Source organism: Bos grunniens, chromosome 3 (genome assembly GCF_055505025.1).
Source record: "Bos grunniens cultivar Pamir isolate PY7600 chromosome 3, Bosgru_T2T1.0, whole genome shotgun sequence".
NCBI classification, from domain to species: Eukaryota; Metazoa; Chordata; class Mammalia; order Artiodactyla; family Bovidae; genus Bos; species Bos grunniens.
Genome location: NC_141167.1, coordinates 112,948,144 through 113,009,091, shown reverse-complemented (window position 1 = coordinate 113,009,091; position 60,948 = coordinate 112,948,144). Strand labels below are relative to the sequence as shown.

The following is a 60,948-nucleotide window of genomic DNA, read 5'->3' as shown; positions in this document are numbered from 1 at the left end:
TCCCTAACCAAGAAACCTTGACAAGCCACCTGTACAAACCCACACACAGTGAGGAAATGCCACAATAAAGAGAACTCCACAAACTGCCAGAATACAGAAAGGACACCCCAAACTCAGCAATTTAAACAAGACGAAGAGACAGAGGAATACTCAGCAGGTAAAGGAACAGGATAAATGCCCACCAAACCAAACAAAAGAGGAAGAGATAGGGAATCTACCTGATAAAGAATTCTGAATACTGATAGTGAAATTGATCCAAAATCTTGAAATCAAAATGGAATCACAGATAAATAGCCTGGAGACAAGGATTGAGAAGATGCAAGAAAGGTTTAACAAGGACCTAGAAGAAATAAAAAAGAGTCAATATATAATGAATAATGCAATAAATGAGATAAAAAACACTCTGGAGGCAACAGATAGTAGAATAACAGAGGCAGAAGATAGGATTAGTGAATTAGAAGATAGAATGCTAGAAATAAATGAATCAGAGAGGAAAAAAGAAAAACGAATTGAAAGAAAAGAGGACAATCTCAGAGACCTCCAGGACAATATTAAATGCTACAACATTCGAATCATAGGGGTCCCAGAAGAAGAAGACAAAAAGAAAGACCATGAGAAAATACTTGAGGAGATAATAGTTGAAAACTTCCCTAAAATGGGGAAGGAAATAATCACTCAAGTCCAAGAAACCCAGAGAGTGCCAAACAGGATAAACCCAAGGCAAAACACCCCAAGACACATATTAATCAAATTAACAAAGATCAAACACAAAGAACAAATATTAAAAGCAGCAAGGGAAAAACAACAAATAACACACAAGGGAATTCCCATAAGGATAACAGCTGATCTTTCAATAGAAACTCTCCAAGCAAGGAGGGAATGGCAAGACATACTTAAAGTGATGAAAGAAAATAATCTACAGCCCAGATTACCATACCCAGCAAGGATCTCATTCAAATATGAAGGAGAAATAAAAAGCTTTACAGACAAGCAAAAGCTGAGAGAATTCTGCACCACCAAACCAGCTCTCCAACAAATACTAAAGGATATTCTTTAGACAAGAAACACAAAAAGGGTGTATAAATTCGAACCCAAAACAATAAAGTAAATGGCAACGGCATCATACTTATCAATAATTACCTTAAACGTAAATGGGTTGAATGCCCCAACCAAAAGACAAAGACTGGCTGAATGGATACAAAAACAAGACCCCTACATATGTTGTCTACAAGAGACCCACCTCAAAACAGGGGACACATACAGACTGAAAGTGAAGGGCTGGAAAAAGATTTTCCATGCAAATAGGGACCAAAAGAAAGCAGGAGTAGCAATACTCATATCAGATAGAATAGACTTTAAAACAAAGGCTGTGAAAAGAGACAAAGAACGTCATTATATAATGATCAAAGGATCAATCCAAGAAGAAGATATAACAATTATAAATATATATGCACCCAACATAGGAGCACCGCAATATGTAAGACAAATGCTAACAAGTATGAAAGGAGAAATTAACAATAACACAATAATAGTGGGAGACTTTAATACCCCACTCACACCTATGGATAGAGCAACTAAACAGAAAATTAACAAGGAAACACAAACTTTAAATGATACAATAGACCAGTTAAACCTAATTGATATCTATAGGACATTTCATCCCAAAATAATGAATTTCACTTTTTCCTCAAGCACACACGGAACCTTCTCAGGGTAGATCATATCCTGGGCCATAAATCTAGCCTTGGTGAATTCAGAAAAATTGAAATCATTCCAAGCATCGTTTCTGCCCACAATGCAGTAAGATTAGGTCTCAATTACAGGAGAAAAACTATTAAAAATTCCAACATATGGAGGCTGAACAACACGCTGTTGAATAACCAACAAATCACAGAAGAAATAAAAAAAGAAATCAAAATTTCCATAGAATCGAATGAAAATGAAAACACAACAACCCAAAACCTGTGGGACACTGTAAAAGCAGTCCTAAGGGGAAAGTTCATAGCAATACAGGCATACCTCAAGAAACAAGAAAAAAGTCAAATAAATAATCTAACTCTACACCTAAAGCAACTAGAAAAGGAAGAAATGAAGAACCCCAGGGTTAGTAGAAGGAAAGAAATCTTAAAAATTAGGGCAGAAATAAATGCAAAAGAAACAAAAGAGACCATAGCAAAAATCAACAAAGCCAAAAGCTGGTTCTTTGAAAGGATAAATAAAATGGACAAACCATTAGCCAGACTCATCAAGAAACAAAGGGAGAAAAATCAAATCAATAAAATTAGAAATGAAAATGGAGAGATCACAACAGACAACACAGAAATACAAAGGATCATAAGAGACTACTATCAGTAATTATATGGCAATAAAATGGACAACATGGAAGAAATGGACAAATTCTTAGAAAAGTACAACTTTCCAAAACTGGACCAGGAAGAAATAGAAAATCTCAACAGACCCATCACAAGCATGGAAATTGAAACTGTAATCAGAAATCTTCCAGCAAACAAAAGCCCAGGTCCAGACGGCTTCAGAGCTGAATTCTACCAAAAATGTAGAGAAGAGCTAACACCTATGCTACTCAAACTCTTCCAGAAAATTTCAGAGGAAGGTAAACTTCCAAACTCATTCTATGAGGCCACCATCACCCTAATACCAAAACCTGACAAAGACCCCGCAAAAAAAGAAAACTACAGGCCAATATCACTGATGAACATAGACACAAAAATCCTTAACAAAATTCTAGCAATCAGAATCCAACAACACATTAAAAAGATCATACACCATGACCAAGTGGGCTTTACCCCAGGGATGCAAGGATTCTTCAATATCTGCAAATTAATCAATGTAATACACCACATTAACAAATCGAAAAATAAAAACCATATGATTAACTCAATAGATGCAGAGAAAGCCTTTGACAAAATTTAACATCCATTTATGATAAAAATTCTCCAGAGAGCAGGAATAGAAGGAACATACCTCAACATAATAAAAGCTATATATGACAAACCCACAGCAAACATTATCCTCAATGATGAAAAATTGAAAGCATTTCCTCTAAAGTCAGGAACAAGACAAGGGTGCCCACTTTCACCATTACTATTCAACATAGTTTTGGAAGTTTTGGCCACAGCAGTCAGAGCAGAAAAAGAAATAAAAGGAATCCAAACTGAAAAGGAAGAAGTAAAACTCTCACTGTTTGCAAATGACATGATCGTCTACATAGAAAACTCTAAAGACTCCACCAGAAAATTACTAGAATTAATCAATGACTATAGTAAAGTTGCAGGATATAAAATCAACACACAGAAATCCCTTGCATTCCTATACACTAATCATGAGAAAACAGAAAGAGAAATTAAGGGAACAATTCAATTCACCATTGCAAGGAAAAGAATAAAATACTTAGGAATATATCTACCTAAAGAAACTAAAGACCTATATATAGAAAACTATAAAACACTGGTGAAAGAAATCAAAGAGGACACTAATAGATGTAGAAATATACCATGTTCATGGATTGGAAGAATCAATATAGTGAAAATGAGTATACTACCCAAAGCAATTTATAGATTCAATGCAATCCTTATCAAGCTACCAACGGTATTCTTCACAGAGCTAGAACAAATAATTTCACAATTTGTATGGAACTACAAAAAACCTCGAATAGCCAAAGCAATCTTGAGAAAGAAGAATAGAACTGGAGGCATCAACCTGCCTGACTTCAGGCTCTACTACAAAGCCACAGTCATCAAGACAGTATGGTGCTGGCACAAAGACAGAAATATAGAGCAATGGAACAACATAGAAAGCCCAGAGATAAATGCACACACATATGGACACCTTATCTTTGACAAAGAAGGCAAGAATATACAATGGATTAAAGACAATCTCTTTAACAAGTGGTGCTGGGAAAACTGGTCAACCACTTGTAAAAGAATGAAACTAGAACACTTTCTAACACCATACACAAAAATAAACTCAAAATGGATTAAAGATCTAAACATAAGACCAAAACTATAAAACTCTTAGAGGAGAACATAGGCAAAACACTCTCCGACATACATCACAGCAGGATCCTCTATGACCCACCTCCCAGAATATTGGAAATAAAAGCAAAAATAAACAAATGGGACCTAATTACACTTAAAAGCTTCTACACAACAAAGGAAACTATAAGCAAGGTGAAAAGACGGCCTTCAGAATGGGAGAAAATAATAGCAAATGAAGCAACTGACAAGCAACTAATCTCAAAAATATACAAGCAACTCCTACAACTCAATTCCAGAAAAATAAATGACCCAATCAAATAATGGGCCAAAGGACTAAATAGACATTTCTCCAAAGAAGACATACAGATGGCTAACAAACACATGAAAAGATGCTCAACATCACTCATTATCAGAGAAATGCAAATCAAAACCACAATGAGGGACCATTTCACACCAGTCAGAATGGCTGCAATCCAAAAGTCTATAAGCAATCAATGCTGGAGAGGGTGTGGAGAAAAGGGAACCCTCTTACACTGTTGGTGGGAATGCAAACTAGTACAGCCACTATGGAGAACAGTGTGGAGATTCCTTAAAAAACTGGGAATAGAACTGCCTTATGATCCAGCAATCCCACTGTTGGGCATACACACTGAGGAAACCAGAATTGAGAGAGACATGTGTACCCCAATGTTCATTGCAACATTGTTTATAATAGCCAGGACATGGAAGCAGCCTATATGTCCATCAGCAGATGAATGGATAAGGAAGCTGTGGTACATATACACAATGGAGTATTACTCAACCATTAAAAAGAATACATTTGAATCAGTTCTAATGAGGTGGATGAAACTGGAGCCTATTATACAGAGTGAAATAAGCCAGAAAGAAAAACAGCAATACAGTATACTAATGCATATATGTGGAATTTAGAAAGATGGTAACAATAACCCTATGTATGAGACAGCAAAAGACACACTGATGTATAGAACAATCTTATGGACTCTGTGGGAGAGGGAGAGGGTGGGAAGATTTGGGAGAATGGCATTGAAACATGTATAATATCATGTATGAGACGAGTAGCCAGTCCAGGTTCGATGCGCGATACTGGATGCTTGGGGCTGGTGCACTGGGACGACCCAGAAGGAGGGTATGGGGAAGGAGGAGGGAGGAGGGTTCAGGATGGGGGACACATATATACCTGTGGTGGATTCATTTCGATATTTGGCAAAGCTAATACAATATTATAAAGTTTAAAAATAAAATAAAAACAAATAAAAACAAAAAAACAAAACAAAAAAAACCTTGAAATAAAAAAAAAAAAAAAAGAAAGCAGTGGTCATATACACAATGGAGTATTACTCAGCCATTAAAAAGAATACATATGAATCAGTTCTAATGAGATGGATGAAATATTACACAAAGTGAAGTAAGCCAGAAAGAAAAACACCAATACAGTATACTAACGCATATATATGGAATTTAGAAAGATGGTAACAATAACCCTGTATACGAGACAGCAAAAGAGACACTGATGTATAGAACAGTCTTTTGGACTCTGTGGGAGAGGGAGAGGGTAGGATGATTTGGGAGAATGGCATTGAAACATGTATAATATCATATATGAAACAAGTCACCAGTCCAGGTTCGATGCACGATACTGGATGCTTGGGGCTGGTGCACTGGGACGACCCAGAGGGATGGTATGGGGAGGGAGGAGGGAGGAGGGAGGAGGGTTCAGGATGGGGAACACATGTATACCTGTGGCAGATTCATTTTGATATATTGCAAACCCAATACAATGTTGTAAATTTAAATAAAATAAAATTAATAAAAATAAAAAGTCTCCCACTATTATTGTGTTACTGCTAGTGCCCTTGTCCCCATGGTGAGTCCCTGCCACCCCATGCCTCTGCAGGGTACCTTCCAATACTAGTATGCAGGTTGGTTCAGTCTTCTATGGAGTCACTGCTGTTTTCCCCTGGGTCTCAGTGTGCACAAGATTTTGTGTGTGCCCTCCAAGGGTCTCTTTTTTCCCCTCCCTTGTAGAAGTCTTGCAATAAATCTTGCTGGTCTTCAAAGTCAGATTCCCTATGGACTACTACTCCCATTGCTGGCCTTTCTTGGGGCTCAGAATCTTCATAACAGTGGGAGAACCTCTGTGGTATAATTGTTCTGAGTTTGTGGGTCAAATATAGAACAGGTATGGGATTTGATTTTATTGTGATTGTGTCTCTCTTACCATTGAGATCTCAACTGAATCCTCACTGCAATGGAGAAGCCTTCCTAGACCCTTGCAAAATCCCCCTTTATAAGGTTGTCATAGTACCATGCACCTTTCTTTCATAGTAGTCATCACTGCTACAATGTTATTTGAGGAATAATTTGATTGTTGGCCTCTAAAAAGTGAAGTCCGTTTTCTCTCTCTGTTGCACCAGTGAAAGGGAAACTTCTCTATTTCCTTTTATGGACAACCAATACACCTAACACCAAATGTGTGGCCTTTTTTCCCCCACACCAAAAAATTGGCTTAAAGTTCAACATTCAGAGAACTAAGATCATGCCATCCAGTCTCATCACTGGCAAATAGATGGGTAAACAGGGGAAACAGTGGCTGACTTTATTTTTGGGGGCTCCAAAATCACTGCAGATGGTGACCACAGCCATGAAATTAAAAGGCACTTACTCCTTGGAAGAAAGTTATGACTGCATATTAAAAAGCAGAGACATTACTTTGCCAACAAAAGTCTGTCTAGTCAAGGCTATGGTTTTTCTAGTAGTCATGTATGGATATGACCATTGGCCCATAAAGAAAGCTGAGTGCTGAAGAATTTATGCTTTTGAACTGTGGTGTTGGAGAAGACTCTTGAGAGTCCCTTGGACTGCAAGGAGATCCAACCAGTCCATTCTAAAGGATGCATGTTGATGTATTGCAAAACCAATACAATATTGTAAAATAAAAAAAAAATAATAATAAAATTAAAAAAAAAATAAAGGAGATCAAAGGAGGCTGTTCTTTGGAAAGAATGATGCTAAAGCTGAAACTCCAGTACTTTGGCCACCTGATGTGAAGAGTTGACTCATTGGAAAAGACTCTGATGCTGGGAGGGATTGGGGGCAGGAGAAGGGGACGACGGAGGATGAGATGGCTGGATGGCATCACTGACTCGATGGACGTGAGTTTGAGTGAACTCCGGGAGATGGTGATGGACAGGGAGGCCTGGCGTGCTGCGATTCATGGGGTCACAAAGAGTCGGACACGACTGAGCAACTGAACTGAACTGATAATCTATACACATAAGATGGATGCATCTCCAAAGACATCTGCATAGACAAGGTGCTGCTGCTGCTGCTAAGTCGCTTCAGTCGTGTCCGATTCTGTGCGACCCCATAGACGGCAGCCCACCAGGTTCCCCCGTCCCTGGGATTCTCCAGGCAAGAACACTGGAGTGGGTTGCCATTTCCTTCTCCAATGCATGAAAGTGAAAAGTGAAAGTGAAGTCGCTCAGTCGTGTCCGACTCTTAGCAACCCCATGGACTGCAGCCTACCAGGCACCTCTGTCCATGGGATTTTCCAGGCAAGAGTACTGGAGTGGGGTGCCATTGCCTTCAGTAGTGAATTATTGTGACTCCTTACACTTTGACTTTTCACTCTCATGCATTGGGGAAGGAAATGGCAACCCACTCCAGTGTTATTGCCTGGAGAATCCCAGGGGTGGCCGAGCCTGGTGGGCTGCCGTCTAGAGGGTCACACAGAGTCAGACACGACTGAAGCGACTTAGCAGCAGCAGCAGTAACAGGATTTAGAAAGGAATATTATCTTCTAAGGAGTGATATGGCTGGTCCCAGAAAGAGAAAATTTTATCCTTATGGTTGATCTCAGCCATTGGTTAGATCTGGTTAACACATAATGCAGCAGCAGGACGCACACTAGAGGTGGGGGGCGGACTGTGAGGGGATGAGAAGTTCAAAGGACAGAGGAAAAAGTATATGCTTAGTTTTCTTCTTGTCTTGCCTTAAAATGTGAATTTTTATTTCATCACTGGTTTATTATAAAAGATACATTTCAGGAACAAACAAATGGAAGAGATGGACAGAGCAAAGTATGTAAGAAGGAGTGTGAAGCTTCCATGTCCTCTCCAGGCTCACCACCCTCCCAGAACCTCCATGTGTTCACTAGCCGGGAAGCTCTCTGTACCCTCTTGGTTGGCAATTTTTTTAAAAATAGAGGCTTCATCATGTAGGCATGATTGATTAAATTGTTGAACATTGGTGACAGAATTCTGTCTCTAGCCCCTCTCCCATCCCTGGAGATTGGAGGTGGGTGGGTAGGAGAACTGGGGGATGATAGGCCTGAAATTCCAACCCTCTAACCATGTGGTTGGTTACCCTGGTGACTAGCTAAAGTCCTGAGACTATCCAGGAACTTCAGTCATATGATTATAATAAGATCAGTCATCTTATTACACACACACACACACACACACACACACACACACAGCCTATCACTTTGAAGATTTCAAGGGTTTTTGGAGCTGTGTATAAGGAAGTGGGAGAAGAACAACATATATTTTTTATTATATCACAATATCACAGCTTCTCACATTAGAATATAAGCACTCTGATGGCAGAGACCTCTGCTTTGGGCTCACTGCTTTATTTTGTGTTCAGCACAGTTCCTGGCACTGTGTGATGCTCAATAAGTCCTGCTGAATGAGTAAATAATGAAGGCATGCGTGAATGAATAAATATCTGCCTGAAATGGTATAGATGCATTTCTTGTATTTCTATTTCCACTTAAGCACCTGTGATCTACAGCTCACAAGCCCTAAACTACACAGCTTTGGGGGCTGCAAGTGTTGGACCTTGATGTAAAAGGTGATTTCCTGTCCTTATCAACTGGTGATTTCCTTTGCCTGCCGGTTGAACTCTTGAGGTGAGGTGTCTTTCTGCATCTGGCCTTGGGAAAGATCTTGCATGTTGGGATTCCAGATCTATTGGCATCCCTGGGCCCAATTTCAGCTCTGGTGGGAAAGAAAAAGAAGAAGTAGGGAGGGTAATTCTAACTGTTTCAGCATGTGAACTGGCTTAGAGGAGAGAGAGTGTGGGGGAACGGATGCAGTTACTATTCTCCCCCTGCTAATCGTCACCCCTTCTGAAGCTCCTCCAACCTCAAGCCGCCCTCTCATAACCTTTTCCTCTGATGAGTGTGGAGGGGCTTCTTCCCACCCATCCTCCTTCTGAGAAGGCACTTTCCATCTTCCGCCATCTCATCCCCAATAGGTGGGTCTCAGATTTTCCCTTGCCCCTCACAGTGGGTAACACTTCTGTTTTTCCTCACTGAATGTTTATTTAAAATTTCTTCCACTCCATTATGTAATATGCGCCTTCTCATTAAAGAACATTTGAACAATGAAGACAAGCAGAAGAAAATGATGCTACCTACCACCCCTCCCCTCAAAAGACTGTTAATATTTTGATGGTTTTTTTCTGATGAAACAAATTCATATCTTATGGCAAGAAAAAAAATTATTTAAACATAAAATTTTTCTTTGCCCACTTGGGGCTTCTTCTTCCCCCTTACTGTGTATTATGCATCTGCAAAACCAGACCTCCTAAGGAATAACGCTTCTTTTTAATATTATAAAGCATCATAACTCCTTAGGAGATAGTCTTCCTTCTTAATCTTATAAGGGGTCAGGACCTATGACTCACTTACTTGCTTTGTATGCATAGATCTGGATTGAGTAAACTGTCAATAAGCCATCATTTGACTATAACCGTTTATCTCAAAATCATATATAACTGTGGTTTGACTTCTACAAGGGATGAACAGTCCTCAGAACTTTCTTAAAGAGCATCTCCTGGGTTATAATTCTCAGTTGGCATGAATAAAATTTTTTATTTCTTAGGTCAACTATTGATTAATTTTTTCATTGACACAATTTTTTTGCATAGGGCTTTTAAAATGCTATTGTAATCATACAACATATTAAAATTTGCATTCTACTTTTTATACTTGTGATGTTGTAAGGGAGGAAACCCAATCTTCTACTCTCTCTCTTTCTAGGTTCTGTGACTGAGACCCTCCCCTTAATCAAAGATTAACAAGAGAAAAATAGAAGTGTAATAACAAGTATACCTCTATATACATGTGAGATACCTAGGAAAACTACGTAACACCCCCTGCCCCCAACATGGCCCCTTCCATCTCCACCTCTAGCTAAAGAGAAAAGATAATGTGAAAGGCAGTCATGGGAGGTTTGGGCAAAGCACAGTAATGCATGGTTGTTATGCAGTTTCAGATCACTGCCTTCTTGCCTGGATGGGAGGGGAGTTTGGGGGAGAATGGATACATTCCCTGAATGTGTCCCTTCCCTGTTCACCTGAAACTATCACAACATCGTGTGTTAATCGGCTATGCTGCTGCTGCTGCTGTCGCTTCAGTCGTGTCTGACTCTGTGCGACCCCATAGACGGCAGCCCACCAGGCTCCCCCGTCCCTGGGATTCTCCAGGCAAGAACACTGGAGTGGGTTGCCATTTCCTTCAATGCATGAAAGTGAAAAGTGAAAGTGAAGTTGCTCAGTCGTGTCCGACTCTTAGCCACCCCATGGACTGCAGCCTACCAGGCTCCTCTGTCCATGGGATTTTCCAGGCAACAGTACTGGAGTCTATTACAAATGAAAAGTTAAAAAAATTAAAGAATCAACTATGAGTAACATGTTATTTTATTGGACAGAGAGGTTTACTGGTATTTGAAACTGTTGTCTGCTCGTCTGTCACATGCCCGTGGGTGGCCCTATTCACAGGGAAGTCCAGGCTCTGGTTTAAACTTGATCCTTCTTTGCTTTTCTCTCCATGATTCTGGAGTCAGAATGAGGAGGCTGTTTTGGGGAAACCAAGATTGAAGGATCCGTGAGGGTGGTAAGATGGAGATGTACATTGGTGGTTCAGGGGAACTTTCCAGAGCCAAGTCACAACATTACACTGTTTGGGGAGTAGTCCTAAAAACTAATGTTGTCATGGTTCCGTCTTAGTTTTTACCAGCTGGATGTGAATGAAGCTTCATTGTCATATACTTATTGTGTTTGCTTAGATCTTTGGCTAACCAACGTTTTTTCATGACTTTCTGACAGCTATTTTTGTTCAATAATGAATAATGAAGTGAGATTTACTGTAAAAAATAAATCACCGCCTTTTCCATTGATAAGAGTTTTTAGAGATTTAGTCACCCTCCTCTTCCTGGTACAAAGAGGAGACACCCTTCACATGGAGATTTCCTTTATAAATATAAATGTCCCTTACAAAAGGATAACGTCTGCTTGGTTTTCAGAGCTTCTCCTGTGTCTGCTGTTTCTTAAAAATAAACAGCTCAAGGCAATTCCCTGGTGGTCCAGTGGTTAGGACGCTAGACGTTCACTGCCAAGGGCCAGGGTTCAATTCCTGATCAAAGAACAAATATCCTACAAGCTGTGTGGTGTGGCCAAAACAAACAACACACACACACACACACACATACAGCAAATCAGCTCAAAGTAATCATGCTCAAGAGGCGTAATTTTGGGTGGTAAAGTTGGTTATCCTTTATAACATTTTCTAGTTTTATAGTGCATAATTCTCTATTGTAAGTTTTAAAAATTACTGATTCAATTTCATTACTGGTAATTTATCTGTTCACTGAGTAACCGAACAACAACAGCAGCAACAGAAATCGATCTGTTCATATCTTCTACTTCCTGGTTCAGTTTTGGGAGATTTTCCTTGTCCATTTCTTTCTAGGTTGGTCACTTTGCTGTCATATGGTTATTCACACTAGTTTCTTATGATCCTTTATATTTCTGTGGTGTCATTTGTAACTTCTCCCTTTTTCAGTTCTGATTTTATTGATCTTGGCCCTTTCTCTTTTTTTCTTGGTAAGTCTGGCTAAAGGTTATCAATTTCATTTATCTTTTCAAAGAACCAGCTTTTTTTTCCCTCTTTCTTTCTTTTTTTAAAAATTTTAATTGGAGGCTAATTACAATATTGTGGTGGTTTATGCCATACATTCACATGAATTATCCATGGATGTACATGTGTTCCCCATCCTGAACCCTCCTCTCACCTCCCTCCCCATCCCATCCCTCAGGGTCATCCCCGTGCACCAGCCCTGAGCACCCTGTCTCATGCATCGAACCTGGACTGGTGATCTATTTCACATATGATAATATACGGGTTTCAATGCTATTCTCTCAAATCATCTCACCCTCACCTTCTCCCACAGAGTCAAAAGTCTGTTCTTTACATCTGTGTCTCTTTTGCTGTCTCACATATAGGGTCATCATTACCATCTTTCTGAATTCTATATATATGTGTTAATATACTGTATTGGTGTTTTTCTTCATGACTTACTTCGCTCTATATAATAGGCTCCAGTTTCATCCACCTCATTAGAACTGATTCAAATGCATTCTTTTTAATAGCTGAGTAATATTCCATTGTGTATATGTACCACAGCTTTCTTATCCATTTGTCTGCTGATGGACATCTAGGTTGCTTCCATGTCCTGGCTATTGTAAACAGTGCTGCAATGAACATTGGGGTACACGTGTCTCTTTCAATTCTGGATTCCTTGGTGTGCGTGCCCAGCAGTGGGATTGCTGGGTCATATGGCAGTTCTATTTCCAGTTTTTTAAGGAATGTCCACACTGTTCTCCATAGTGGCTGTACTAGTTTGCATCCCACCAACAGTGTAAGAGGATTCCCTTTTCTCCACACCCTCTCCAGCATTTACTGTTTGTAGACTTTTGGATAGCAGCCATTCTGACCAGCATGAGATAGTACCTCATTGTGGTTATAATTTGCATTTCTCTGATAATGAGTGACGTTGAGCATCTTTTCATGTGTTTGTTAGCCATTTGTATGTCTTCTTTGGAGAAATGTCTGTTTAATTCTTTGGCCCAGTTTTTGACTGGGTCACTTATTTTTCTGGAATTGAGCTGCATGAGCTGCTTGTATGTTTTTGAGAGTAATTCTTTGTCAATTACTTTGTTTGCTATTATTTTCTCCCATTCTGAAGGCTGTCTTTAAACCTTGCTTATAGTTTCCTTTGTTGTACAAAAGCTTTTAAGTTTAATTAGGTCCCATTTGTTTATTTTTGCTTTTATTTCCATTACTCTGGGAGGTGGGTCATAGAGGATCCTACTGTGATTTATGTCAGAGAATTTTTGGCCTATGTTTTCCTCTAAGAGTTTTATAGTTTCTGGTTTTACAGTTAGATCTTTAATCCATTTTGAGTTTATTTTTGTGTATGGTGTTAGAAAGTGTTCTAGTTTCATTCTTTTACAAGTGGTTGACCAGTTTTCCCACCACCACTTATTAAAGAGATTGTCTTTTCTTCATTGTATATTCTTGCCTCCTTTGTCAAAGATAAGGTGTCCATAGGTGCATGGATTTATCTCTGGGCTTTCTATTTTGTTCTATTTATCTATGTTTCTGTCTTTGTGCCAGTACCATACTGTCTTGATGACTGTTGCTTTGTAGTATAGCCTGAAGTCAGGCAGGTTGATGCCTCCAGTTCCATTCTTCTTTCTCAAGATTGCTTTGACTATCTGAGGTTTTTTATAATTCCATATGAATTGTGAAATTATTTGAAAGAACCATCTTTTAATTTCATTGATTTTTTTTCTATTGTGTTTTAGTCTATATTTTATTTATTTCTGCTCTGATCTTTATGATTTATTTTCCTTCTATTTACTTTGGGGTTTTTTTTTGGTTCTTCTTTCTCTAGTTTATAATCCTTAATTCCTAATGTAAACATTCATGTATCTTTCCCTTGTGGTCAGACTCTTAGGTGTTTTCCAGAACTTCACCATCACACATGGCAAAATAACACGTTTCTGTAGGTAAGCCTTACATTCCTTTTTGAGACGAGATAACCCTCAATCCAACTTCTTCAAGAAGCATTGTTTTTAAGTTCTTTTAACACTTGGTAGGGGGAGAGATTAATTCCCATTTCCTCCCTCTCTTCCTGCTCCTTTTTGTTGTAAGTCAGTGTTAAAATAAATTTCTTGGTCCAAGATGGAGCTGCTTCAGCCCAGGATGTCAAGTGAGCAAAGTGAAACTCAGATAACTTGTGTCTCTCCAAATGTTTCCCTTGATCAGAAATGCAGTATATCTGGTCAGCCAATCCCCAAAGGCCAAGCCAGCTTTGGGTCTTCTCAACCTAAAGAAGGTTGATGATGTGGCTCCAGCCAATCAGATATTTTCTGTTTCCTTGTTCTTTATTGTTTATCCTATAAAAGTGTCCTGTCTCCTGCCCAATTTGCAGTTCTCCAAATGGAGACTGTACACTTGATGAAGTGTTTGTTTGTATCACCTAAGCTGTTCATTTTTTAATGCCAGTAAACAGGACTAGAATAGGCCACCTTAGAATGTGCCACTTTGGCAGGTGAATTATTTTGTGTTGAAGTCAACTAAGTTTCAGCCATCCAGGAAAAACTTTTTACCACCCCTTAAAATTGCCTAAAATAATTTAGAAATGTGGTCTGTACCTGAAAGAGGGTTATTACCAGAGACAGCTTTTTCATCTGAGACACTTATCTGTATAGCAGGCAAATATCTGTTAACCAAGTATTTGCTCTTCTCATCTTCATGTGAGCTGTCTTCTACCCCTATGAAGTCCTAGCTCCCCATTTCTTTTATTAGCTTAGGATGGTATATAAGCCTTAATTGCCTGACTGCCTTTGAGTCTCATATTCCTATGGGTCTCCTGTACATATAAAATTAAATTTGTTTTTGTCTTGTAACTCTGTCTTCCATTGATCTAATTATCCCAGCCAATAAACCTAAAAGATAAAAAGAGGAATTTTTTTCTCTCCTACAATAGACATCTCTCTTTTAAGGGCTGAGCATTCACTTTAATGCTTCTGTTATCTTATCCTGAGTTGACTTTTGGGAAATTAACCATTTTTTTTTTTAAGTACTATTGTCTTTGCTAAGCATCAGTACCATATATGAATCTGACTACAGACCAAGAGCTTGTTTCATATAATCCCCACCATTGGAAGCCCTGTAAGGGTTTTAGAGATAAGAAGCTAGAGGCTCATGGAACCCAAGTCTTTGGTGAGAGTTGCTCTGCTACTAAGTGCTCTCAACCCCAGGCCTGCCTGTCTCCAAAGCTATGTCATTTCCTCCATCTAAAGCTGGGAAGAGGGGGATTCACCCTTCTCAAGCTTTGAACCACATCTTCCTCGGCAGTGGCTAATAGGTGGTGGAGAGGGCTTTGCTTTTTTTCTAGCCTTAGTTGCACTCTGAAGTGTGGAACTTTAGCAGGTCTCCTAGTTTGGTTTCAGTTTCAACATCTGCAAACTGAATACCCCAGAATAGCTTGCCTCATAGAAGTCATATGAGGACCCAATGAGACAAAATTTATGTGGAAGTAACTGGCCCTTAGTGAGGGATTGTTGGGTGAGGAAGCATGGGGAGAGAGGGGAGTCTAAGAAGACTCACTTGTTGAGAGGTTTAGGTGGGTGTAAAATGCTAGTGGAATCTCAATGACACATTTTCTCCAGTGGAGTCAGGCAAACACCCTGAGAGGTTGTCATCTCAGTCTAGGGAATACTGTAAGGTAGTATTTTTTCCAGTTAGAATAATGGAGTCACACTCTTGCCTAAAGACCCACCTGACTTTCGACTGAAGGAGAGAGAACAGCCCAGCTCAGAGAATAAAGTATCAACATTTTAACTAAAGACAAAATCAGTATTACTAATCTTTCCTCTTCCTTTGGTCTACAATCTGCCTTGGCAAGACATGCATTTATTTAAAATTTTGATATTTTGTCCATCACAGTGATGGGACTGAGAGCAAGCCACCTTAAGATGTGCAACTGTGTCCAGCAGAGTATTTTAAGCTGAAAATGAATCATCAGTTAAGGAGGTTAGTCATCAGTTAGGTCTATTAAACTGTAACTTGTCTTCTGATCAAACTTGCTTTAATTGTTTTTACAAAAACTTCCATGTCCTTCAAGCATCATGCAGCCTAAATAAAATGTTTGCCCTAATTGTTTTTTAGGAACTTGGAGTCAGCTGTTCAGTTGGAGATTGAGACAGTTAAGACTGATTAAGATCTCTGGTTCTCCAACTGGGCATGCATGAGTATCCTCTTGATGATATTTTAACATTCAGTTCAGTTCAGTTAAGTTGCTCAGTCATGTCCGACTCTTTGTGACCCCATGAATCGCAGGACGCCAGGCCTCCCTGTCCATCACCAACTCCTGGAGTTCACTCAGACTCACATCCATCAAGTCAGTGATGCCATCCAGCCATCTCATCCTCTGTCATCCCCTTCTCCTACCCCCAATCCTTCCCAGCATCAGAATCTTTTCCAATGAGTCAACTCTTCACATGAGGTGGCCAAAGTACTGGAGTTTCAGCTTTAGCATCATTCCTTCCAAAGAAATCCCAGGGCTGATCTTCAGAATGGACTGGTTGGATCTCCTTGCAGTCCAAGGGACTCTCAAGAGTCTTCTCCAACACCACAGTTCAAAAGCATCAATTCTTCGGTACTCAGCCTTCTTCACAGTCCAACTCTCCCATCCATACATGACCACAGGAAAAACCATAGCCTTGATTAGACGGACCTTTGTTGGCAAAGTAATGTCTCTATTTTGAATATGCTATCAAGATTGCCGGGAGAAACATCAATAACCTCAGATATGCAGATGACACCACCCTTATGGCAGAAAGTGAAGAGGAACTCAAAAGCCTCTTGATGAAAGTGAAAGTGGAGAGTGAAAAAGTTGGCTTAAAGCTCAACATTCAGAAAACGAAGATCGTGGCATCTGGTCCCATCACTTCATGGGAAATAGATGGGGAAACAGTTGAAACAGTGTCAGACTTTATTTTTCTGGGCTCCAAAATCACTACAGATGGTGACTGCAGCCATGAACTTAAAAAACGCTTACTCCTTGGAAGGAAAGTTATGACCAACCTAGAGAGTATATTCAAAAGCAGAGACATTACTTTGACAACAAAGGTTCATCTAGTCAAGGCTATGGTTTTTCCAGTGGTCATGTATGGATGTGAGAGTTGGACTGTGAAGAAGGCTGAGTACCGAAGAATTGATGCTTTTGAACTGTGGTGTTGGAGAAGACTCTTGAGAGTCCCTTGGACTGCAAGGAGATCCAACCAGTCCATTCTGAAGGAGATCAGCCCTGGGATTTCTTTGGAAGGAATGATGCTCAAGCTGAAACTCCAGTACTTTGGCCACCTCATGTGAAGAGTTGACTCATTGGAAAAGACTCTGATGCTGGGAGGGATTGGGGGTAGGAGGAGAAGGGGACGACAGAGGATGAGATGGCCGGATGGCATCACTGACTTGATGGATGTGAGTCTGAGTGAACTCCGGGAGTTGGTGATGGACAAGGAGGCCTGGCATGCTGTGATTCATGGGGTCGCAAAGAGTCGGACATGACTGAGTGACTGATCTGATCTGATCTGATCTAGGTTGGACATAACTTTCCTTTCAAGGAGTAAGCGTCTTTTAATTTCATGGCTGAAGTCACCATCTGCAGTGATTATGGAGCCCAAAAATATAAAATCTGACACTGTTTCATCTGTTTCCCCATCTATTTCCCATGAAGTGATGGGACCGGATGCCATGATCTTTGTTTTCTGAATGTTGAGCTTTAAGCCAACTTTTTCACTCTCCACTTTCACTTTCATCAAGAGGCTTTTGAGTTCCTCTTCACTTCTGCCATAAGGGTGGTGTCATCTGCATATCTGAGGTTATTAGAGGGTCCCAAAGTCCACCCTTGGAACATGGTCATATAGCCATTTTCAGAACATGCATCCAATGAAAAAGCCTGTCGCTTAGTTGTAGTGCACAGTGATTATTATCTCACTTTTTTTCTTATTTCTAATTACCTTTCCCCCATTCCTCATGCCTCAGACCGCCTGCTTTCTTACCTGAGCCCTTCACCTTTAGGAAAGTAGATTTGAGATTTGTTCTCCTGTCTCCTCACTTGGCTGTCTTATGAATAAACCTTTCCTCTACTGCAAACTTTGGTGACTCAGGAACAACACTGATGCATAAAAGAATTTAAGATAGAAGGCCTATCCAGGAAGGTTCCACACCCCTAATCTTTCTGAGAATTAGAAAAAAACCTCTTCCTCAAGACTTGCTGGTTTTATCTTTAAAAAGTAATTATATAGTGGCACGGGGCCTGCCACGTGGGCTGTGCCTTGTGGGTGGCCTGTGCCTTGTGGGCGGCCTGCACCTTACAGGCGACCTGCAGAGGGACCCGGCCCTGGGGTGGAGGGTGGCGGTGCAGCTGGTCTCTGGTCCAGCTGGGTGGGTGGACAGGAGGGGGGCTCCGGAAGAAGGCCCTGCTGCATGCTTTCTGCGCTGGGCTTTGCACCCATGGTGGCCTGAGACTTATCCCATGTGGCCCTTCCAGGGCTGAAAGGGGTGGAGTTGGTAACATGGGAAAGGAAGTTTTAATAGAAGACTATGGGTTAAGGTGTGTTTTGGTTTTTTAAAGCTGCCTTAATTTAAATTCAGACGAGGGTGGTGGAATTTGGTGCCACAATTTACCTCAAAGGCTTCTCCAAGGTGGTTTTCCTCACTTGAAGGGCCTTGAATTGTTGGCAGTTACAGTGGTCCAAAATCACTGCAGATGGTGACTGCAGCCATGAAATTAAAAGACGCTTACTCCTTGGAAGAAAAGTTATGACCAACCTAGATAGCATATTCAAAAGCAGAGACATTACTTTGCCAACAAAGGTCCGTCTAGTCAAGGCTATGGTTTTTCCAGTGGTCATGTATGGATGTGAGAGTTGGACTGTGAAGAAGGCTGAGTACCGAAGAATTGATGCTTTTGAACTGTGGTGTTGGAGAAGACTCTTGAGAGTCCTTTGGACTGCAAGGAGATCCAACCAGTCCATTCTGAAGGAGATCAGCCCTGGGATTTCTTTGGAAGGAATGATGCTCAAGCTGAAACTCCAGTACTTTGGCCACCTCATGTGAAGAGTTGACTCATTGGAAAAGACTCTGATGCTGGGAGGGATTGGGGGTAGGAGGAGAAGGGGACGACAGAGGATGAGATGGCTGGATGGCATCACTGACTTGATGGATGTGAGTCTGAGTGAACTCCGGGAGTTGGTGCTGGACAGGGAGGCCTGGCGTGCTGCGATTTATGGGATCACAAAGAGTCGGACACGACTGAGTGACTTAACTGAACTGAACAGTGGTCCACTTGTAGTCCTCATTGAGAAACAGTTTGGTGAAGCAAGGTTCAATTCTGGCTGGAGGTGTAATTTTTAAAATGCGTGTGCTTAAAGAACGTAGCAAGAAGAGATTAGCCTTTTTATCCAAAGCAAAGGCTGGTAAAAATCAAGGTGACTCCAAGAAAATGGCTCCTCCCCCAAAGGAGGTATAAGAAGATAGTGAAGATGAGGAAATGTCAGAAGATGAAGATGATGAGAGGAGTAGAGAAGAGGTTGTTATCCCTCAAAAAAAAGGCAAGAAGGCTACCACAACTCCTGCAAAGAAGATGATGGTTTCCCCCCCAAAAAAGGTTGCAGTTGCCACACCAGCAAAGAAAGCAGCTGTCACCTCTGGCAAAAAAGGCAGCAGCTACACCAGCCAAGAAGACAGTTACACCTTCCAAAGCAGTGGTAACACCTGGCAAAAAGGGGGCCACCCCAGACAAAGCATTGGTAGCACCTCTGGTAAGAAGGGAGCAGCTTCCCCAGGCAAGGGAACAAAGAACGGCAAGAATGCCAAGAAAGAAGACAGTGATGTAGAACATGAAGATGACAGTGAAGAGGAAGAGGAAGATGATGAAGAGGAGGATAAGCCAGCCATGAGGAAGGCAGCTGCTGTTTTTGGTGCTGCTCCTGCCACAGATGATGAGGATGACGAGGATGACGATGAGGAGGAGGAGGAGGAGGAGGAAGACGAAGATGACTCGAAGAGGAACCTATGGAGATTGTACAAGCCAAAGGAAAGAAAGCTCCCATAAAAGCTGTTCCTGTGAAGGCCAAGAGCACTGCTGAAGATGAAGAAGAAGATGACGATGATGCTGATGAGGAGGAGGAGGAGGACGATGATGAAGAGGAGGAGGATGATGAGGATGATGAGGAAGAAAAGGAGGAGAAGGAGGAAGAAGAGGAGGAAGAGGATGACGATAATGAAGAGGATGATGAGGAGGAGGAAGAGGAGGAGGAGGAGGAAGAGGAAGAAGAGCCTGTCAAAGAAGCACCTGGAAAACGAAAGAAGGAAATGGCCAAACAAAAAGCAGCTCCTGAAGCCAAGAAACACAGAACCAACTACGTCTTCCAATCTCTTTGTTGGAAACCTGAACTTCAATAAATCTGCTCCTGCATTGAAAACAGGTATCAGTGACCTTTTTGCTAAAAATGATCTTGCTGTTGTCAATGTCAGAATTGGTGTGTCTAGAGAGTTTGGCTATGTGGATTTTGAATCTGCCAAAGACCTGGAAAAAGCCTTGGAACTCAGTAGTTTAAAAGTCTTTGGCAATGAAATTAAACTAGAAAAACCGAAGGGAAACAGTAAGAAAGATAGAGATGCAAGAACACTTTTGGCTAAAAATCTGCCTTACAAAGTTACTCAGGATGAATTAAAAGAAGTGTTTGAAGATGCTGTGGAGATCAGATTAGTCAGCAAGGATGGAAAGAGTAAAGGGATTGCTTATATTGAATTTAAGACAGAAGCTGATACAGAAAAAACCTTGAAAGAAAAGCAAGAAACAGAGATAGATGGGCGATCCAGGTGGATTCATGTTGATGTATGGCAAAACCAATACAATATTGTAAAGTAATTAGTCTCCAATTAAAATAAATACATTTATATTAAAAAATAAAATAGAACATAGTTAAAAAAAAAACAGAAAGGTCAAAGTCAAGACCATATAGATGGAAAGAATAGCACTTGCAGTGGTGAATCAAAAACCCTGGTTTTAAGCAATCTCTCCTATAGTGCAACGGAAGACATTCTTTAGGAAGTATTTGAGAAGGCAACTCATATCAAGGTACCCCAGAACCAAAATGGCATATCTAAAGGGTATGCATTTATAGAATTTGCTTCATTTGAAGATGCTAAAGAAGCTTTAAATTCATGTAATAAAAGGGAAATTGAGGGCAGAGCCATCAGACTGGAGTTGCAAGGACCCACAGGATCACCTAATGCAAGAAGCCAGCCATCCAAAACTCTGTTTGTCAAAGGTCTCTCAGGATAAAAACAGAAGAGACGTTAAAGGAGTTGTTTGATGGCTCTATTCAAGCAAGGATAGTCACTGACCAGGAGACTGGATCCTCCAAAGGGTTTGGTTTTGTAGACTTCAATAGCAAGGAAGATGCCAAAGCTGCCAAGGAGGCCAGGGAAGATGGTGAAATTGAAGGGAACAAAGTCACTTTGGACTGGGCCAAACCTAAGGGTGAAGGTGGCTTTGGTGGCCTGAGGAGGCAGAGGTGGCTTTGGAGGCCGAGGTGGTGGCAGAGGTGGCCAAGGTGGATTTGGTGGCAGAGGCCGGGGAGGCTTTGGAGGGCCAGGAGGCTTCTGAGAAGGCAGAGGAGGAGGAGGAGGAAACCATAGCCACAAGGAAAGAAGACGAAGTTTGAATAGTTTCTTCTATCCCTGTCTCCTCTCTCTCTTCCATTAGAAAGAAAGGACTCTGGGGTTTTTACTGTGCTACCTGATCAATGACAGAGCCTTCTGAGGACATTCCAAGACAGTATACAGCCCTGTGGTCTGCTTGGAAATCCATATAGATAACATTTCAAGGGAGATAACCCTGTTGGTGTTGACTGGATATTCATATAAACTTTTTAAAGAGATGAGTGATAGAGCTAACCTTTATCTGTAAGTTTTGAATTTATATTGTTTCTTCCCATGTACAAAACCATTTTTTTTCTATGGAGTTTTTTTTTTTTTTTTTGCATTGGGGGTGTAAAGGAAAGCAGAATGTTTTATCATGATTTTTGCTTCAGCAATTTTGGGACAAATTAAAAGTCCTAGAACTCTGAAAAAAAAAGTAGTAATAAATACAATCACTTACAATATTTACCATGTGAATATCACTCCACTGGGTGTGGTGTCTCAGAAAGGACACATCTATGAAGGGGAACTGGAGAAGGTGATGGCACCCCACTCCAGTACTCTTGCCTGGAAAATCCCATGGATGGAGGAGCCTGGTAGGCTGCAGTCCCTGGGGTTGCTAAGAGTCGGACACGACTGAGCGACTTCACTTTCACTTTTTACTTTCATGCATTGAAGAAGGAAATGGCAGCCCGCTCAAGTGTTCTTGCCTGGAGAATCCCAGGGACGGGGGAGCCTAGTAGGCTGCCGTCTATGGGGTCGCACAGAGTCAGACACGACTGAAGTGACTTAGCAGCCGCAGCAGCATGAAGGGGAACAGAATTTGTCACCTCAAAAATATGTCTATTTGGCATAAGGATTATTTTGTGCTGATTGTTTTTACAGAAATAGCAAAAGCTCCGAAAATGAATAGACCTTCCTCTTTGTAAGTGACATTTATTTTTACACTTCCCCAATGCAGAAGTTGTTTTCCCGTAAATAAAGGAGACCCTTCACACCCCCAGACCTGGGATCTCAGATTTGTTCCCAACATTTCCATTCAAGTTGTGTATCCAGAAAGATATCCAAAAGCAATGTTCTCTCTCGGCATGTTCCTTGTTTGAGTTTCCAGTCAGCCAAACTGTCTTCCACCCGGCTTCTCTTTCCTTGTGCACTTTGACTCCCAAGTCTTGTGTATCCACACTTGACCCCCTGGGTTTCAGAAATCTGTGATCAGGCCTGCTGCCACTGCCCAGGGAAGTAGTTCCTGAAGGGTCAGTTTCAGGGTCACAGAGAGTACATCTGACCAAAATAAGTGTGAGCTCAGCACAGCACTCGTGAGCTCAGCATGTCACTGATGAGTCAGTAAATCAATCCCCTCTGACTGTTGTCTTCTGCTTCTGCTGCTAAGGTCGGCTGGCCACCCTGAAGTTCTTGCCCTCTTGGCAACCAAGCACTTGGTGTATTCCTCATCTCCAAGCCCTGGAAAGGGAGCTGTTTGAATCCGTGTTAACATTTCAACAGAGATGCTTCTAAGACCCTTGCTTTGAATTGGCCAATAAATTCCTAGTCAAATATCCAGGGAGGGATTTGGGGTTTGAGGAGATTTGTCAGCAGTGGATAGGATGTGGGACTCTTTTTTTTTTTTTTTTGCCTCACCCCATGGCTTGTGGGATCTTAGTACCCTAACCAAGGATTGAACCTGGGCCCCCAGCAGTGAAAGCACAGAGTCCTAACCACTGGACCACATGGGAATTCCCAGATTAGGAACTCTTAACTCTGAAGTAGCATAAGGGATAGTTTACTATGGAAGAAAGTTAGTGTTCTTCATTCTTCCTTGATGTGAATTCTTGTGATCATTTTCTTTGGAGCACATGTCTGTTTACATGACATTGTTATAGAAAGATGCCGTTGGTGTATCTGACAACATGGGCAGGGAGTGGGGTTCTGTTACCTGTCGGGCAGACATAAAGATGAAGAATGCTGTAAGGGAGCAGGGCTCTGGATCCTCCCAGGAGACCCCACCATCCCAGACACTTCACTGCCAAGGGTACTCAACCCAACCCCTGCCACTGTGCTTGCTCCTCTGTTTAATCATTTTGACCTTAGAAAAACTATCCCTCAAGCTTAACCCACATTTATCTTGAATGCTTAATGGACTGAACTTTCCTTCTAACAATCTATCCAAACCAACCTTTCCTATTACTAAGCACAGTGCTTGCCCCATCCTCAATTTTCTGATCTGGTTTGAAGATGAGAAAGGAAGGTATCCCTGCTTCCACCAAGTGTGATCTCTGAAGGAATAAGATTTACAAACTTACTGTGTTGGTAGTAATTTGACTGTGGGGGGAGGTGCAAACTAGATGTAACACAGCTAGACCTTGGAAAAGAAGAGGAATGTTCTCCTGCCTCCGGTTTACAAGTGACCCGAAATAAGCTGGAATTGTCTCCCCAGCCATCCATCCCTTTCTCCCAGGCACAGCTGAAGCCGTGGACCTTTCCCCATGCCCTCAGTAAGGCTCTTGCTGATTTTCCCTATCAGTCCTACCTGGAACCTCTCTCCTACTCTATTTGTTCCACTTTATCCCCACTTCAACTCCTAAAACACAATTCTCCCCTTTTCCCCACATACTTGTAAACTTAAGCAACAGGAATGGGATATACTGGGTGCCTTTTAGTACCAGGGAAAATGAAATCCCTGGGGCCCAAGAAATTCTAGGTAATCTTGAATAAGAAAAGAGGATGGGACACCTAAGATGAAACTCAGCCCTAAGGGTTCTTACCTTTGGGGCTATGTGCACAGTGGAATAGATGGTATTGGCTGGGTTTTCCTCTGGAATAGTGCCCTGTTAGAAAACAAAGACAAAGAAGGCAATGGCACCCCATTCCAGTACTCTTGCCTGGAAAATCCCATGGACGGAGGAGCCTGGTAGGCTGCAGTCTATGGGGTCGCTAAGGGTCAGACACGACTGAGCGACTTCACTTTCACTTTTCACTTTCATGCATTGGAGAAGGAAATGGCAACCCACTCCAGTATTCTTGCCTGGAGAATCCCAGGGACGGGGGAGCCTGGTGGGCTTCTGTCTATGGGGTCGCACAGAGTCGGACACAACTGAAGCGACTTAGCAGCAGCAGCAGCAGAAAACAAGCAAAAGAAATCATCACCTACACCCTGGGTCCTTGGAAGAAAAGTTATGATCAACCTAGACAGCATATTAAAAAGTAGAAACATTACTTTGCCAACAAAAATCTGTCTAGTCAAAGCTATGGTTTTTCCAGTGGTTATGTATGAATGGGAGAGTTGGACTATAAAGAAAGCTGAATGCCAAAGAATTGAAGCCTTTGAACTGTGGTGTTGGAGAAGACTCATGAGAGTCCCTTGGACTTTGCAAGGAGATCAAACCAGTCCCTCTTAAAGGAAATCAGTCCTGAATATTCATTGGAAGGACTGATGCTGAAGCTGAAACTCCAATATTTTGGCCACCTGATGTGAAGAGCTGACTCATTTGAAAAAACCCGGATGCTGGGAAAGATTGAAGGCAGGAGGAGAAGGGGATGACAGAGGATGAGATGGTTGGATGGCATCACTGACACAATGGACATGGGTTTGAGTAAACTCTGGGAGTTGGTGATGGACAGGGAGGGCTGGAGTGCTGTAGTCCATGGGGTCACAGAGTTGGACACGACTGAGCAGCTGAACTGAACTGAACTGAACACCCTGGGTCACATAGACAAGGCTAAAGAGGCATCCAGAATCTGGAGAAGGGAAAGCAGAGGTGGGAAGAGATGGTGAGAGGGAAGAGAGGGTTCTGGAGCAGGAACAGGGAGTAAGAAGTATTCTTGCCCGTGACTGCCATTGTAATTATTAATGACTTTTTTCAAGAAGCAACTGCATTATTTTTAAACTGTGTTCTGTTTAAATCACCTAATAAATACGTAAGATAAATAAGTCCCGTGAGCTATGAATCTCCCAAGTGATTAAAGGATAATTTGAAATAATACTGCTAATGTTGCAAACAAACTCAAATCAGAAAGGGATAAAACAATGATGACAACAGTAACAAAAGCTCCTCCCAGGCCAGAGACAGATATCCTGGGTCAGTAAAGTTTATTCTTGAACATCGAGGACAGTACTGTGGTCTCCAGGGAATGTGTCTTGAGCAGGAGAAGAGGGGGATGTTAGGAAAGTGATTAGTTTTGACAAAAGTCAGGCTGAGTGGAGCACAGAGAGGTCTCTCCTGTAAGGAAGGAAGGAGCTCTCAGAACATCAACAACTTGGAAGAGGAAATGTAATGACTCCTCTTGGAAAAGTTGTGGATAAGTGTAAGAAGATGCATCCTGATCCAGAGGCATTGATGGCTGAAGTAACACTAAGATTTTTGAGGCTCTAAAGTGCTTTAACTTTTTCATTAAGTGGGCCAATGTGGAAAGAGCACTATGACCCCTAAGGAGCAAGCCCAGCCTTGGCTACAATGATTGCTCCCAGGGGACCTTTTGAAGCTGTCTATCTAGTTCTTGTCTCAAAACTGCCTCTCTCTCTCATTTTTCTATAATCAGTTAATCAATTTGGCTCTTCTGGATCTTAGTTGTGGCACACAGGATCTTCATTGCTGGGTGCAGGCTCTCTTAGTTGCAGCGTGTGGGATCCAGCTCCCTGACCAGGGATTGAACCCGGGCTTCCTGCTTTGGGAGTGTGGAGTCTTAACCACTGGACCACCAGTGAAGTCCCCAATTTGTCTCTTGTTATTTGGATTTCTTTCAACTTTATCTTGGGATTTTCTTTTCAAAGAGTTTTCTTTGAATTAACCTTGTGGTCACTGAAGCTTGATGACCCACACATGGGAAGTCTTGGGTGTGGAACATCTGAGCCTCCTCCTGCTGGTTCCTTGAATTGCCTCAGAGGAAAAAGCATCTCTGAAGCCCACCTTCTGACACCATAACTCAAATATGTTAAAGGAACACGTGTACACCCCTGGTGGATGCATGTTGATGTATGGCAAACCCAATATAATATTGTAAAGTAAAAATAAATAAATAAATAAATCACATTTCTATCTCCACTGTCCTATACAAAAGGGATCAGGCCTGCTGAGTGGCCATTGTGCCGGGGGGAAGGAGTGATTCCATGGATCACAGTGTTAGCATTCCCGGCTGGGTCAGAACCAAAGGCCATCAATTCCTGCACAGGAAAGAATCCATAAAGATGGAAGAGATATTGAAGAATCCTTGCATCCCTGGGATAAAGCCCACTTGGTCATGGTGTATGATCTTTTTAATGTGTTGTTGGATTCTGATTGCTAGAATTTTGTTTAGGATTTTTGCATCTATGTTCATCAGTGATATTGGCCTGTAGTTTTCTTTTTTTGTGGGATCTTTGTCAGGTTTTGGTATTAGGGTGATGGTGGCCTCATAGAATGAGTTTGGAAGTTTGCCTTCCTCTGCAATTTTCTGGAAGAGTTTGAGCAGGATAGGTGTTAGCTCTTCTCTAAATTTTTGGTAGAATTCAGCTGTGAAGCCGTCTGGACCTGGGCTTTTGTTTGCTGGAAGATTTTTGATTACAGTTTCAATTTCCGTGCTTGTGATGGGTCTGTTAAGGTTTTCTATTTCTTCCTGGTCGAGTTTTGGAAAGTTGTACTTTTCTAAGAATTTGTCCATTTCTTCCTCGTTGTCCATTTTATTGGCATATAACTAATTAAACTTAAAAGCTTCTGCACAACAAAGGAAACTATTAGCAAGGTGAAAAGACAGCCTTCAGAATGGGAGAAAATAATAGCAAATGAAGCAACCGACAAACAACTAATCTCAAAAACATACAAGCAACTCCTACAGCTCAACTCTAGAAAAATAAATGACCCAATCAAAAAATGGGCCAAAGATCTAAATAGACATTTCTCCAAAGAAGACATACAGATGGCTAACAAACACATGAAAAGATGCTCAACATCACTCATTATCAGAGAAATGCAAATCAAAACCACTATGAGATACCATTTCATACCAGTCAGAGTGGCTGCGATCCAAAAGTCTACAAATAATAAATGTTGGAGAGGGTGTGGAGAAAAGGGAACCCTCTTACACTGTTGGTGGGAATGCAAACTAGTACAGCCACTATGGAGAACAGTGTGGAGATTCCTTAAAAAACTGGAAATAGAACCGCCTTATGATCCAGCAATACCACTGCTGGGCATACACACTGAGGAAACCAGAAGGGAAAGAGACACGTGTACCCCAATGTTCATCGCAGCACTGTTTATAATAGCCAGGACATGGAAACAACCTAGATGTCCATCAGCAGATGAATGGATAAGGAAGCTGTGGTACATATACACAATGGAGTATTACTCAGCCATTAAAAAGAATACATTTGAATCAGTTCCAATGAGGTGGATGAAACTGGAGCCTATTATACAGAGTGAAGTAAGCCAGAAGGACAAACACCAATACAGTATACTAACGCATATATATGGAATTTAGAAAGATGGTAACGATAACCCTGTATACGAGACAGCAAAAGAGACACTGATGTATAGAACAGGCTTATGGACTCTGTGGGAGAGGAAGAGGGTGGGAAGATTTGGGAGAATGGCATTGAAACATGTGAAATGTCATGTATGAAACGAGATGCCAGTCCAGGTTCAATGCACGATGCTGGATGCTTGGGGCTGGTGCACTGGGACGACCCAGAGGGATGGTATGGGGAGGGAGGAGGGAGGAGGGTTCAGGATGGGGAACACATGTATAATTTTTTTTTAATTAAAATTGAATAAAAAAAAAAGATGGAAGAGATAAAGTGCATTGGGTTCAAGGGTTATACATTCTCATTTCTCATGTTGTCCGAATCCTTGGAAAAAGCTCAACTAAACAAAGGCGGGACTCAGAGGAGAATCAGGCCCCAGAAAAAATGGGAAAGAACTCACATTAAAAGTAGAGATTGTATCATACTCGGGCATCTCTTCAGGAATGGGAGGGAAGGGAAGAGTTTTCTGATGACTGTCCAGTTCCTTCTTCTCTTCAATGATCTCTGAAAACAAGTTGAGAGAGAATCAGAGCTGGTCCTCCTTCCACTGGCCACCCTTATTGGTACACCATCCTATTTGAATAACCCACTTAGGGTGATTTTCAAGCATCCTGATTTTCCTGTAACTGAAGGGTTTTCCAGAACATGAGCCTTTTAATGCTAAACCCAGGAAAACTCCAAGATGAACTGGTAACCCTCATCACTTTGCTTCCCAAACTCTAAATAGGAAGCAGAGGAGATCATAAATGATTCCTCAGTGTTTCCAGGAGGGAAAGAAGATCTCAGTGTCTGCAGTTCATTCCTAACCAATGCTTAGGTCCCTCCCTGATACCCTCAGTGGACGGTATCAGTGGGAACCCAAAAAGACAAATCAGCAGGGTTTAGGGACATGGGATATAGCATGGAGAAAGACAGACAATGCCTTCTCCAAGAGGAATGTATCTAGACTGAGGTGGGGAGTGAAGAGAAATCTCTGGAGTTGATCCAGTGGAGGGACTTGGGATGGGCTGGGGGCTCTGACAGGGATGGGCTGACTGGAGTGTGCTGGTCTGTGGACCTCAGTGTTGGAGGCCATGGCCTTCTGGTCAGGGGAGCAGAGTCAGCTGTGTGGGGCCTGTGTCAGCAGAAGGGCTACACTAGTAAGTCCCTCTGGGGGGAAGGAGAAGGCAGGCACTGGAGAAGGGACTGATAAGGCCTTAGGATAGAAATGAAAGTATTCTCTCCACTGCAGAACCAAGTGCCAATGGATGGTCCTGTCCTTTAGGACAGACTGTGGCTTCCTCATTTCTGCATCCTTAGTGCCAGGCACGAAGCTTGGCACACAGTCCAACATATGCTTGTTAAATGAATGAGGGAAAAGATGCAAGATTGAGGTAAACAGTACATACTCTACCTTTTTTTCTTTCTCTTCGTATGATAAAAATAATTAACACCAGTGCGAGGGAACAGAGCAGGAAGAACGACAACAGGACGTAGAGGACCACGTAGGGAGCCTGGCCCCCAGCAGCACCTTTAGAAAGAGAACGGGTGGAGGCACAGCCAGGGAGAAGAGTCAGCTAGGGAAAATGGCACAGCTTTTAGAGCAATTGCAACCTTCCTCCCAGTCTGATGATTTCCCCAGGGCTTCTAGTTTTCACAAAAGGTTTGTTCACATGGGAACCAGGAGAAGAAGATATAGGTCTTAAGAACAGGGACTCCTGGAGAAAGAGGAGAGACAGTCACCTTCACAGAGATTCTGGGCAAAGATAGGGTTTGAGGAGTTGCTGCTGATGGGGTTACTGGCCATGCAGATGAAGGTCATGTCACTTTTCTCCCACCTCCAGGATATGGGGAGAATGGAGCCCCTGTAGGATTCATTGGTTGTCTGGTCCAGAGACTTCCAGCTGTAAGTTACATCCTCTTCTCCATGTTCCATGGAACATGTGAGATTGGTTACACAGGTGCCATTCTTATTCTCCTGCAGACCTATGACGACTTTGGGCTTTGACAGGTACTCTGTAAGAGAAATAGACAACGGAATAGACATCCAGTCTTTGTTTGAACAGCTTCAATATCAGGGAGTTCACCACTTTATGAAGGCAGTCATCCGCCTTCGGACCTGATTCTGCTCACCATAGACATGCAGCTCATACTCCTGGGTGAGGGGATCCTGGAGGGTTGAGCTGTGTATCTCCACACGGTAGATACCTGAGTCGTTCTTCTTCAGTCTGCTGAGCTTCAGGGAGTAGCCTTCATGTGGGAAATTCACTCTTTCCATGTTACGCTTTTGGGTCACTATGACAAGGGCTTTTTTGCCTGCTGTTTTTGGCTGTATGGTAACAAGAGTGGTTGAATTGAAGACCCAGATAATGCTGTCAACTAGATTTACTGAGAGATTCAGAGGGAAAATCACAGACCCACCAATGGCACCAACCAGCTTCTTTGGGATTCCAGAGGCTGCTGGCCCTGCAGAAACAGAGAACCATAAAATAAACCCAAATCCCTGCCTTTGCCACCAATTACTCACTCCCTTTGGGTCTCGGAAAGGTCCCAAGAAACCCTTTCAGTCTAACCTAGCCAGCCCCAGGAAACCTTTTGGGACCTCTTTACACAAAGACATTGAGGTCAGAATTCTCTGCCTGAAAGGGGTGATGGCAGGTAAATCCACCCCATTTCCAGAGACCTCTGGTTGAAAAGACCAAGCTCTGAGGTACACCGTGAAACCCAGCTGCAGTCTTGACAAGTTCCCGTAGAAGGACAAGTAGGGAGGTTACTGTTCAAGCTCCATGTAGGACTTCCAGGCTGCTCCTGGGAGAGCCAATTTTGATGCAGATGAGGAAGGTGACAGTCTACAAGACCTGGGACAGAGGTTCTCAAGCACAAGCCAGAGCACTGAGAAGAAAGCTATAAGTTCTTAAAGACAATGGTAACATAGAATTTTGAGGATGATTTATTTTTCTATTTTTTAAAATTAACTAATTTTTTCATTGAAGGATAATTGCTTTACAGAATTTTGCTGTTTTCTGTCAAACCTCAACATGAATCAGCCATAGGTATACATATATCCCCTCCCTTTTGGAGCTCCCTCCCATCTCCCTCCCTATCCCACCCCTCTAGATTGATACAGAGTCCCTGTTTGAGTTTCCTGAAACATACAGAAAATTCCCATTGGCTATCTATTTTATGTATGGTAATATCACCTCACACCGGTCAGAATGGCCATCATCAAATAGTCTACAAACAATAAATGCTGGACAAGGTGTGGGGAAGAGGGAACGCTCTTGCACTGTTGGGAATGTAAACTGATACAGTCACTATGGAAGACTGTATGGAGATTCTTTTAAAAAACTAGGAATAAAACCACCATATGACCCAGGATTCCCACTCCTAGGCATATACCTTGAGGAAACCAAAATTGAAAGAGACACATGTATCCCACTGTTCATTGAAGCACTATTTGCAATAGCTAGAGCATGGAAGCAACCTAGATGTCCATCAACAGATGAATCGATAAAAAGTTGTGGTCTATATACACAATGGAAAAATTTTCTATTTTATAATAGAATGGAGGGAATTCAAGATCATCCCTAAATGAGGTTCTCATTCACTTGAGTTCCAGTATCCTTTCTTGAGTGAAAAGGGAAAAAATGGGTGACTGGGAGCTCTGAAATATGCCCAGGCTACCTTGTGATGCTTACTCTGAACTATCAGGAATTGTAGTAGGGTTTTAATGCCCACTGTTTCCCCAATTTTTATTTCACTGCAATACTAATTCACCTCAAAAAGCATGACTTGCAAACAACCATCACTGATTTTTTTGTCTCCAGGTGAAAAATAGCTAAGAATGGCTGCTGAAAAAGCTTCCAGAAGTGGTCAAGTGAGTATTTCTAGTAAACAAGTATGAGGAATAAGTCACCTTCTATCTATTAAGATCTGAAGGTTGGCCTCTGGATGTAGCAGTGAGGGAACTTAGATAGGGATTAGCTGTTTGAAAGCCCCGACTCTGATCTCATGTAACCCAAACCAATGCTTACAGGAAGAATTTTTTTTTCTTTCACAGTCTCATTTTATAGATCAGGAACCACAGCCACAATGATGTTAAGTGACTTACTGAAATACATGGTAAGAGGCAGACGCTACCTCAGTACTCACAGGGTTAAGACCTTATACAGCATATTTTACAAATGAGAAAACTCAATAGTAGAAGTTATTCAAGGTTCAGAAATAGTGGAAAAACTAAAATCAGAACCAAAGTCTTCTCCTTAAAGATGTTCTCTGTAAAAGTAAAAACCCAAAGTTATTTTTCCTTCCTAGTTGGTCATTCTTCCATAAAATATTAAAATTTATATTTTGTGCTGTGTTGGTATAAAAATGGATGTAACACCTGTTAGATTTGTTACTACATAGTCATTATTATTGCAATATTTTTTTTCCTTCAGATTAAAAAAAAATTAAAATGAAAACTAATGTGGGTCCCAGGCACTGTGCCTACTTGGGCCTGTGCTGATTGACCAATCATTCAGGCTCTTTTTTGTTTCACAGCTAGATCTCTTACCATAGTATTTTCTACCACCCCAGCACTCATGTAACTCATAACTCTTCTAGTAAAACCCAAATTCCTGCAACTGGCTTATTCAGATATCTAAAATCATGAAAGCCTGAAAGTGAAAGTGTTAGTTGCTCAGTCATGTCTGACTGTTTGCTACCCCGTGGACTATAGCCCGCCAGGCTCCTCTGTCCATGGGAGTCTCCAGGCAAGAACACTGGAGTGGGTAGCCATTCCCTTCTCCAGGAGATCTTCCCAACACATGGATCAAGCCCAGGTCCTCCATATTGCAGGCAAATTCTTTACCATCTGAGATGCCAGAAGAAGTTTTTATCTAAAATTATAATTCCTGTTAACACTCAACTACCCTAGAAAGTATTATTCCCAAATAACTATTTTGCTGTTACTAAGGGTTTATTCTGTGTCAAATTTTTTTTTGTAAATATTACACCTGTGACTTAGAGCAATCCTGAAAATTAGTTTTGGTCCTTTTATTAGGGATCAGCAACCTTATAGGCCATAGGCCAAATCTGTTCTGCCCCTGTTTTGAAAATAAAGTTTTATTGGAACACAGCCATGTTCTTTCCATAGCAGCAGTCTATGACTGCTTTTCCACTACAAAGGTTGAATTGGATAGTTGTGATAAAAATCATACTGCCTGCAAAACTTAAAATATTTACTATTTGGCCCTTCATAGCAAAAGTTTGTAAACTGGATTTGATTTAAACAAAACAAAACCTCAAGTAACTTGTCCAAGAGCACAAAGCTAGCAGGTGATAATTTGAGGGTTTAACCCAATGTCATTCCAGCCCTGGAGCCTGAACTCTTTACACTGCAGCTCAGTTTGAAGGTCCCTTGGCATTTGTTACAGCTCCAGCCCTTTCCATTACTCCCCATCCTCAGTTCCCTCAAGGGTTTAGGTGTCCACTCTGAATCCCAGGGGCCTCACTGGATCCCAAATTCCCATTCAAGTCCTTTCTTGACCATCCTTCAGGTGCAAGCAGTTCTATCAATGCCCCAGAGTAAGGGAATCTGTTGCTACCAAATGTTGACCTAGTCCTCTGATTACAGGTCTTGACCAACTTATTTGCTAAATTTATCTCTGCAAGAACTGGTTTCTCTTCCTGGGTGAATGCTCTTTAAGAGTTGGTTTTTTCTTTCAAACTTTTTCCTCTCTATATCAGTCAGTGGATATATACTTTGGATCGCTCAAGCCTTTGTCAAATCACCCTGTTAAGTAAGCAGGTTTTTTTTTTTTAACTGCCCTCCTTGCTTCTCTAATACTAAGGGAAAGATGATTTTTCATTGCTTTCTCTTTGGTCATCTCATGAGGTGTCAGAATAGTCCCAGTAAATGTTACAGACAAAAATTAATTTTATTTTGAATTTTTGATTTATCAATTAATGCATTCATTCTTTTACTTCAATCGCAAGATGAAAGGGGTGAATATTTTGAAGTCAAGTAAAGACTGGCTATGACTTGCCCCTAAGTAGGTGAATTTCCTGGATTAGGGTACATTTCAGTATATTTTTTTTCATTTGATGTGTTGGGGTGATAAAACTGTAAGAGTTTGACTTTCGTGTTTTAGCACTCATGCAACACTTAAGCCACAAGTAAATAATTGTTCTTTTTACATCTCTACATATGCAGTTCTATCTCCCCAGGGTACATTTTAAGAAATGTGAATTTTGTGAACATACAAAAACTGTCTTCAAATTCGTTGTTCCTTGTTAGAATGAAACTGGAGGGCATTACAGTGCAAATTGCCAACGGGAACCTAGATGGAGGACATTGTTCTGTCTTTATTGTATCTTCAGGATGAGAAGAAGCATCATAAAGGAGAAAAGTGGTTCCATGCCATTCCTGTATGTGAGCTCAGAGGTTAGGGGGCTGGACTGGCAAATCCTAACCAATTTTGCTTCCTCTTCCCAGTTGACTGTTTCTTGATCCAGAAACAAGACACTTCTCTTCTCAGGTGTTAAGACAGAACTAAAGCTTCCCTCTCTTGGATGGCTTCCCCACCTTCAGTGTGTGGTCCTCTATAGTTTTACTACACCTAGGTAGGTCATGCTCTGCTCATTCAGTCATTCCTTCTTTTAACAAGAGTTTGTTTAGCTCCATATTTTGGCCAGATACTGTTTAGGAATTGGAGGGTATAAATGGGGAGCAAAATAATCATGATCCTTGTACTCATGGAGTTGGAAGAGAGTCATTAAATAAGTAACAACATGTGTTGTGAAAGGAGAAGTGACAGGTACTTAGGGAACACACAGTGGGGGATGGGGGATGTAACATGTATGATCAGAAGAGCCTAGAGAATGGGTGGCTATTCCCATTAATCTATAAGGCCTGGAGGTTTGGATCCCATGAGATTCCCACCTGGATCAGTGCAGTAAATACTGTAACTTGCCTCCTCTGCATCCATTTCACTCCCTCCTCATTTTGTAGCAGCAAAATGGTTTGGATAAGACTGACAGGCACTCAACTCAAGTAGTAGCCTTCCTCTGGCATTAGTTCAGGGGTATTACACGTCCCAGGTTGACTGTATCTAGAGAAGCCCAGGATTTTTGCTCCTAGGCAAGCAAAAGTTGATGCTGTGGGATGATTGAAGCCTTGGATGGCCACTCACTTAACTACCAGACATGCAACCAGGACTCCCTCCTCAGCTGATCCCCTGTTTTTGTCCTAACTCACACTTTTTTTTGGTGCTTTATCCTTTTCTCTGTCTATCGAAATCATGTTTAATACTCATAAAGCCTACTTCAAAGCCCTTCCCTGAGAAAGTCTTCAACTCTTTCTCACACTTAACCCCTTGAAATTCCACCATGATTGTCATTTTATTTTCCACTTTAAATTCCCCAGAAGGAGCTATTCCCCTAGCAGTTGACTAGACATACCATTTTGCTGTGAATTAGCAGATGACTGATCTACAGGCATTAGGTTCCAGATCCTGTGGTGATGGGGTCTGGGATCTCATCCAGGGATGAGTGGAGATGACCTCTCCTCTCAAGCAGCTTGGGGCAGTGTAAAACAGAACTCTGGGCTAACTGGGTGTCAGGAGACTTGGGTTCCATTCTGGTTCCTCTGTAATAATAACTCCAGCAATGAATACTTGGTATAATGAGTATTCCCTTTCTTGATCCTCAAAGCAACTCTGTGTGATAGAGGTTAAGCTGAACTTTATAGATAAAGAAATTGGGGCTCCAAGATGTTGAGTCACTTTCCCAAGACCCCAAACTGGAAAGTGGCAGATGTGACAAGAGGAGATAGTTTGTTCCTCGGCCTTCTCTAAAGACCTCATTCTTTCCACTTCTGCCTCCCACTACTGCTTTGAGTTTCAGTATTCTAAAGTCTCACAGGAGAAAAGGCATAACCTTTATTCACCAGAGTTTGGGTGAGGGTGAAGGGTGAATACAGATGTGAAGGTTGTTTTTGAGAAGCACACAGCAGTCTGAACCATGGTGGGGGGCACAGGGGAAGCAGGCAGTAGTGGTATAAGAGACAGGCTTTGAGAACGCTTCCTACTTTTGGGTCTCATTTCTACAAGAATGACTAAAAGTGAGATTTCCCAAAACCTCTTTTGGGCGGCTTCTTTCAAGGTAAGCTTCTTAGAAGGTGGTCTGGACCCTAATGCATACACATCAGTAACTGGTTAATGCACAACAAAAGAGTATGTCCAGCCACCGCACAGGGAGATAGCTCCTACAGTGAGCATTCCCAGCTACTTTTGGAAGTGGAGGGAGCTGGGAGAGAAGACCCTTTGCTTTTTGCCATGGCCAAGTCTCAGATATTTTTTGCACCAGGAGAGTCAACCCTAAGATGCTCTTCATAACAAGAAGGGACCACAGCTCCTCCCCTTTGCTACACGCCTTTCCTTTGGGTTGTGACCTCCCAAACCTTTTTTCTTGTTTTTCTCTTCTTGTCTTTTTCAACATCTCCCCAATACCATCTCACCCACTTTTTCTAATTTCATTTTATTAACTTTCTCCTCAACACTATTGTATAATAGAATCACCACAAAATTGTGCCCATTTTCCAGATGAGAATACTGAGGCTGCAAGAGTTACTCCTTAGTCCCTCTGAATTTGGCTAGGGTGATTCTTGGTTGGTGCATCCACATTCTGACAATGGAGTTACCTATTCTTCTTGGGCATTTCCAGCACCTACCTTGGCTTCGTGTACCTGGAGAGAGAAGGAATCCCTGGGGAAGATTCAGCTCAAGTACATGTTTATCAAGCACTTTTCCTGGGAGTACAGTGTTAGCCAGTTAGTTTGCTGTGATGAAATGAGCACTAGCTTTGGAAACTCAGTCTCTGCTCTACCTCCTCTTGCCTAAGACATTTGACTTCTCAGAGGCTACATTTTGGGGATAATAATACCTATCTTGAAAACTTGTGAAGAAATTGTATGAAAAATGCCTTGTGTAATACGAGCTTAATAAATGGTGATTTATTATTTATTGTTCTGCATTTGATATCTCATTTAAAACACCACAATAATTTGCAAGTTAGGTTTCATTTTCTGCTATGAATTTGTAAGCAAAAAGTTTCAGAGGCCAAGAAACCTATTCACAATAATATAGTTACTATCAAACACAGGACTTCTTGTCCGGGGGCAGCACTCCTTCCATGGTCCTACTTCCTGGAAGGTCTAGAACAATCTTGGATTGTCCTTTCAATCACAGGAGGTATAGCATGCAGGCTGCCACAGTCTCTTGGAGCAGGGGCTGCTCCAACCAACCTGCTGCCCCAGGTCAGGTTTCAGGCGAGCACCTGGGTTTTGAAAAGTCCTGCCATGTTTCCCCCCACATCACCATCCCCAAGTTCCACTTCTGATCACCATTTCCGTTCAGGAGAGGTTTTAAAGTGGGGGTCTATACCAGGACCAGGTGCTTCCTAAAAACAGAAACTTTTAAAGAACTCAAGGAGGGTGAGAGTCTGTTGATGCAAAACACTTCAAGAGCTCTGGTGGTGGGGAGGAAAGGATTGGTTTTCTAAGTAGACACTGATTGCATTGCTTGGGTTAAGAGAGAAAATTCAAAAGTTCTCTGCCATTAAAATGATTGTTAAATGCATAATCATTTAAAATATTTTTCTAAATAACATATATTTATATTGATGTAAATATGAAACATGGGCTTCCCTGGTGGCTCAGTGGTAAAGAAACTGCCTGCCAGTGCAGCAGATGCAGGTTCGATCCCTGGGTCAGGAAGATACCCTAGAGACAGAAATGGCAGCCTACTCCAGTATTCTTGCCTGGGAAATACCATGGATAAAGGAGCATGGCAGGCTACAGCCCATGTGATCACAAAACAGTTGGACATGACTTAGCGACTAAACAACAATGAAAATATAAAACATAGAAATACATGTATAAATGTTATAAATATATTTAAATAAAAATATTTAAAATACATATTTCTAAGTAAAGAAATTTACACTTGTACCATCTCAGCATCTCATTTTGTTTTTAAAATTACTCTCAAAATGAGGAAGAGCTGAGGTCTGGAGAAGATGACATTTTTCATCTAATTCACGGCAGACTCCAGGTTAGAACACAGGTCTTCCTGATACCCAACACCACTTCGTTCAGCCCTTCCTTCCCTGGGACAGTCAGAAGAGCAGTTAACCCCCAAAGTCATTCCTTCTCCTGTCCCTGCAGTCTCTTTCTGCCATATGTGATTCAGATACCACAGGAAACAAAAAAATATTACATGAGAGATAGAGCCTGCTGAGTTGAGCCAGAGATTCAGAGTGGAGCCAGGAGCTTGGAGCTACACCCAGGATGGGGTAGGCAATCAGGAAAATAAGAGGATCTGGTTGCACTCACCTGTGAGCTGGCAGAGGAGAAAGATGAAACATGCTGGGGCGCCAAGCATATTGCTTTCTGGGTGTTAGCCACTGAAATAAACGCACTTCCCTTCTGTAGTGTTTATATTTCTTCCCCCGTTAGAAGGCGGGGTCATGGGATAGTGAGTCACGTTTAGTGACTTTTTCACCTATGTTCACAAAGAATGACTAAATCACTAATGATTAAAGCTATATGGTCAACTGTTTTTGCTATACCATAGGACCTCTCAGAGATTCAGAAGAGAGAACATGGAAGGAAATAGAAGGTTATGGAGAATGAGAGAGTTGCACTGGAGATAAAATAATATCTCTTGAGCTTTTCAGAGTACCAGGAGTACCTGAATTCTTTAATGTATCCCTCATAACAATCTTGTGAGTAAAATACTTCCATAATCCCTAGTTTTACAGATGAGAAAATGAAGGCTTAGAGTATATTACAGCAAAATTAAGTACTTCTTTAATCAAAAGAAATCATTATAATAGTAAAAAGAAAAGCCATGTGGTGGGAGAAGATATTTGTATTCAGTTCAGTTCAGTTCAGTTGCTTAGTCATGTCAAACTCTTTGTGACCCAATGAATTGTAGCACGCCAGGCCTCCCTGTCCATCACCATCTCCCGGAGTTCACTCAAACTCACGTCCATCAAGTCGGTGATGCCATCCAGCCATCTCATCCTCTGTCGTCCCCTTCTCCTCCTGACCCCAATCCCTCCCAGCATCAGGGTCTTTTCCAATGAGTCAACTCTTCACATGAGGTGGCCAAAGTACTGGAGTTTCAGCTTCAGCATCATTCCTTCCAAAGAACACCCAGGGCTGATCTCCTCTAGAATGGACTGGTTGGATCTCCTTGCAGTCCAAGGGACTCTCAAGAGTCTTCTCCAACACCACAGTTTAAAAGCATCAATTCTTCGGCACTCAGCCTTCTTCACAGTCCAACTCTCACATCCATACATGACCACTGGAAAAACCATAGCCTTGACTAGACGGACCTTTGTCGGCAAAGTAATCTCTCTGCTTTTGAATATGCTATCTAGGTTGGTCACAACTATTCTTCCAAGGAGTAAGTGTCTTTTAATTTCATGGCTACAGTCACCATCTGCAGTGATTTTGGAGCCCCCCCAAAAAATAAAGTCTGACACTGTTTCCACTGTTTCCCCATCTATTTCCCATAAAGTGATGGGACCAGATGCCATGATCTTCGTTTCCTGAATGTTGAGCTTTAAGCCAACATTTTCACTCTCCTCTTTCCCTTTCATCAAGAGGCTTTTTAGTTCCTCTTCACTTTCTGCCATAAGGGTGGTGTCATCTGCAGATCTGAGGTTATTGATATTTCTCCTGGCAATCTTGATTCCAGCTTCTGCTTCTTCCAGCCCAGCGTTTCTCATGATATACTCTGCAGGTAAGTTAAATAAGCAGGGTGACAATATACAGCCTTGATGTACTCCTTTTCCTATTTGGAACCAGTCTGTTGTTCCATGTCCAGTTCTAACTGTTGCTTCCTAACCTGCATATAGGTTTCTCAAGAGGCAGGTCAGGTGGTCTGGTATTCCCATCTCTTTCAGAATTTTCCACAGTCTATTGTGATCCACATAGTCAACGGCATTGGCATAGTCAATAAAGCAGCAATAGATATTTTTCTGGAACTGTCTTGCTTTTTCCATGATCCAACGGATGTTGGCAATTTGATCTCTGGTTCCTCTGTGCTGCACTCAATATGCCAGCAAATTTGGAAAACTCAGCAGTGGCCACAGGGCTGGAAAATGGCAGTTTTCATTCCAATCCCAAAGAAAGGCAATGCCAAAGAATGCTCAAACTACCACACAATTGCACTCATCTCACAGGCTAGTAAAGTAATGCTCAAAATTCTCCAAGCCAGGCTTCAGCAATACATGAACCATGAACTTCCAGATGTTCAAGCTGGTTTTAGAAAAGGCAGAGGAGCCAGAGATCAAATTGCCAACATCTGCTGGGTCATCGAAAAAGCAAGAGAGTTCCAGAATACATTTATTCTACAAGGGTCTTGTATCCATAACACTTGGTTGTCCCACTGTTCCAACACCATTTATTGAAAAGACTGTCCTTTCTGTATTGAATTGCTTTTACACCTCTTTCAAAAAGCAGTTAATCATACCTGTGTGTGTATATTTTGGGGTTCACTATTCCATTCCTTTGGTTTATATAATGTAGTTATTGATTTATCATGGCTTAAGTCTGCCATTTTACTGTTTGCTTCTGGTTTCTTCTGATTTTTTTGTTCTTCTGTTTTGCTTTCCTGGCCATTCTATAGGTTACTTATATTAAAAAAAATTCATTTTGATTTGAAACTAAGATCATGGTATCTGGTCCCATCACTTCATGGGAAATAGATGGGGAAACAGAGGAAACGGTGTCAGACTTTATTTATGGGGGCTCCAAAATCACTGCAGATGGTGATTGCAGCCATGAAATTAAAAGACGCTTACTCCTTGGAAGGAAAGTTATGACCAACCTAGATAGTATATTCAAAAGCAGAGAGATTACTTTGCCAACAAAGGTCCATCTAGTCAAGTCTATGGTTTTTCCAGTGGTCATGTATGGATGTGAGAGTTGGACTGTGAAGAAAGCTGAGTGCTGAAGAATTGATGGTTTTGAACTGTGGTGTTGGAGAAGACTCTTGAGAGTCCCTTGGACTGCAAGGAGATCCAACCAGTCCATCCTAAAGGAGATCAGTCAGTCCTGGGTGTTCATTGGAAGGACTGATGCTGAAGCTGAAACTCCAATACTTTGGCCACCTCATGCGAAGAGTTGCCCCATTGAAAAGACCCTGATGTTGGGAGGGGTTGGGGGCAAAAGGAGAAGGTGGTGACAGAGGATGAGATGGCTGGATGGCATCACCGACTCGATGGACATGAGTTTAAGTGAACTCTGGGAGTTGGTGATGGACAGGGAGGCCTGGCGTGCTGTGGTTCATGGGGTCCCAAAAAGTTGGACACGACTGAGCGACTGAACTGAACTGAACTGATAGTGTGTCTTGAATGTATCTCAATAGATTTTTAAATGACTGCTTAAAGCATTATATTGTTGCTGTTGTTTTTCAGTTGCTAAGTAATGTCCAACTCTTTGTGACCCCACAGAGTGCAGCATGCCAGGCCTCCCTGTCCATCACCAACTCCCAGAGCTTACTCAAACTCATGTCCATTAAGTTGGTGATGCCATCCAACCATCTCATCCTCTGTCATCCCCTTCTCCTCCTGCCTTCAATCTTTCCCAGCATCAAGGTCTTTTCCCTTGAGTCAACTCTTCACATCAGGTGGCCAAAGCATTGGAGCTTCAACTTCAGCATCAGTTCTTCCAATGAATATTCAGGGTTGATTTCCTTTAGGATTGAATGGTTTAATCTCCTTGTTGTCCAAGGGACTCTGAATAGTCTTCTCCAACACCACAGTTCAAAAGCATAAATTCTTCAGCACTCAGCCTTCTTCACAGTCCAACTCTCATATCCATACATGACCACTGGAAAAACCATAGACTTGACTAGATGGACCTTTGTCTGAAAAGTGTCTCTGCTTTTTAATACACTGTCTAGATTTGCCATAGCTTTTTTTTTTTAAATTTCATGGCTGCAGTCACCATCCACAGGATTTTGGAGGCTAAGAAAATAAAATCTGTCACTGTTTCCCCTTTGTCCCCATTGAGGTTTTAAGCCAGCTTTTTCACTGTCTTCTTTCACCCTCGTCAAGAGGCTCTTCAGTTCTTATTTGCTTCCCGACATTAGAGTGGTATCATTGTATTATCTGAGGTTGTTAATGTTTCTCTTGGAATCTTGTGATTCATCCCACCCATCATTTCACATGATGTACTCTGCATATAAGTTAAGTAAGCATGGTGACAATATACAGCCTTGATGTACTCCTTTCCCAATTTTGAACCAGTCCATTGTTTCATGTCTGGTTCTAAGTGTTGCTTCTTGACTTGCATATAGGTTTCTCAGGAGGCAGGTCAGGTGATCTGGTATTTCCATCTCTTTAAGAATTTTCCTCAATTTGTCATGATCCACACAGTCAAAGGCGTTAGTGAAGCAGAAGTAGATGTTTTTCTGGAATTCCCTTTCTTTCTTTATGATCCATTTACTAGTTCAACTAATGTGTAGAAACATTGTCTGTATTAGACTCTTTTACCATCACTTCTTATTATCTTATCTTAAATAAAATCTTTCCATACATTGAGAATCATGTCAGGTAAAGTTATAATTTTTGCTTCAATTATCAGACATAATTTAGAAAACTCCAGAGGAGAAGGATAGGAAATTATCTATTTGTCCAGTGGTTAGGAGTCAGTGCTTACACTGCAAGGGCTGGGTTCAATCCCTGGTTAAGAACTAAAATCCTGCAAGCTGCATGGAGTGGCAAAAAAAAAAAAAAAAAAGGAAAGAAAAGAGAAATATAGTCCATTATATTTTCTCATGTATTTTTACTCTTCCCATTGCTTGTTCTTTCTTTTTTCTTTCTGTTTCTAGATATTCCTTTAGCCATTCTTTTAGGGTAGGTCTGTTGGTGACAAATAGTGTTAGTTTTCCCTCACATTGAGGATGTCTTGATTTCACCTTCATTCCCTGGGTACAGAATTCTAGATTGACCGTTCTTTTCTTTCAGCACTTGAAAAACATTATGCTACTTCTCTTGCCCATATGAGTTTCTGATGAGAAATCACCAGTCCTTTAAATTACTTTCCCCTGTAGCTTATATGTTATTTCTCTCTGTTGTGAAGATTTTTTTTCTTTTTTGTTAGTTTTCAGCTGGTTGATATTACTGTGTTTTGGTATATATTTCTTTGAGTTTCTCCTGTTTGGGGTTTATTCAGTTTGTTGAATCTGTGGGTTTGTGCCTTTTGCCAAATTTGGAGAAATTTAAATGTTTCTTTGAATACTTTTTCTTGAGACAAGAAAAATAAAAATATGTGTGGATTATAAGAGGAGAGACAAATTATCATATTTTCAGATCATATTACTGCTGATGTAGAAAATCCAAAGGAATCTGTAGACAAAGTATGAGAACTAATAAGGCAGTGAACAGGACTCAAGCAAACAACCGTATTGTATATAAGATATTCTTCTAACTTGGCGCTCACTTATTTACTAATCTTGACCTACTTCAATTAAGAGACTAAGAGGTATTTCCCCCATGGTAACACAGCATTTTATTAGCAGAATCAAGATATTTTGGCTTTTCTTGTTCTAGAAATGACCATGCCAAGGCTTCTGGGGAAATAAAGAGAAAATATTTTTGAAATGGGCAAGGGCATGGATGGGCTGGAATGAGATCAGTAAAAAAAATCCTAGGGATGCCCCATTAGGACACAACTGAAAAGAGGAACTAAAAGAAGTTTATGCTTTTAAAAACAGAAAGTAATTGCATTTGAAGAGTGAAACTTAGCAGCAAAAACTTATTACTCAGTAGTCACCCCCTCAAATATTCATGGAATATTTTTGCTCATGGAACTTTGTTCTTTCTTGGTTTTCTCCTACCCCAGGCTTCTCTTATATAAATTTGTTGCAGATTTCTCCCATCTATAAATATTGAAAAGTCTCTGAGTTCAGTCCTTGTTGTTATTGTTGTTTAATTGCTAAGTCATGTCTGACTCATTGCAATCACATGAACTGTAAGGGCTCCTCTGTCCGTGGGATTTCCCAGGCAAGAATACTGGAGTGGGTTATCATTTCCTTCTTCAGGGGGTCTTCCCGACCCAAGGACTGAAACCACATCTCCTGCTTGGCAGGCAGATTCTTTACCACTGAGCCACCTGGGAAACCCTCAGTCCTTAGACTTACTCATTTCTTTATCTATCCCAATTCCTTAGTCCATCTCATTCAGTCTCCTGATTTGAAATGCCCAATTTTATTTGCAGGCCTGACTTTTTCCTTAATTCTTGTCTTGTATATTCAGCGACTTACTCAGCATCTCCATCTGAATGTAAACTGTTGCTTCCCTATCTTCTATTTCTTTCTCCTCCTATCTTCATCTCAGTAAATTGTCACTCATTCTTCAAGTTTGCAAGCCAAAAGTTTAAATTATTCTTGACTCCACTTTCTCCTATGCTATGTCCATTTATCAAAAAATTCTATTGGCTCTACCTTGAAAAATACCCAGAACCTAATCACTTATCACCTTTACCAACTTTTGCCAGCAGCATCTCTTCCTGCACTATTGCTGCAGCTACCTAGCAAATCTCCTTACGTGTACCTTGGCCCTCTGTCATCTACTCTTCACAGGCTAGAGTGATATTCTAGATCACTAGATCACTGGAGTGATTTTTATATCAGATCATCTCATTTTTCTGCTTGCTGGTTGTTTCCTATATTACTTGGGATAATGTGCAAACTCCCTTTCAGGGCTTCTTATTAGGCTCTATGATAGCCCTTGGCTATCTTCTGATACAATTTCCTAGCTCTTTCCCCAACTTATTTCACATCTATGACACTCACCACCTCATTGTTCCTAAAATTCTCCACCACACTCCCACCTCAAGGTCTTTGCAGTAGAAGAAAGCTCTTCTCCTAGATGCCCACATGGCTATCTCTTCCTTAAGATTCACTCAATGTTACCTATTAAAGAGAGCCTCCTGACTCCCTTGATATAACAGCAATGTTTGATCTTTTAGTCTCTATCTCTTTATCCTGCTTTATTATTTTTTTCTATGAAAAATTAATAAATAGAAATCTCAATTAGAGTTGTGATACCAGAAGGGGGAGCTCTCATGTCCGGAGATGAAAACAGCCCAAGAGGAAAAACAAAGACTTCCTTCCCTGGCAAGGATCAGCCAGTGAAAAGACATGAACTTTGTTTAGAGCAGCCCTGCCAAATTATCTTTACTCTTTTTAAAACCATTCTCCTTCTTTGGCTGTGTGGGGACTTGCACATGGCTTGCCATGATTGCAGACCCCAAATTTCAATTTTCTACTAATTTCTAAATAAACCCATCTTTGCTAGAGAAATATTAGGCAGTCTATCTATTTCAGGTCAACATTCTATAGGATCTACCATGCTAAAATTTAAGAGTTCTAAGAAGAGAGACTTTCTCTGCTTGTTCAGAACTCTATTCTCAGAACTGGAATAGTACCTGGTACACAGGAGATCTTCAACATGTAGTTGAATAAATGAGTGAGTGTCCTGAGCATTAAGAGTTGAGTAATTATGAATGATACCCAGAATTTCCCTCTTTCTATTTGGAAAGTAAAATTGAGAGCAGAAAATGTATGGGATTTCTTAGTAGCTCAGGACTCAGCCTTCTGTGAAGATTGGTACAGTGGCAGAGAAGAATGTGAAAGGAAGATTCCCTCAGTCTAGAGAGGTGAAAGAAAATTTATTAAAAAATAGAATGCATGTATATTTCCAAAAGGAAATCTATGTCATCTGAAAGTGAGAAACGGTTATTGCTTTAAACCATGACTGTATTGTTAAGACTCACTTATTTTAAAAATAGCCTTTCAATAGTATTTTATTTTCAAAACATCAATAATTAGAATATATTATGCAAAAATAGCCACAAAGCAAGCACAGCAGTCACATTTCTTATGGTGTGACTTTTCATTCAATTGTTATTAAATTTTTTCATCATAAAATAACTAAGCATGATATTAAAATGTGAAATAGCCTAAAATTTCAAGTTAGAAAATGCAAGAACATCTTGATACCTCACTAACATGTTAATCACAATTTGGCCAAAATTTCGAACATTTTCATTAGAGTGATTCTTCGAACTCACTCTGAAATGTTTACATTAGTGTTAAAATGTCTCTGGGAATGCACATAATTTTAATCATATAGTACTTTGAGACTTCATAGAAACCAACTGCAGTGAGAGTGTCATGTTTTCACTGGTCAGTGGCTCCCTGGTTGCACCACCACACAGTGCACTCCTACTGACAGAGCTACACAAGGAAATCTTCAAGTCCAGTGCCTAAAGATGGAAGCACACCCACATTCCTCTGTGTGCCCTTGTTCTCCTCCTGCCTACTCGGCCAGGTTTGGACTCTGCTGATTGTCATGTCCTGTGCAGATTAGTTGGATATGAACCTGTGACTGTACTTTCCTGAAATTGCCCCCCATTTTCTACAAGTGGGAAGAGGTAAGAGAATCATTAATAGATCTCACATCTCTATTGTGCATTCCAGTCTTCACACTTATTAACTTACATTCTCTCTCTGGGTCACACCAATCACATGGCATGTCCTTGGGGGAAGGCACCTCTGGGAATGAAGGTAGTCCCTTTTTTGTCCCAATTACCATGGCCAGACCACTCCACCCCCACATGCTAACCCCAAACACCCAATGACCTACAGCAAGTACTATGGTGAAGGGTCCTGAACCAAAACCCTGGTGCTCCTCATTTGTCATCAACATAACCTATGTCACTCACTGTATTATCTGTTGAAAATACAGTTGAAAGACTTTTCTTCTTTCAAATAAACCATGCTTTATTGGGGAAATCCACACATAAGGCAACAATGACAAAGCAGAAGGCAAGGACTGCAATGAATAAAGTCTAAGGGGCTTTTAGAGTACAGAGTAGTTCTAGTAAACACTGCCTCCTCTTAATGACTTCATGGATTGTTGTAGGGTCAAAATTGTAGAATGGATGTGAAAGCACTTTGTAACTCTAAACGGAAATACTATTGTGACTGCAAGACATTGCTCCTGCTTTAATGGATGGTAATTTCCAGATATGCTTTGTCCAGGAAGACAAACCAATTACATGTTTTCTCTGTTATCTCTCCATTCAATCTCTTTGAGAAGATGGGACATAGGAGGGGAATGATGTAAGAAATGCTCAATGTGCTCTTGTCAGTCCATTTACCCAGAGATTGTCCACATTCCTTGTTACTCACAGAACAGCCCTCCTTCTCACTTCCCCTGGTATAACCCCTGCCTCTCTCGCTCTCTCACTCTCAAAGTATTACCCAGTGAGTAGATGAGCACACAGATGCTCCAGCCACACTTCCTAGACTTGAGTCCTGATTATGTCCCTTCTCCCTGTTTAGTCTTGGCCACAATGACTTTAACGCTCTATACCTCAGTTTGCTCACATGAGAAATGGAGATAACTATAGTTCTTAGTCCACAAGATTATAAATATTAAAAGAGATAATGAGGGACTTCACTTGTGGTCTTGTGGCTAAGACTCCATGCTCCCAATGCAAAAGTCCTGGGTTCAATTCTGGTCAGGTAACTAGATCTGACATGCAGCAACTGAGTTTAAATGCTGCAGCTAAAGATCTTACAACCACAAGGAAAATCCTGCATGTTGCAACCAAGACCTGGTGCAACCGAATAAATAAATATTTTTAAAAATAAATAAATAAAAATAAAAAAATAAATGTGTTAAAAAAGAGGTAATAGATACTAAAGTGGCATAGAGACTACCTCCTAGTAAGTCCTTAGTAAACATTAGCTATTATGTTAATTAATTCATTTAAAATATCTTCTAATCAGTTACAAAGAGCCAGGCCTTGAGCCTTTAACATAAATAGATGAAGTCTCAGCCTTTATGTGAGGAATGCTGGTGAGCCATATGCCAACTTCATCTCCACTTGCCCTCTGTCCTCTCTTTTGCTGTTCCAGCTTCCTCCCCACTGCAGAAAAGCCACCTGACCCCTTCAGACAGGCCATAGCACTCCTTATCGATACCTCATCTCCAATTCCCTGACTCTTTGCTGCTCTCTGCTGGCACAGATACATGTGCCGTGTGCCATATGCCAGGCTTACATAAGATGACAGGGGGACGTAGGTGGGAGACTGTAGGTGTGTGTAAGGTGACAAACATGGAGATGTCTGCTATACCTAGTCTCTGCCTTCACATAGCTCATGCCACCAATTATAAATTATGACACTATATTCATATACAGCTGTCCCTTGGTATCATGGGAGGCTGGGTCTAGGACTGCCCACCTCATACCAAAATACCCTGGTTTCTTAAGTCCCTTGATCATCCTTGGTACCTGCATGTTCTGGAGAATCACAGATATGGAAGGCTGACTGTGATGTAAATCTTTTTCAGAAAAGGTAGGGAGTCGGGGGAACTTATTAGAAGGTAAACATTTGTCAGTTACTTAGCTGTGCAGATTAGTATAAAGAGACTTATAAATCACTTTGGGAGCCATTTTGTGGAAATTAAGGGTGATTTTTTTTATAAAATACCATATTTTGAAGTAAAGAAGGCAGGCTAACTTAGCACATTAAGATGATTATCACATCAAATCGATACAAGACTAGAAAGCACACTGGAAGGGCTTGCCACCATGTGCCCCTGACAAGCTGTGACCAGCTCTGATCTCATATAAGTTGTTGGTATTGACTCCACAGCTTAACTGAGCAAATGAATACAGTTAGTAAAAACTCACAAAAAGAACACAAAGGTATTGTGAATCAGCAAGTGTATAGAAAAGTTCTGTCTTCGAAGAGACAGGAGTAACATTAACAATATGGTGGTATATTTCAGTGTAGCTGATTTATGATGTTGTGTTCAGTTCAGTTCAGTTCATTTCAGTCGCTCAGTCATCTCCGACTCTTTGTGACCTCATGAATCGCAGCACACCAGGCCTCCCTGTCCATCACCATCTCCCGGAGTTCACTCAAACTCACGTCCATCGAGTTGGTGATGCCATCCAGCCATCTCATCCTCTGTCGTCCCCTTCTCCTCCTGACCCCAATCCCTCCCAGCATCAGGGTCTTTTCCAATGAGTCAACTCTTCACATGAGGTGGCCAAAGTACTGGAGTTTCAGCTTCAGCATCATTCCTTCCAAAGAACACCCAGGGCTGATCTCCTCTAGAATGGACTGGTTGGATCTCCTTGCAGTCCAAGGGACTCTCAAGAGTCTTCTCCAACACCACAGTTCAAAAGCATCAATTCTTCAGTGCTCAGCCTTCTTCACAGTCCAACTCTCACATCCATACATGACCACTGGAAAAACCATAGCCTTGACTAGACAGACCTTTGTTGGCAAAGTAATGTCTCTGCTTTTGAATATGCTATCTAGGTTGGTCACAACTATTCTTCCAAGGAGTAAGCGCCTTTTAATTTCATGGCTGCAGTCACCATCTGCAGTGATTTTGAAGCCCCCCCAAAAAATAACGTCTGATACTGTTTCCACTGTTTCCCCATCTATTTCCCATGAAGTGATGGGACCGGATGCCATGATCTTCGTTTCCTGAATGTTGAGCTTTAAGCCAACGTTTTCACTCTCCTCTTTCCCTTTCATCAAGAGGCTTTTTAGTTCCTCTTCACTTTCTGCCATAAGGGTGGTGTCATCTGCAGATCTGAGGTTATTGATATTTCTCCTGGCAATCTTGATTCCAGCTTGTGCTTCTTCCAGCCCAGCCTTTCTCATGATATACTCTGCATGTAAGTTAAATAAACAGGGTGACAATATACAGCCTTGATGTACTCCTTTTCCTATTTGGAACCAGTCTGTTGTTCCACGTCCAGTTCTAACTGTTGCTTCCTAACCTGCATATAGGTTTCTCAAGAGGCAGGTCAGGTGGTCTGGTATTCCCATCTCTTTTAGAATTTTCCACAGTTTATTGTGATCCACACAGTCAACGGCTTTGGCACAGTCAATAAAGCAGCAATAGATGTTTTTCTGGAACTCTCTTGCTTTTTCCATGATCCAGTGGATGTTGGCAATTTGATCTCTGGTTCCTCTGCCTTTTCTAAAACCAGCTTGAATATCTGGAAGTTCACGGTTCACGTATTGCTGAAGCCTGGCTTGGAGAATTTTGAGCATTACTTCACTAGCGTGTGAGATGAGTGCAATTGTGCGGTAGTTTGAGCATTCTTTGGCATTGCCTTTCTTTGGGATTGGAATGAAAACTGACCTTTCCCTGTCCTGTGGCCACTGCTGAGTTTTCCAAATTTGCTGGCATATTGAGTGCAGCACTTTCACAGCATCATCTTTCAGGCTTTGAAATAGCTCAACTGGAATTCCATCACCTCCACTAGCTTTGCTCGTAGTGATGCTTTCTAAGGCCCACTTGACTTCATATTCCAGGATGTCTGGCTCTAGGTGAGAGATCATACCATCGTGATTATCTTGGTCATGAAGATCTTTTTTGTACAGTTCTTCTGTGTATTCTTGCCACCTCTTCTTTATATCTTCTGCTTCTGTTAGGTCCATACCATTTCTGGTATGTTGTGTTACTTTCTGCTATACAACAAAGTGAATACACTATACACATATCCACTCTTTATTAATTTCTTTTTCTATGTAGCCATTACATAATATTGAGTAGAGTTCCCTGTGCTGTATAGCAGGTCATTATCAATTATCTATTTTATATATAGTAGTATGTATATGGGAGAAGGCAACGGCACCCCACTCCAGTACTCTTGCCTGGAAAATCCCATGGATGGAAGAGGAGCCTGGAAGGCTGTAGTCCACGGGGTTGCTGCGAGTGGGACACAACTGAGCACTTTACGTTCACTTTTCACTTTCATGCATTGGAGAAGGAAATGGCAACCCACTCCAGTGTTCTTGCCTGGAGAATCCCAGGGATGGTGGAGCCTAGTGGGCACAGAGTTGGACACAACTGAAGCGACTTAGCAGCAGCAGCGGCAGCAACAGTATGTATATGTCAATCCCAGTTTCCCAATTTATTTTTCCCCTCCTCTCTTCCCTGGTAACCACATGACTGTTTTATACTTCTGTGACTCTATTTATTTTGTAAGTAAGTTCATTCATATCATTTTTTAGATTCCACATATAAGTGATATCATATGATATTGTTTATTTTTGCTTTTGTTATTATGCTATTGCTGTCATATTAAAAAATTCATTATCAACACCAACATTAAGGAGATTTTCCCCTATGTTTTCTTATAGGAGTGTATCTATGTTCTCTGTCTGACTTCCTTTACTCACTATGACAACCTCTGGGTCCATCCACGTTGCTGCAAATAGCATGATTTTGTTCTTTTTATGGCTAATATTCCACTGCATATATGTACTACATCTTCTTTATCCAATCTTCTGTTGATGGATTTTTAGGTTGCTTCCGTATTATGGTATTGTAAATATTGCTGCAATGAACAAATGGTGTGTGGGTTGCATGAATTTCTTAAATATTTAGATGTTAATCCCTTATCAGATAGATGGTATTCAAATACTTAACTTCCATTCAGTAGGTTGCCTTTTCAATTAGCTGATGGTTTCTTTTGCTGTACAGAAGCTTTCTAGTTTGATGTAGCCCCACTTGTTTATTTTTGCTTTTATTATTTGTGCTACTGCTGTCATATTGAAAAAAAAATCATTACCAAAGCAATTTCAAGGAGATGTTCCCCTATGTTTTCTTATAGGAGTTTCACAGTTTTGTATTTAAATCTTTAATCCATTTTCACAGTTTTTGTGAGTGGTATAAGGTCGGGATCTAATTTCATTCTTTGGCATGTGAATAATCAGTTTTCTCAGCACCATTTATTGAGAACTATTCTTCCACTGAGTATTCTTGGCTCCCTAGTTAAATATTAGTTGATGGTATTTACATGGATTTATTCTTGGATTCTCAATTCTGTTCCACTGGTCTATATGTTTGTTTTTTATGCCAGTACAGTATAGTACAGTGTTTTGCTTACTATGGTTTTGTAATAAAGTTTGAAATCAGACATATGTTGTCTCCAAATCTGTTCTCCTTTCTCAGGATTCCTATGTATATTTTCTCAGGATTGCTATGGTCTTCTGGTTTTATGTAAATTTTTCTATTTCTGTGAAAAATGCTATTGGAATTTTGTTAGGGATTGTACTGAATCTATAGGTGGTTTTGGGTAATGCAAATATTTTAACAATATTAAATCTTCCAATTCATGAACACAGAATTTTTTTGCGTGTCTTCAATTTCTTTCATCAAAATCTTACAATTTTCAGTATATAAATCTACCCCTTGTTAAGTTTGCTCCTAAATAGTTCATTATTTTTGATTCTATCACAAATAAGATTGTTTTCTTTATTTTTCAGTTAGTTCATTGTTATATAAAAATGACTCATGAATTTCCCTTGACAAGCAAATAAAAAATATGCTCATAAAACAGCTCCTGACATGTTCATAACCATCAAATGAATAGCTCAAACAATTCTTCAGAAAGATTGATGTACAACAAAATTTTGTGGGTAGTGAAAAAATGCAATTGGTTTTTATATGCTGATTTTGTATACTGCAACTTAGCTAAATTCCTTTATTAGTTCTAATAGTTTTTTGGTGGAGTCTTTAAGACAATTCAGACAAATTTAGTTCTTGCTTTCCAACTGGATACATTTATTTCTTCTTCTTGTCTAATGGATCTGGCTAGGACTTTCAGCTCTATGGTGAATGAGACTGGTTGGTATGGGCACCATTGTTTTATTCTTAGTGTTGTCAGGAAAGCTTTCAACCTTTCACCATTGAGTGTAATGTTAGCTGTGATTTTGTCATATATGGCTTTCCTATGTTGAGATATATTCCTTTATACCCCATTTGTTGCGAGTTTTCTTATGAAAAAATGCTGGTTTTTTTCAAATGTTTTTTCTGCATCTATTAAGATGATTATATTATTTTTATCTTTCATCCTATTAATATAATTTATCACATTTATTTATTAACATGTATTGAAATCCTAGGGATAAATTCTGCTTGATTATGGTGTATAAGTCTTTTAATATGTTGTTGAATTTGGTGTGCTAGTATTTTGTTGAGACTCTTTGCATCTATATTCATGAGGAATGTGGGCCTGTAGCTTTCTTTTCCTTTGGTTCCTTATGTGGTTTTGGTATCAGGGTAATGCTAGTGTAATAAAAATGAATTTAGGGATGTTCCTTCCTCTTCAGTTTTTGGGGAAGAGTTTGAGAAGAATTGCTGTTAATTCTTTTTTAAATGTTTGGTAGAAATAACCAGTGAAGCTATCTGTTTGGCTTTTTCTTTGTTGAGAAGTTTTTGATTACTGAGTCAATCACCTTTCTTGTTATTGGTTCATTCAAATTTTCTCTATTTAGTCACTCAGTTGTATCCGACTCTTTGCTACCCCATAGACTGTTAACCCACTAGGCTCCTCTGTCCATGGGGATTCTCCAGGCAAGAATTCTGGAGTGGGTTTCCATGCCCTCCTTCAGGGAATCTGCCCAACCCAGGGATTGAATCCAAGTCATCTGCATTGCAGTCAGATTCTTTACAGTCTGAGCCATCAGGGAAACCTCCCTGAGATATAGGGGAAGTTCAAATTTTCTATCTCTTTATTATTCAGTCTTGACAGGTTGCACATGTCTGGGAATTTATTGATTGCCTCTGGGTTATCTAGTTTGTTGGTGTATAGTAGTTCATAGCAGACTCTTATGATGTTTTGTATTCCTGTGGTGCCGGTTGTAATGTCCACTACTTCATTTGTTTGAATTATTTGAATCACCTTTCTTTTTTTCTTAGTCTAGATAAAGGTTTGTCTATCTAATCTTAAGGGAGATGGCACATTTATTGGAACGTACAAGAATTTTACCTCCCAAGAACATTACAGCACAGTCAGAGTTATAAACTATTCTACTCAAATAATGGGAGTGGTGATGAATGACTAGAGAATAGTGTGATAAATGAATTGAATATAATATCTTCCAGAATATTCACAGAAAAGTAGAAAACCTTTGTTTTAACCCTATAGCTATGATTCCCACACCAGTGATAAGCTTGTCTGCAATTCTGAGAGACCCAATAGGGGAGAAGGCGTTGGGACTTCAGTCTGTTGCTGCTGCTAAGTCACTTCAGTCGTGTCCGACTCTGTGCGACCCCATAGACGGCAGCCCACCAGGCTCCCCCGTCCCTGGGATTCTCCAGGCAAGAACACTGGAGTGGGTTGCCATTTCCTTCTCCAATGCATGAAAGTGAAAAGTGAAAGTGAAGTCGCTCAGTCGTGTCCGACTCTTAGCGACCCCATGGACTGCAGCCTACACTTTCTCAGTTTCCAAAGAGTCTCTGTGAAGGTTAGCCAACTGTGAAGGGGGCAGTCCCTGAGAATTTCCTTACTTCTGATACTTCAACTTGAGGCGTTTCCCAAAACTGTACTCTATTTTGATAACTCATTAGAATTCACGAGAAAGGTTCTTGATTTGTGACCACGTGGAAATATCAGGCTCTCCAGGTGGTTCTGTACTCAAACCAAGGCGGCAGATATGAACCTCAGCATCACAGGCCCCTGTTAACAAGAACAGCACTGGACCCAAGGAATTAGTGCACAGGGCAGGGCTTGGTATTGAATCCTGGCTCTGCCCACTCGGCCACTGTGTGAGCTTCTTGTTCTGCTGATCTTTCTGAGTCTCTCTCTCCATTTGTTAAAAAAAATTCCCTGAGAGCTTCTATACTCATGATTACAGTTTATTATAGGGAAAGGATACAGATTAAGATAAGCCCCCCCCCCCAAAAAAAAAAGAGAGAGATGTTTCTGGCAGTGTGCAGAAGGATTTTAAACATGGATCTTCCAATAGTTCTTTGCCTTGGAGCCACAGACAGTGTTGACTCTTCCTGGCAGTCATGTATGAAAATATGCGTGAAGTATTGTCAATCAGAGATGCTTACTCCAGTCTTGGCATGTACACTCAGTACTGTTGGGGTTCCATCATTTAGGCGCCAATATGGCTGATTTCAATTTTCACCCTTTCAGGAAATTGAGTTGATATGTATGATCCAAAGCCCCCATCTTGAATCATATTTTTGATGTGGCTTAAATCCCCAGCCCTAAATCATATTATTATTATCTGGAGCTGCAAGCCCCCAGACACTCCTATCATGCTTGACAACATCCAAGGGTTTAGAGATTACCTCTCAGAATTGGAGGAAAACCATCTTTGACTGGGCTTGCTTGTTAGAGAGAGAAAACTGTGTTAACCAGACAATAGTGAGGGTACAGTGAGGCCTGCCTTAAGATTCACTCACTTATGAGAGAACTATATATTGAGGAGGTAAATGGTGGTGATTTCTGTAGTCAGCTGGATAGGGGAGCACCACAAAGGCTGAAAGTTCTACTTTCTGCCTCAAAAATGTCATAAAAGACTTGAATAACATCTACACAGTTGAGGAAGGTGCAGGTGATGACCCAAGAACTCTATAGCCATTTCAAGTCAGCATTTAGTACAAGGGAAAAGGAGGAGCATTCTTGGATACATGAAAAATATGCCACTCTTGTGAAGTTGTAACTGAATGAGCTAGATTCAATGCATGTTTAGACTGGTATGCCAATTGCCTATATGATATCACCAGTATCTTACTTTCTTTTAATAATTTTGTTCTATAAATTTGTGGGTTCTTGCATCAACAGCTATTCCAACATTATCATCTTGATATTAGAAAAATTCTATCATGAATATAAACATGATAGGGTGTAGATGAAGCCACTATAAAAGAGTAAATCATTCAGGGGCCATATGTGAGAAGAGAAAGGATGAAGGATACAGTTCTGGGAACTACCAATAATAAAAATGAACACAAGAAATAGAATCAGAGAGGTGAAATAAAACAGGTATGGGAACTTTGGATTAGTAGATGCAAACTGTTACATATAGAATGGATAAACAATGAGGTCCTACTATCCAGCACAGAGAACTATACTCAATTATTGTTGTTTAGTTGAGAAGTCATGTCTGACTCTTTAATGACCCCATGAACTATAGCCCACCAGGTTCTTCTGATCATGGGGTTTCTGATGAATACTGGAGTGGATTTCCATTTCCTTCTCCAAGGGATATTCCCAACCGAGGGACTGAATCTGTGTCTCCTGCATTGGCATATGGTTTCTTTTTACCACTGATTCACCAAGGAAACCCAACTATATTCAATATCCTGTGATAAATCCTGAGATAAGGTCCTCATTTTACCCCAAATAAAACTTAATTCAAAAAGAATATTAAAAAGAATATCTGTCTATTTATAGTTGAATCATTTTTTCTACAGCAGAAATTAACACAATCCTGTAAATTAACTATATTTCAATAAAATAAATTTAAAAAAGGTCTCATGTGTATTTTTTTACAATTTTTTCTCAATGATATGTAACAGATTTCTTTTAGATCAATATGTTCTTTTCTGTTTCATTCTATATTATAGCCTCATATTGTCCCACAGCATATTAATACCATGATTTATTCTTTTTTTAATATAAACTTATTTATTTTAATTGGAGGCTAATAACTTTACAATTTGTATTGGTTTTGCCATACATCAACATGAATCTGCCATGGGTGTACACATGTTTCTCATCCTGAACCCCCCTCCCACCTCCCTCCTCATACCATCCCTCTGGGTCATCCCAGTGCACTAGCCCCAAGCATCCTGTATCATGCATCGAACCTGATTTATTTTATTTCTTTATTTCTGTACCTCTATGAGATGATAGTGAAAGTGAAAGTGAAGTGAAGTCACTCAGTCATGTCTGACTCTTTGCGACCCGTGGACTGTAGCCCACCAAACTCCTCTGTCCATGGGATTCTCCAGGCAAGAATACTGGAGTGGGTTGCCATTTCTGTGTAATAATTATTCATGATGTATAAAAGTCAAATTTATGATGTACTCCTTAAGCTTATACAATGCTACATGTCAATTTCATTGCTTCACGTCAATGAAACTTGAAAGTAAAAAAGAGTACTAATCCACAATAAGGGCTCAACCCTCAGGATCTAAACATCTGCCAAATACCCCGTCTTCTAAGAGAATGTTGTTGTTATTCAGTTGCTCAGCCATGTCTGTGTCTTTGTGACCCCATGAACTGCAGTACGCCAGGCTTCCCTGTCCTTCACCATCTCCCAGAGTATGCTCAAACTCAAGTCCATTGAGTCAATGATGCCATCCAGTCATTTCATCTTTTGTTGCCCCATTCTCCTCCTGTCCTTAATGTTTTCCAACATCAGGGTCTTTTCCATGAGTTGGCTCTTCACATCAGGGGGCCAAAGTATTGGAGTTTCAGCTTCAGCATCAGTCCTTCCAATGAGATTCAGGGTTGATTTCCTTTAGGATTGTCTGGTTTGATCTCCTTGCTATCCAAGCAACTCTCAAGGGTCTTCTCCAACACCACAGTATGAAAGCCTCAATTCTTTGGCATTCAGCCTGCTTTATGGTTCAACTCTCACATCCGTACATGACTACTGGGAAGACCATAGCCTTGACTATATGGACCTTTTCAGCAAAGTGATGTCTTTACTTTTTAATACACTATCTAGGTTTATCATAGCTTTCCTGCCAAGAAGCAATCATCTAATTTCATGGCTGCAGTCACTATCCACGGTGACTTTAGAGCTCAAAAAAAGGAAATCTACCACTACTTCCACCTTTTCTCCTTGTATTTGCCATGAATTATTGGGAACAGATGCCATGACCTTGGTTTTTTAATACTGAATTTTAAGCTGGCTTTTTCACTTTCCTCTTTCAGCCTCATCAAGAGGCTCTTTAGTTCCTTTTCACTTTCTGCCATTAGAGTAGTATCATCTGCATTTCTGAGGTTGTTGATATTTCTCCTGGAAGTCTTGATACCAGCTTGTAACTCATCCAGCTCAGCATGTTTCATGATGTGCTCTGCATATAAGTTAAATAAACAGGACAACAACAACAACAAAAGCCTTGTCATACTTCTTTCTCAATCCTGAACCAGTCATTTGTTTCGTGTAAAGTTCTAACTCTTCCTCAGAAACCTGTATGCAGGTCAAGAAGGAAGAGTTAGAACCCTACACAAAAAACTGACTGGTTGACCAGTTGTCTCAACTGGTTGTTGAGACAGGTGAGATAGTCTGTTATTCCCATCTTTTTAAGAGTTTTCCACAGTTTGTTATGACCCATACAGTCAAAGACATTAGAGTAATCAATGAAAGAGAAGTAGATATTTTTCTGGAATTCCCTTGCTTTCTCTATGATTCAGCGAATGTTGGCGATTTGAACTCTGCCTCTTCTAAACCCAGCTTGAATATCTGGGAGTTCTTGGTCCACATATTGCTGAAACCTAGCTTGAAGGATTTTGGGCATACTCTTACTAGTGTGGGAGGTGAATGCAATTGTCTGAGAGTTTGAACATTCTTTAGTTCTGCCCTGCTGAGGAATTGGGATAATGATTGACCTTTTCCAGTCCTGTGGCCACTGCTGGGTTTTCCAAATTTGCTGACATATAGCATCATCTTTTAGGATTTTAAATAACTCTGCTGGAATTCAATCATCTCAGCTAGCTTTATTGGCAGCGGTGCTTCCTAAGGCCCACTTGACTTTACATTCCAGAATGTCTGGCTTTTGGGTGAGTGGCCACACCATCGTGGTTATTTGGGTCATAAAAATCTTTTTTGTGTAGTTATTCTTTGTATTCTTGCCATCTCTTGATCTCTTCTGCTTCTATTACGTCTTTACTGTTTCTGTCCTTATTGTGCCCATCTTTGCATGAAATATTCTTTTGATATCTCCAATTTTCTTGAAGAGAACTCTAGTCTTGCCCTTTTTGTTGTTTTCCTCTATTTCTTTGCATTGTGCATTGAAGAGGGCCTTGTCTCTCCTTGCTATTCTCTGGAACTCTGCATTCAGTTGGGTATATCTTTCCCTTTCTCCCTTTCTTTTCACTTCTCTCCTTTCCTCAGGTATTTGTAACACTTTGCCTTCTTGGATTTCTTTTTCTTTGGGATGGTTTTGTTCACTGCCTCCTATACAATATTGTGAACTTCTGTCCATAGTTCTTCAGGCACACTGTTTGCTAGATCTAATACATTGACGCTATTCCTCACCTCCACTGTATCAAAGATATCTTAAGAGGGAAACAATAGTAGTTAACCTAAAGTCAAATGTTAAAAATAAAAAGACCATCAACAGTGTTCATACATGACACAAAGCAGTAGTTATCAAAGCATTTTGAAAATCATCTGAGAAATTATAAAACATAAGCCTGGGCTCCATTCATACAGATTCTGATGCAGGTGACCTATGGTCAGATCAGATCAGATCAGTCACTCAGTCGTGTCCGACTCTTTGCGACCCCATGAATTGCAGCACGCCAGGCCTCCCTGTCCATCACCAACTCCCAGAGTTCACTGAGACTCATGTGCATCGAGTCAGTGATGCCATCCAGCCATCTCATCCTCTGTAGTCCCTTTCTCCTCCTGCCCACAATCCATCCCAGCATCAGAGTCTTTTCCAATGAGTCAACTCTTCGCATGAGGTGGCCAAAGTACTGGAGTTTCAGCTTTAGCATCATTCCTTCCAAAGAAATCCCAGGGCTGATCTCCTTCAGAATGGACTGGTTGGATCTCCTTGCAGTCCAAGGGACTCTCAAGAGTCTTCTCCAACACCACAGTTCAAAAGCATCAATTCTTCAGCACTCAGCCTTCTTCACAGTCCAACTCTCACATCCATACATGACCACAGGAAAAACCATAGCCTTGACTAGACGAACCTTTGTTGGCAAAGTAATGTCTCTGCTTTTCAATATGCTATCTAGGTTGGTCATAACTTTCCTTCCAACTGTATAATCATAGGGAATTTGATTTAGGTTGTCCCTGATTGACCTAGTGGTTTTACCCACTTTCTTTAGTTTAAGCGTGAATTTTGCCATAAGTAGCTGATGGTCTGAGCCACAAGGTCTTGTTTTTGCTGACTGTATACAGCTTCTCCATCTTTGGCTACAAAGAATGTAATCAATTTGATTTCAGTATTGACGATTTGGTGATGTCCATGTGTAAAGTCGTGTCTTCTGTTGTTGAAAAAGGGTTTTGCTATGACCAGTGCATTCCCTTGGCAGAATCTGTTATCCTTTGCCCTGCTTCATTTTGTACTCCAAGACTAAACTTCCCAGTTACTCCAGGTTATCTCTTGACTTCCTACTTTTGCATTCCAATCCCCTGGTGAATAGGTGAATAGGACATCTTTTTTGGTATTAGTTCTAGGAAGTCTTGTAGGTTTTCATAGAACTGATCAACTTCAGCTTCTTCAGCATTGATAGTTGGATTACTGTGATGTTGAATGGTTTTCCTTGGAAACGAACTGAGATCATTCTGTCGTTTTTGAGGTTGAACACAACTACTGCATTTCGGACTCTTGTGTTAATTATGAGGGCAACTCCGTTTCTTCTATGGGATTCCTGCCCCCAGTAGTTGATATAATGTTGTGCTGTTCTTAGTCACTCAGCTGTGTCCAACTCTTTGTGACCCCATGGACTGTAGCCCACAAGGCTCCTCTGTCTGTGAGGATTCTCCAGGCAAAGAATACTGGAGCGGGTTGCCATGCCATCCTCCAGGGGATTTTCCCAAGCCAGGGATCAAACCTAGGTCTCCCACATTTCAGGTGGACTCTTTACTATCTGAGCCACCGCGGAATCCCTGATATAATAGTCATCTGAGTTAAATTCACTCATTGCCATCCATTTTAATTCACTGCTTCCTAAGATACTGATGCTAATTCTTGCCATCTCCTGCTTGACCACATCGAATTTACCTTGATTTATGAACCTAACATTCCAGGTTCCCATGCAATGCTGTTCTTTACAGCATCAGATTTTA

The 60,948-nt window shown here is 40.9% G+C and overlaps 1 protein-coding gene and 1 pseudogene across 5 annotated transcripts; one reads left to right on the top strand and one right to left on the bottom strand.

Moving 5' to 3' along the window:
* Positions 1–19,294: 19,294 nt before the first annotated feature.
* On the top strand, positions 19,295–21,631 carry LOC147376870 (nucleolin pseudogene; annotated as a pseudogene).
* Positions 21,632–22,508: 877 nt separating this feature from the next.
* On the bottom strand, positions 22,509–38,570 carry SLAMF7 (SLAM family member 7). Of its 5 annotated transcripts, none has more exons than XR_015161687.1 (7): positions 38,439–38,570; positions 30,197–30,529; positions 29,902–30,079; positions 29,478–29,594; positions 28,485–28,588; positions 24,351–24,413; positions 22,509–23,049 (listed from the first exon to the last, which is right to left on the bottom strand). XR_015161687.1 is itself a non-coding variant. In XM_086394550.1 (7 exons), the coding sequence occupies exons 1-7, from the start codon at positions 38,485–38,487 to the stop codon at positions 23,450–23,452; spliced, it is 1,011 nt and encodes a 336-aa protein (XP_086250676.1). In that variant the 5' UTR covers positions 38,488–38,570; the 3' UTR covers positions 22,509–23,449. The 5 variants fall into 5 exon arrangements, 4 of the variants coding, with proteins under 4 accessions (XP_086250676.1, XP_086250675.1, XP_086250678.1 ...); XM_086394550.1 differs by having other exon boundaries at positions 22,509–23,521; positions 29,807–30,079; XM_086394549.1 differs by having other exon boundaries at positions 29,807–30,079.
* Between the last annotated feature and the right edge of the window lie 22,378 nt (positions 38,571–60,948).

Bases quoted from the DNA above. Each gene is read 5' to 3' on its own strand.
- SLAMF7 (XM_086394549.1), bottom strand. From the start codon at position 38,487: ATGCTTGGCGCCCCAGCATGTTTCATCTTTCTCCTCTGCCAGCTCACA. The intron at 24,414-28,484 runs GTGAGTTCTTTC...GTTTTCTAACAG, and splicing joins ATACAATCTCTACTTTTAAT to GGCACTATTCCAGAGGAAAA. The intron at 23,050-24,350 runs GTAAGAACCCTT...CTCCCTTTCCAG, and splicing joins CTGTGCACATAGCCCCAAAG to GGCTTGGAGATGAGGAATAC.